Source organism: Marmota flaviventris, chromosome 1 (genome assembly GCF_047511675.1).
Source record: "Marmota flaviventris isolate mMarFla1 chromosome 1, mMarFla1.hap1, whole genome shotgun sequence".
NCBI classification, from domain to species: domain Eukaryota; kingdom Metazoa; phylum Chordata; class Mammalia; order Rodentia; family Sciuridae; genus Marmota; species Marmota flaviventris.
The window spans coordinates 152,253,495-152,315,321 of NC_092498.1; the positions used below are offsets into that span (position 1 = coordinate 152,253,495).

At 39.0% G+C, this 61,827-nt stretch overlaps 1 long non-coding RNA gene across 1 annotated transcript; it reads right to left on the bottom strand.

Moving 5' to 3' along the window:
- Nucleotides 1–46,435: 46,435 nt before the first annotated feature.
- Nucleotides 46,436–60,439, bottom strand: LOC139707242 (uncharacterized). Its single transcript, XR_011708813.1, has 2 exons — nt 59,825–60,439; nt 46,436–47,333 (listed from the first exon to the last, which is right to left on the bottom strand). It is a non-coding gene; the product is annotated as an uncharacterized lncRNA (long non-coding RNA).
- Nucleotides 60,440–61,827: the final 1,388 nt, after the last annotated feature.

The following is a 61,827-nucleotide window of genomic DNA, read 5'->3' on the forward strand; positions in this document are numbered from 1 at the left end:
AACTAAAAATTTTAAGAAATACAACTGAAAGAATATAGCACATCTCTATAGAAGAATCAAAATTCCATAAGTATGACAAAACCTAGACTTAAAGAGAGCACTTTAATCTCCTTAATTTGTCTCTACTGCATAACTTCGAGACAGATTCATGAGATCAGTAGCATGCAAAAGCTAACTAGACAATATAATGTGTAGAAGTAATGTTAGGAAATTAATGTCCTTTTGATATATTAGTCTAGTAAATTTATCTTTCACTCACATTTTACATCTAGAAGCAAACTATCAAGCTTTCTTTTCTTAGTGTTCTCCTATATGTAATCTTGTCTATTAGACTTCTAGTTAAGTATTTTTGAAGTTTTTAAATTCTGATAGGTATATTGTGACCAAACTGTTTCTAAGCATTTCATGACATGGAAACATGTACAAGTTTAACAATTTTTGAAAGATTATTACTTAAACCCTAAATGTCCAGTGTTGCTATAACTACCTTCTCAGCACATTCTGACACCTGACTGATTAACTGCTTTTTTTTTTTGATCTTTGATATTATCCTTAGATGGTACCTAGAGACAAAATGTTCTGTATAGTTTTTCTCTCTACATTGTCATGCATGTGATAAAGGGAAAGATCATCACAGGAATGAAGGGAAGTATAACTTGCAAAGTGGTTAAAATATTCTGATGATCAGTGTTGGGTCCTGTGAATGACAGAATGAATGGGCAGGAGTCTCCTGAAGCCCTGGTAACAAATTAATGAGCCAACTTTCTTGGAAGCAGCTATAATTCATCTTGATCACCAACCTAGCTATCTTGTTCTGCACCAGTGGTTGTTGCTCTGAATTAAGCATTTGCTCTCAGTGCCAAATGCTTAATTTACCTAGGTAATTTATACAGGTAGAATATACATGTGGAGGTAGTAAATGCTTGAAAACATCTTCAAGGAATGTTCTTTAAGTCCTTGAACTGGTTCACTAAGTATGGATCTTCCTAGCTTTACTAAAATTTTCTAGTTGCATATTTTTATGGAAACCATGATGATTTAATATACTTCAACATAGTAAAATGGCTTTGGTAGTCAAATAAACTAAGGTATATATTATCTGTTATATTTATCTTTAAAATTCCAATATTTCTAATGGCATCCTCCAAGGAGAGTTTTTCAAAAAGGCAGTATTGTTACCTGCAAAGTCATACATCTCTGATTGTTTTCTCTTTCACCTACATTACTTTAATTGCAAGTTTGAAGCCCCCTAGAAATATGTGCACTTCTTTAGAGAAATTACAAACTCATGATTGCATGCACTCTCTCTATTTTGATTCTTTTCAGTGTTGTGCCCACTTACTGAGAATTTCCACCTACTATTTTTTCTTAATAATTTATTTAGTTGTAGATGGACACAATATCTTTATTTTGTTTATTTATTTTATGTGGTGCTAAGGATTGAATTCAGTGCCTCACATGTGTAGGCAAGTACTCTACCACTGAGCCACAATCCCTCTACTTACTCTTATGGCAACTTTTAAAATTATTTCATTTGATAAAAATCTTTAATTTATATATACATATATTATATATACATATATACATAATATTTATACATAATATTGAGGTTAATTTTTATACAATTAAACAAGCATGAAATATAATGTGTTCTAATTCAGTGACCAGTACTTCTGCTTTATATCCCCTGCTTCCTCCCTGTGTTCTCTTTCTTCTCTACTGATCTATGTTATACTTATTTCTAGTTTTTTAAAATTATGAATTATGGATATACATGAAGGTGAAATTCACTGTGGTATGTTCATATGCATATGCAGAAAAATTTGATCAGATTCATTCCACTATTCCACACTGAGTGCTGTCCCCAACTCCCTGAGTTGGGTTGGGTTAGGGTTAGAGTTAAGATAAGGGTTGCATTGTGTAACAGGAGCCCTTCAGTACAACCATTTGATTTCCTTCATACTAAGACTTCATTTGGGTGAGTCAAATATTATTCCAACTGTGATAAGCCATATTTTTTAAGAGCTGGCAAGAAAAACAATATTCAAGTATTTTGAACCCATTTGAAGATATTTCTATAATATTTGACCATTTTTTGATCAGAGATAATATTACAACAATGAAATATCTGCTTGAAAATGAACAAATAAAAGGTAGCATCTTGCTTTCATTGCATGTCATTGTTGTTAGAATACCCATTTCATTGCACCTTGGGTTAGATCATTTTTGTTATTTTATACCAGGGATTGAACTCAAGGGAAATCGACCACTAAGCCACATCCCGAGACCTATTTTGTATTTTATTTAGAGACAGGGTCTCACTGAGTTACTTAGAGCCTCACAGTTGATTAGGCTGGCTTTGAACTCATGATCCTCCTGTCTCAGCCTCTTGAGCCACTGAGATTACAGGCATGTACCACCACACCCTGCTTCCATGGTGTTTTGATGATCTTCTTTAACTCACAGTAAAGCCGTGCACGCCTATGTTAAATGTGGCCTCAACCTTATTCTTTTATTTAATATTTTTACCTAAAAGAAATCACAGGAGAACAAATCTAAGCTTTACAAACAATGCTGCAGTCAAATAATTGTGACAGAAAGAATAGTTTTTAATACATAAATTACAATGTAATTATATACATATTCATGTAAGAATATCTTTCTGAAAAAAATCAGAATCAGGTTTGAAGTGCTTCAGTATCATAAAATTGGATGACTATGTACAAAAAGATAATGAAAGTTGTTATGCATGATGAAAGAATAAGTTGTTATTATTAGTTCTTAACAGAAAAATGAGATAATTGACCATTTACAAACAAAGAGATTTGAGGGGCAATTCTTTTCCCATAGTTTTTCTGAGAGAAAGTGATGTTTATTTTTTTTTTTTTTACTTATTCCTGAGCTAGTTTATTTAAAACTTAATTTAATAGTTCTAGATTTCCTTGTGGAACATTAATTTGTAATATCATGCTAGCCTTAGTCAGAGTGTTTAAAAAGTACTCTTCTATTAAGACACAAAGATATATCTTCTTAATCACTGCAACTTTTTTCAAATGTGAAGGGAGAAGAGGAGAGGAGAAAAATACTAGAGAGAAAGAGTAATCAAATTATTTTATGGACATCTGTGAATATTTCATAATTCCTCTATTATATATAATTAAATGCACCAGTAAAAATTTTGTTTAAAATAATTTTCCTGAAAAAAAAAGAAAAGACAGGAATGGGAATTCTTTCAATCAAAATAATTTGTTTTCACATCAAAAGTGTAAAGGCATTGGACATCACCTTATTGTTATCACTACAACATACTTACTGTGTTCAGTAACCTATTTTAGACCCTGTTTGGGAAATTTATATAAAGAGAACAGCTTTTATATAAAGGACACTCTACATGGTAATATTTATGCAAGAGTTGCAAGTATTTTCACACATTTCTCATCAAGTGCACACCTATAATGAGCCAACTGCTTCAAAAATGCTGGTCATAACTTCTGAGAAGAAATTAATTACAATTAAAAAACTATGTTTTTTTTCAAGTCTGAAAATCAACAAATCAAAAATCTTAAGTTTGAAACTGCATTTTTTTCCCACTTCTACCTCACTATGAAACTGTCAGCCTGTACACTGACAGTTTTCTGTGGGGAAAAAAAATGGCTTCACCCATTTTTTGTGGCTTATGGCCAAAAGCCCAGACTGACCTAGTCAAGCATTTAAAATACCCTGTCATGACTCTGACATTAGTTTACATTTTGCCCTCAAAATAAAAGTCTGAAATTTCTTATCCCAAAATTAAAATACCCAAATCAACTGGATTCTTGTCAGGTTATTTAGCTTTTTCTCTTCTCATTTGCTGTACTGTCTCTTTGCTCTGGATTCTAGTGACATTGCACCACTGGTGATTCCACAAATGTTCTTTCTCATCTCATTGTCTGCATGCATCTCTTCCCTTCCTGTCAAAATTTCTCCTTTTCCTTCAGGTGTTAACTCACATATTACTTCCACTGAAGAACCTCAAACACTGACACAAATTTGGGACAGAAGTCCCTTCTAAGTGTTCCAGTAGTATCCTGTTTTATCCCTGTCATAATGCCAATGAATCTGTATGGAAATTGCCTGCTTGCCTGCTTTTCAAGCTATGGTATATGACTGTTGAGGGGTGTCCATTATCATCTCCATGTTGTCATCCTAGTGCTTGGAGAATACCCTAGGATATGGATGTCAAATTTTCCCTAAGGGGTGAAGAAACCAAAGCTCTAGTACTCAGTAATAATGATAGCTCTGTATGAAAATATGGGCATATTGCATTTCATAATAATTTTGTATTGTGGAAATACATATTTATTTTTTATTCTTATAAACATGAAAAGTTCTCAACTTTTTCACTGATTCATACTTATAAAATCTTTGAGACTCTCCCCTTGCTGCAGAATTTGAATCTTGACCTTGGGAGCTTCTTAAGAATTACTAATAAGTCAAAGCAAGATCTACTTTTGGAAACATCATAAGTATATACAAAGATTTTAAGAAAAAATATATGAAAGCTAATATTGTGTTTTTCACACTGTTGATATAATGTTTGAAGTGTTTGATGAAATGTGTGATGTAAAAACTTAATTGAAATGTATGTGTGTATTATATATATGATGAAATTCTCAAAATATGAAAATTATTTACATCTGTAAGAAAATTTGAAGTGCAAGTGCAAACCAGTTTTTATTGAGATGTGTTTTCAAACTGTCTAAATGCTAGCATTTAAGCTTCATTCAACAACAAAAAGGTCAACACTAATTTGGTGGATCTAAATATCACATTAATGATGGATTTTTTGTATTATAAAAAATATATCACTGAATATGGGTCCAGAGAATTAGGCAACATTAGTTTGGTATGCCAGTTACTGTATTCACTAATGGATTAATGTATTAGAATTATCATATTGCCATCAAACATATAATCTTTAAATTTTTATAATTTTAATTTAAAGCACTGACTTAAGATTTCTTCCTAGTAAAAAACAGTATTTGCTTAATTTTTTTAGCCTTTTCTTTTTGTTTATACAATCTTGGGAAATAATAGTAAAGTTGCAGGTTCTAATATAAAGTACTTTTGTCCACTGAAGCATTTTAAATTGAATTGCTAACATATGCCATCATTCACGATATTTTTAGAATTTCCTACAAGTCAGAACATGCTAGATAACTGCAATACAACCTTAAATCATTGTGAATGAATTTTAAAATATTAACACATAACAGCATACCTGTTAATCATATCCATTTCATTATAAAGTTTATATTGTTATCTAGCATGTTCTGACTTGTAGGAAATACTAAACATATCATGAAAGATGGCATATGTTAGCAATTCACTTTAAAATGCTTCAGTGAACAAAAGTACTTTATATTAAAATCTGCAACTTCACTATTATTTTCCAAGATTGTATAAAGAGAAAAAAGCAAAAAACATTAAGCAAATGATGTTTCTCAAATCAATACTAATACATTCTATCATAATGCCTTCAACCACTTAAATCCTCAGATTATTTTCATGTTTTTCTAGTAGCCTGATATTGTCCTTTATAAGAAAACATTTCAATTGGAGCCATGAAATGAACTTAATTGTTGTATTTTACAGGTGCATTCAGATTTAAATATTTCTTAGTCTTTTCTTAACTTTCATGACCTTGAATCTTTTCAGGGAGAAAGCATGTAGAATTGCTTAAGATGGATTTTCTCATTTCTTTATGATTGGAACTCGATTACATGTTTTTTGGCAAGTGTATCACAGAATCAATTCTGCAATTTTTCTTTGAATCACATCATGTGACTTATAATATCCTCATTACTGCTGATGTTAATATTGGTCATTAATGTGGTATTTGCAGGAATTTACTTTGTGATTAATATTTTTGTGAGGAGATAGTTTGAGCTATGAATATCCTTATTAATCATCCACCACTAAATTTATTCATTTAATTATACCTATACAGATTTATGGTTTATTTTATTGAGTATGCTGTTACTTGTTAATATTTTTAAGATTCATTTTTCTTTCAAAAATGTTCTATTTTGACAATCTCAGATTTATAGAAGATTTATAACAGTAGTGCAAAGAATTCCTAGGAAATATTCCTCAAATGTTATTATTTTGTTAACTTGTTTCATCTCTTCTTCTCCATTTCTAGATAAGTATAGGTACATAACAGTTTTTATCTCTGAACCATTTGCAAGATGCACATGTATTTTTATTATTAAATACTGACATTTTATTAAAATGAGAAATTACCTTCTATAAGTATAGTGCAATAATCAAAATAGGAAAATTATAATATGAATATCTACTCTACAAATCTATTCCAACTTACCAGTTATTTCAACAATTGTCTTTAAACCAAAATAAATCCAATTTCGGGAAATTTTAATATCAATTATTTACTGTTTCCAGTGGTCTTGTTTCTTCTGTCTTTTTAAAATCTGGGACAGTTCCTGAGTATTTCTGGGCTATTCATTACATCTATGATTTTGAATGGTGTATGTCAGTAGTAGTTCTGTAGATTTTCCTTCAGTTTAGGATCATATGATGTTTTCTCATGAGTGAATTCAGGTTATGCCATTAGAGAAAGACCATCATGCATGCAATGATGGTTAATTCTTACAATACAGCATATTCAGGCAGCACTGACAGACATGGTCACAAACTGTGATCAGCCTCTAGTAATGGTGGACATCCTCTAGCATCTAGAGTAAGCACATATCTGGGGCCTCAATCACACAGACACAAGAAACTGTGGAGGAATGTAGGGACACTTGGTTTCAACACTGTTTAGTGTTGACTATTTGGTTAAGTAGTATCTGCCAGGTTGACCCATGATAAACATAGTATTTATTTACCCTTTATATTTCTTTTTTTTTCATAAATATTTTGTGTGGAGATACTTTGGGACTTTGTATATATCTGCTTGGTCCTTAAAATTTTACCCACTAAAATTAATATTTTATTGATGATTCCTCCTTGTCTCATATTACTATGGTGATGGCCAAATTTTTTTTCCTTGATTCCACATAAACAAATATAGCAAAACCAAACAAAAGTGGGCAAGAAGAAAAAGCTTATCATTCTGGTATTCACATGCCCCAGAAATGGACAGCAGTTGCCATTTCAAGATAAATTAACATCTTCTTGATGTGTTCCCATTCATCCTGGAGTACTTTTGACTTTCTTTGCACAACAAGATGTTTCAAGCACATCATTTATTTTCTTTTTTCAGAGCTGGAATTAGTCATTTTTTCTAGAGGCTCTGTTTTCTGTTAGAGGAGAAATATCTGACCAGTATTTGTGGTAGTTGTCATTATTTCCTTTGGGGTTTTTGTGTTAAGGACATTTATCATATTTATAACATACAAATGTGTATTATTATTTTTTCTTTACAGAGAATCAAACCCAGTGTTTCACACATGCTAGGCAAGTGCTCTGCCACTGAGCCACAACCGCAGCCCACAATGTGTATATTTCATATAGAAAACATGCAAGAAGGATCTTTTGTATTTATCCTGATTTTGTATGTATGTATTCATACATTAAAAAGATTTTATACTGATATATTGCATATACACATGTAAAGAATGTTATAGGATTTTCTTTTGAATTATAAATAGTCTAAATATTCTTAATAATTCTGATTTTACATCTGTAAAAAGATTTTATACGGATATATTACATATTCACATGTAAAGAATATCATAGGATTTTCTTTTGAATTACAAATAGTCTAAATATTCTTAATAATTATGATCTTACATCTGTAAAATAATGTAGTATGCAGTCATTTTTTTAAATGAGGTGAGATTTATACAGTATGTATTATTTCAAATATAAAGCATATTTAAAGCACTTAGCTTGTTAACACATCTTAAGTTCATTTTGTTCTAATACTTCTAACAATTTGCCAAATTGCAGAAAGAATCTTCCTGCCACACTGGCACTCCGCTTGGTACAGAAATTTTATTTATAATTATATTTTAATTTTCATTACTAGTGGATAAATGCTGAAATATTTGACTCTCAAATTAACCTGAATGCTGCTGGTGGATTGGACATAGGGATCCATGTTCCACCAACCTGTCAATATATTTGGTGTATCAATAGAATTTGCAAAAATTTTTTTCAGAGGATCACATCATGAAAACTTTAGGCTTTAGGACCAGAAGTTCTCTGTGCTCATGGCCTAAAATCTGCAATATATAATAACTGAATGCCTGATGGCATTTCAATAAAATTATGTTTTCATGGGAAGAGGGTGTAGGTCAGTGGTAGAGTACTTGCATAGCATATATGAAGCCTGAGGTCAAATCCCAGCATGGCAAAAGAAAACAACAGAAACACTTTATTTTCCAAAACATGCTAAATGCTGTATTTAGTCTTGATTTGTTGGTCCAAAGTGTTGCTAATGCAGTGAAACTTCAGTGGTGAACTGAAAGCATGTCATTTTCCTTTCTATACACATTTTCTGAATTTGCCCTCATATATGTTGTTATTGAAATCACCATTTAGATATGAATAAGTACTTTGCATATCTTCCCTTGAAACTTATTCTGTTATCTTTTTTAAAATATTATTATTAGTTGTTGATGGATCTTTATTTATTTATTTACATGCAGTGCTGAGCATCAAACCCAGTGCCTCACACATGCTACACAAGTGCTCTAACACTGAGTTACAACCCCAGCCTTCTGTTATCTTTAAATATGAGAAAACTAATAATTAGCTTATCTAAAAATCAGGAAAAAAATTTCAAGACTTTAAGTTTTTATGAATTTATTACTTAATACTTTTAGCATTTTTGGTGTTACATATGCAATTTTAAAAATGTTCAAAATGTTGCAAAAATCTTATGTAAAGATTGAAAAATACAGTTAAAGAAGAACAAAATCATATTATTCTCCATTATGCCACTTAGATACAATGTCTTTCAATGGAGGGTCTGTTGACACTGACTTAAAATCAAATCAATTTTCTTTCTTTTTTTTTTCTCTTTTTGGTGATATTCCGGATCTAACCCAGGACATGCTCTACCACTAAGCCATATCTCAAGTCTTCCATTCATTTGTGAAGCTCACTCTTGTGGTTTTCTCTTCCTGCATACCTCCAAGAATTACTTTTCCCAAATTTACCATTGAATTTCACTTTTAACACATCTAAACATAACTTCATGCACTTAATCTTACAATTACTCATTCATCAATAAAACATTTTCATTTCTAATAACAAGAATTCCCAACCGGTTGAAGGGAGTTTAGACTTCACACAAACAGCTACACAAATGACTTCTCTTTCCCACAACCACACATAAATGTATTTATACAGCCCCAATTCCAAGCCAAATAGTTGTAGTAAAACTAATAAGAACTGGAGATAGAGGGCAAAGCCTAGTACTGCCTCGCTGAATGGGGAAGGAAAGCTGTTGCCTTTCCCAAAGATCAGCTTTTCCCCCAAGTTGACACACTGGTATGATCAGGAGAAACTGTCCAATTCTCAGTTTTCCCCATTTGGCATCAGAGAAAAAGAGGAGAGAATGTAGCTCCAACATTCTGGATTTTCAGGGAACTGTTTTCTATCTCCTGTGACACAGAACTGGTGGCATGTTTTTATAAGTAGGCACGCTGAAAAAGAGGAAAAACCATTGAACACCAAAGAACCTACAGTGCAAGAGCTGGGGATGTGGCTCAAGCGATAGCGTGCTCGCCTGGCATGCGTGCGGCCCGGGTTCAATCCTCAGCACCACATACAAACAAAGATGATGTCTCCACCAAAAACTAAAAAATAAATGTTAAAAAAATTCTCTCTCTCTCTCAAAAAAAAAAAAAAAAAAAAAAAAAAAAGATTCAAGCATCTGGCACCAACCGTATTTGATTTGCAGCTGTATTTCCATCCACATGTATAGTGCAAAATTTAAAAAAAAGAACCTACAGTGCAGACACCAGGTGGAGGAAGAGATTATGTACTTCTGACAGAAGCCCACAGCTCTCTGCCTGGAAAGCTAATGTCTGAAGAGAGTGTGTCCCCAGAAAAGGTGCAGGAGCCCGCTGGTGAAGGTCTTCCCCTGGGTGAAGCCACCAGGAGAAAGAAGATTTAATCTGAAATTCTCAACCAAAGGCAAACTAATTCAAGAAGCACCCCTAAGAAAAGGCAGAAGACAGAGCCATGCTATCCTGTAAAAACTGAGGGGCCTAGAAAATGAGATTTCTTAGTGTTTCTGTTAATAAAAATGACAAAAACACTTCAGTTTTAAAAATATTAAGAAATACTAATAACAATGAAAAACAAATTCAATAAATTCAACATTCAGGGATAGATCAAAAATATGATTGAAAATATAAATGATCATTAAATTTGTGGTTCTCAATCTTCCTGACCCCCAATATTGATGGAACCCATGGGTACTCCACCACTGAGCTGTACACACTGTCCTTTTTAAATGACCAGTTTTAATTTTGAGACTCTAAGTTCCCAGGCTGGCTTCCAACTTGGATGCTCAGCTTCCTTCCACCTCTACCAGGCTGGGATTACAGGCATGAGCCACTGTGCTCAGCTTCTCAACCTTAAATAAAGGAAAAAAAGAAGGCAAGTAAAACTTTAATATTAATAATGAGAAAGAATAATAATGACAGTCCAGTAAAGATATTTTAACAAACCAAAAGAAGAATTGACATATACATTTATCCTAGTGATTTTACCTAGAAGGGTGAGTCAGAAAGATCACAAATTCATGGCCAGTTTTAGCAATTTAGCAAGGCCCTATGCAACAATGATACTCTGTGTCAGATTAGAATATAAAAAAGATGGGGATGGAACTTGATGGAAGAGTGCCACTGAGTTCAATGAATAAATTAATCAAAATCACAAGATAATATGGCAGGTGATTAATAGCAATTCACTTGAGAACCAAGAGGGACTATTTTTTAAATAAATTTCACACAAAAACTTGATGACATATGTAGTGGATAATTATATCAGAAAGGGGACTATAAGCTACCATTAGATGGGCAAGCAGACAGTATAAGTTAATAGCTGAGTTCTAGCTAAATTTAAGGACCAGATCATTAGATTCTAAGGTGTTTATGTTCTGGATGACAGAATTCTAACATGAAAGTCTAAAGTGTTTTATTTATTTGGAAAAACATGAATATCAAAAATTCAATGGCATAAAAGTTGTACAAATGAATGGAAGTGAAAAAATCTAGAACATCTGTGAAGAGAATCTATAAAACAAGAAAAATACATTCTAGAGACATAAATCCAGAATTTAAAAGAGATCCCTCTCAGAGAATTCATGTCTAATCAACAGGCTTGGCTTCCTCCTCATAGCAAAGCTAAGGGAAAGGACAGGAACAGTGAGACAAAGTTAGCTTCCCAATGACAGCCATGCCAAGGAAATGCAAGGCAAAACACAGAAAGGCAAAGCTTGTTTCCCCCTCAATAGCCAAGCTATGGCAATGAAAGAAATGTAAGGAGAGGAAGGAAAGCAAGCAAAGGCTCACAGGAAAGGGATGGCTTTCTTGATACAGAAGGCAAGGTGAGGTCAGGCAAAGCCTGGTTTCCCTCATAATCAAGCTGTGAAAATGCCAGACCAGACCAGGGAAGGCTTGGCTTTTCTTAGATATCTCAATCACAGCAAGGGACATCAAAAAAAGAAGAAAAAATAAGGCAAGGCAAGTCTGTTTTTTTTTTTTTTTTTTTTTTTTTTTTTTTTTTTTTTTTTTTTGCTTTGGCTTCCCCTGATGCACAAGCTATGATAAGGCTGGAAGGACAAGTCAAGGTCATGCTAGGCAAGACCAAGCAAGGCTTATCTTCTCAGCAGCCATGGCACAAAGAGGCAAGGCAAGACCAGGTAAGGCAAGGCCAGGCAAGAGTTAGCTTTCCTCCAGTAATCAAATCATGGCAAGAAAGTCAAGGGAAAACCAAACAATGCAATTGTCAATTTTTGTAAAAAAACAAAACATCAGACTGTGTCTCGCAGCTCATTCCTCAGCTGGGTCTGTCAGTGGGATCACCTAATATGGCTCATCAATATGGTCTCAGCTACCTTGCAGAATGTGGTCTTTGGGACTTGTTTCATGGTGGCTTGGGGCATCTCAGGACATAAGGCAGAGGTGTGTCTATTGTCTGATTTATTCCTGGAAGTCACAAAGCATCTTTACCACCTATGCAATTGGTCATGGTCCTGCCCATATTCAGTACAGGAAATACACTACCTAATTCTTAGTGGGCAGGTAGGGAGTGGCCAAACAGACTGCTCATTCTGCTCAAAGTTGATTCTTCAGTCCAAGAAGCCCTGTGACTCCAATATTCATTAAATTTTGACATCTCCATCTGTCACTATAATGTGTTAGTACCTGTGTATTATAAAAGAACCAAGTTATGCATGGTGCACTGATGGTCTTAAAATATCTTGAAATAAGATGCAAAATTTATATTTCATATATCTGTTAGAAGACTTTGTTACAGAAATTAAACATTTATTGAAGGGCATTAGGTAGTTAGCTTACAGACTTTCTAAAGGCATCTGAGAATCAGGCTTGGAAACTAAATGTTTTCTCACCCTCCATTAGGGCTTTCCTCATGTTGCTATGAAGCCTGCAAAAGGTAGAGGACAAATTTGGGTACTTAAATAATGGAGTAATCTTACTCTCTTAGCCAAGAAGATCCATATCAAGATCAGTCCAAAATCGAGGGTACATAGGATATTATCTTGATAACAGAGTGTGTCAAGTCAAAGCACAAAAATATAGGAAGTTTGTGAAAAATTAGTGCCATATTTGTAACCAATTTACCACATTTTCATTAATTTATTCACTCTTTCTTGATTGGCATAAACTGTGCCTTTGCAGTGCTACTATAAACCATGAGGATAAGCAAAGAAAAATTCTTGATCTTGTACTTAGCTGCGAGTGAAAAAAATCATGAAGTCAAAACATCTGTTTCCTAAGGCAATTAGGCAATTGGGATAAAATTTATATTGTAGCACAGAAAGTCATTAGTTGTGCCTTAATTTTTAAAAATTTTTAGCTATTTTATTAATTTTTATGCAGTACTGTGGATGGAATGCAGCACCTCAAACGTGCCAGGTGAGTGCTCACCACTGAGCCACAGCCCAGCCCTGTTCCTTTAATTCTACTTTATAACTTTTATTTAAGAATGACACCGGAATTCAGGAGTAATTTTGGTTGAAAAAGTTAAAATTGTTTGTTGAAAATGATTGACTCCTCAGAGGCACAGCCAGGGAAATGTCCAATTACATGCAGGAATATTCCATACTGACTTCTGGTGACCACCCTTTCCAGGACTGTCCCCTTGTGGTTGCCTGAGCCACCTGTCTGTTCCACTATTCAACACCTCCTGGGTCCTCACCCCACCTTAAAGGTGCAGAAGGATGTTTGGTTGGTGGACCCACACAGAACCTACAAGAGGGTCACTTTCCTGTTTTTGGAATCTGGAGAACCACTGCTTGTGAAATGGAAGGCGATGGAGACAGGCTCTGTGCTATCAGAGTGTTGATGGAATGCAAAATCATTTACTAGCCTGTATGGCTTTGGTGGGAGGACTACTGGAACATGTACCAGCCAAGCTGGGAAAGAGCCAGTGCTGGATGTGCTCAATGCCTGCACAGTGCCTTAACGATGGGTGTTGGCCATAGGCCAACAAAGGGCGCCAACAGACACCAGCCCACTTGCACACAAAATTGCACACAAATCATGTAAATGTTATAGCAGTTCTACGAGTTTATTCAGAACAAGAGGGAGAGAAATGGTGTCCCACCGTCCTAGATGTGGAACACCTATAAAAACCTAAATACAGTATATAACATATAATTATGTAATATGTAATGATTATAAGACTATAAGTACATTAAAATAATATTGATTAATAATAATATGATAATATATAAGCTCTGGATAATGCGTTTCAACCTATTTTAATGCAGTTGTATCAATTTCATTGAAATGATCATAGAACTGAGTATTTGGGAATTTAATGGGATAAGCCTGAAAATCAACATTCATTTAAAAGGTGTTCCAGGGAGGTGGAAGGCCAAGAGGGGTCAAGAGCAAATATTCCAGCATATAATAAAGGCCCTTGCACTAAAACTATGCAGAATAGTGACAATCAAGATAGGAGGTTAGTATAGTTTTGTTTTTTTTTTTTTTTTCATTCATTAGTGTACTTTTCCCCCTTTACAAGTTGTCTTTTCATTTAACTATTTGAAGGTGGTGTGTGCCATGACCAATAAACATGTATTACTGATTTTGTTACAAGAAACAATTCCTGGTACTCAAGAGAGTAGAGAAGAGGTTCAGATAAACAGGCCTTAGTTCCAAGTAAGTCTTTACAGATTTTTTTGTTTGTTTCAGTTTTTGTTTCAGGGCCTTACCTTGAACCTACATGGAGGAATGCTTATCTTGCTCATTGTGCAGCAGGGAAGTGTTAACATAGAACCCTATGTTTTGGGAGAAAGTGCTGTCTGAATACTGGCAAGTGCAATTTACTTGCTCTTTTGACAAAGAGTTATTCCCCTGTTGGTGCAAGGTCAGCTGACATGTCAGTTTCTAGACTCTTGGTGTCTGAACTCCCATAAGATGGTATGTTGTGTATCACCTCTGGCCTATCATGACTATTACATTTAAATTGGCATATACCCACTATAAAACCTTTCTTTGCTGTACAATACAGCAGATGCTGTTCTCTGAAACCATTTTTTGAGGTTTTTTTTCCATGCCCTCAAGCTTCCACAGTAGATGTTTGAAGGGAAGGCCCCTCAGCTTTCTGGTGCTCAAACATTGCATAATCAGGTGACTTTGCTTGAGGGATTCTCTGGCCATAAAGAAACTCAAAGCTCAAAACAGGTAAGGGTCAGGACAATGGGTAATTTACCTGGTTCACATAAATGTTTTCATCTACTAATTGCACAACAGTTTTTAAAAGCCCAGGGTGTAAAAGTAAACCATGAGGAATTAGAGACCTTTTGGCAAGAGTTTGTAGCTACAAATCTATGGTTTCCTGTTAAAGGAATATTCCAACTGACTTCTGGAGACTGACTGTCTCTGCACAATGCTCCTTGGCAGGAGTTGCAAACACATAAACAAGCCTCAAATTCCTTTTATGTCATTTTGTTAGCTGATATTGGCTCACTCCTAGGTGGAGAAGAGATCGCAGCAGTGGTTAACTGTTGTTTGGGAGAGACAGCTATGGCAAAGGAAGACCAGAAGGAAAATGTGGAAAGAAAACAAGAACAAAAGATAGTGCTGGGGCCAGGAGGATGAGCAAGAGGAAGGTAACACAGATGTAGAAGAACAGGGGTATCTGATGCAAGATGTTGAAATTTAATCAGAAATGGGGAAAGAACAGGAGCAAGAATGTAGAGAGAGCAAGGAGTCTTCTCTTTAGCTATACATCTTTATATCCTTCTTTGTCACAGATGTTGCAACAGTGCTTTCTAGAGAAGTCAACTCCTCCTGCGTATACTAAATTAAGCTGTCCCATGTCAGAAATGGCAATGTTAGGCTTAACATAAGACATGAAAACCAGTTCTATTTTTGTCAATATTATGCATTGCAGGCTTTGGAGCCTTTCTTAAAGGTACCAGACCTCATGATTATTCATTATGTGGGTGACATTCTTTTAGACTATGCCTCTGCACAAGACCAAGATTCTACCTTCCAACAGGTCCAATTAGCAATTAAAGAAATTGACTTAAATATAGCTCCAGAAAATGTTCAGAAATGAACACATTTTCACTTTCTGTGAGTCATTTTAACTCCTGCAGAGATCTCAGTACAGGCTCCAAACATTTACATAAAATCTCCCTTTACTTTTAATGGGTTACAAAAGGTTTTAGGAAACAGAAATTGGCTTAGGCCATTTCTCCAGGTTCTTTTAAGGGCTCTAACTCCCCTGTTTAAATGTTTGGAATGTGATTCATCCCCTTTGTCTTTAAGAAGATTAACTCCTGAAGCTTAAAAAGCCTTACAAAAGGTTAATAATCAGCTTTCTAATTTGCATCTTAGCCAATGGTATCCTAACAAAAACATTATTGCTATAGTTCTAGACATCTCACCTACTACCCCTGGTCCTCTTTTTGAGGAATGAAGTAGCCCTTTAGAATGGGCGCATCTTTCTACTGCTTTTTCTACCAATATGACCTCCAAATTAGATGTGTTTTGTATAATGGTATTACAACTACATACAAGGACTCTTCAATTATTTGGGCTAGAACCTGATAAACTTGTCTTGCCATTAACCAAACAGGAAGTAAACCTCCACTTGAAAAAAATATATCCTGTTTCAGGATTTAATTATTACATTTCCAGGAAAATTGGATAATCATTTGCCTCATTGCAAACCTATCCAAGCTTTACTTGGTAAAACAGTTTATTTTTTAAAGATAATTTGTGATAAACAAATCTCTGAAGCTGACTTCATCTTTACTGATGCCAGTTATTCTGGTGGCCTATTAATTCTTATTTATAATCTTACCAGGGATGAATACAAAACCTGGACTACCTGCCTCACCTCAATTATTAGAATTATAGGCAATCACTTGGGCCATTAAAGCTAAATCACAGGCTATATGTATCTTTACTGATAGTGTCTACTGTGTCCAACTTATAGCCAGGTTGACTTTAATAAAGCCAAAGAAAAATCAGCTTTGGATATACTCCTTCATTCTCTTCAAAGAGTTCTTGAAAAATGTACTAACTCACTGTTCATCACTCATATCAGAGCTCATATGTTAAACCCAGGATGCAAAGAAAGGACCAATGACTCTAATTTTAAACCAAATTAAAGCAAGCTTATATTATGTACACAAGAGAGCTGATCAGTGACTGCCTCACATAAGAGTAGGGCCAGAGGACAGTGCCTGGTCTAAGAGCAGGGAAGTTTTTATAATATAAAAAGTTAAAACATAAATATCTTGGGAGCTTATAGCTGACAGGGTCCTGGCAAGCATAATACAAAGGCAGCAGGTTAATGATTTACATGTCTTAACATCTCAAAGTAGGGAGTAAACTCAGATTCCAATATCAGACTTAATGAGGATCAGCTGAGATTCTTAGAGAGGGTTGTTATCTGGTCAGGGAGATCAAGGCAGAAGTAATTTCAAAGCACAGGCAGGAGTTCCAAGCAAATTTAAAATATCAAAGTGTGGTCAGGCCAAATAGAAATCTTAGTATTTTACATTAAAACAGAAATCAAACTTTTCATGACTTTGTGACAGATGGCCCCTAATCTTAAGATTGAGCTGGATTCATAACATACAGTTTTTTCTTGCCTTCTCTCAAAGTTTAATAATTTAACAGATCAATCCATGTGAAGTACATTTGTCACTGATTGGGAATCTGCAAAAGAGTTACATGCTCAATTCCATCAATCAGCCCATACCCTTAAAACAGTTGTTTCCTACACTCAGTATCTAACAAACTAAACAGTGAGAACTCGTAAAAGCTGTGCCTTTTTTTTCTTTGCCTTTAGGGCCCTTACAACCTCAGCGAGTCAATCCATGGGGTTTAAAGGCATTATCTTTATGGCAGATAGATGTTACACACATAACCTTGTTTGGTAAATTAAACTATTTACATGTCATAATTGGCAAATTTTCTTACAGCTACAAATTTACTTACAGCTACTCCTATAGCTGGGAAAAAAACTAATGTCATTCAACATATGCTCAAGTGCTTTGTGACAAAATGTATCCTACACAATGTAAAAACAGACAATACTTCAGTTTATACTTCCAAAAGGTTTGCTGTATTCTGTGCACAAGGGAATATTAAACATTCTCCTACAATTTGTTATAACCCCCAAAGACAAGCCATTGTTGAGAGAGCCTATCAAAATCTTAGGGCTCAAATCACAAAACTTAAAGGAGAAATCCCTTGCTAACTGAAGCAATACCTCATATGTTAACCAATATGGCTTTACTTCCCTTACATTTTTTTTTTGAAATTTGATGATGCTAACCATACCCCATAACAGAAAAATTGGGAGCCATTAAAAAGCCTCTCAAAGTTACCACAAGTGGTCTGAAAAGATCATCAGAAACAACAATGGCAAGCATCATCCCTTTATTAACCTAGGGAAAGGTTTTGCTTGTGTCTTCTCAGAAAATGGAGGCCAACCAGTCTGGATCCCAGCAAGACATGTGCAACACTTGATGGCTGATTATCCTGATGCAACAAATGACTCTCAAGATGAGAAAGCACCATCCATGGCAAAGAAACAACAACATCCCAAAACCTAGGGTGATGTCAAAGTGTCAGTTAAACAATGTGAACAGATCAGGAGAATCATCAAGATGTCTCCCAGCCTTCTATATTCTTAATTTTTTCTTTAACTACTTCAGCCATTGATAGTGCACAGACTGTTTATTTGTGCACCTTCACATCTTACTCTTCTTTCCTTATAGGTGTGGAAAGAGTTGGGCATTTTCCTCAATTTTTCATCAATAACTCTCACCTGTTTGCAGATATTGCTCATCCAGTAGGCTTCTCCAAAGTACCCTGAAACTTCTCCATTCCCTTGCCAGACAGACCTCTTTGTTTTTATTTATTTTTTGCTTATAACAACATAACACAATAAATAAGCACCACTTTGGGACTCAAAACCAAATAAATCAAAAATCACATGCTGCCATCTTGGTTCTCCAAAAACAAAACTACTTTCAAGAAGGAAAAACACTGGCCTGGTGGCCCCAGGCTCACTGCAGGCCCACACCACCCCTCCCCAGTGGGGCAGACACCCTTCAGAGCCTAGCCTCTGGCGCAGGACCACCCTTTCCGACCAGGAGACTAATGCAGAAGCCAAGATCCAGCCCAGATCACCCACACCAGCCTGCTTGAGACCCAGGGTCTCAGTAGACCCTGTCCACCCTCCCCCCAGTGAAGCAGACACCAGCCATAACCTAGCCTCTGGCAGAGGACTGGCCCTTCCAGCCAGCAGGCTACTGAGGGAGGTCAAACCCAGTGACCCAGATCCACTCACACTAACTTGTGCAGGATCCAGATACAGGATGCAGTAACATTCATTGAGAAACACCAGCAGGGTCTGGAAGCCCATTATCAAGGTGAGATAAGACAATCTGCACAGGTACTACAAGAATTTAGAGAAGAAACTGTAATATTTCAGATCCACACTGCAAGAAAGACACATAGACAACATGAAAAAAACAAGGGAGGAAAGTGCCCCAAACAAACCAAGACACTATAATCACAGAACCCATAAACAGTGAAGTTGATGAAATCTCAGAGAAGGAGTTCAGAGGTTCATAATTTAAATGATCTGTGAATTGAAAAATGACCTAAAATAGCAAATACAGGAAAAATTTGATTTATAGCTCAAAAGCCTAAACTACAAAACATCCTCAGCAAAATATTTCAAGAAGAGGAAGTAAAAAACAATGATGAAAATCAGCAGATGAAGGGATTGCACTAATGGAAAATCTAATCAGAGGAGAAACCAAGTCAGGTTAAATAACAAAAATAAACAAAAATGTCTGGGAACAGAAATCATGTCTCAGTAATAACCCTGAATGTTAATGGCCTAAACTCACCAATCAAAAGACACAGACTAGCAGATTCTATCAAAAAGAAAAAAAAAAGAAAGATCCAAAAATATGCTGCCTCCAAGAGACTCATCTCATAGAAAAAGATTAACAGACTTAAGGTGAAGGATTGGGAAAAATCATCCTACTCACATGGACTGCAAAAGCAAGCAGGGTTTTCCATCCTCATATCAAATAAAGTAGACTTCAAATAAAAGTCAATCAAAAAGTATAAAGAAGGACAATACATGCTGCTCAAGGGAACTATACACCAACAAAGCAATTACAAATATATATGCCCCAAACAATGGATCATCTACATTAATCAAACAAACTCTTCTCAAGTTCAGAGTCAAGTAGACCACAAAACAATAATTTTGGGTGACTTTAACATACCTCTTTCATCACTAGACAGATCTTCCAAACATAAGCTGAAGAAAAATGCTATAGAACTCAATAATATAATCAATAACTTAGATTTAACTGACATATATAGAATATTTCATCCTTCAGTGAGAGGATATACTTTCTTCTCATCAGCACATGGATCCTTCTCTAAAATAGACTATATACAATGCCACAAAAGGACACTTAGCAAATATAAAAAAAGTAGAGATACTACCCTGAATTATATCAGATCATAATGGAATGAAATTAGAGATCAATGATAAAATAAAAAATAAAATCTATTTTAATACCTGGAGACTAAATAATATAGTACTGAATAAACAATTGGTTGAACAAGACACCAAGGAGATTAAAAAAAAAAATTAGAGGTAAATGAGAACACAGATACCTCATATTGAAATCTCTGGGACAATATGAAAGCAGTTCTAGGAGAAAAGTTCATTGCATGAATTTTATTCATTAAAATAAGAAAAAGTCAACAAATAAATTATTTAACATTACATCTCAAAGCCCTAGAAAAAGAACATCAACACCAAAAGCAACAGAAGGCAGGAAATAATTAAAATCAGAGCTAAAACCAATGAAATTGAAATAAAAGAAACAATTGAAAAAAATTGACAGAACAATAAGTTGGTTCTTTGAAAAAATAAATAAAATTGACAGATCTTTAGCCACGCTAATGAAGAGAAGAGAGAGAATACTCAAATCACTAACATATGTGATGAAAAAAATTATTACAACAGAAACTTCAGAAATACAGAAGATAATTAGAAATTATTTTGAAAACTTGTACTCTAATAAAATAGAGAATATCAAAAGCATCAACAAATTTCTAGAGTCATATAATTTGCCCAAACTGAATCAGGATGATGTACACAATTTAAACAGATCAATTTCAAGTGATGAAATGGCAGATGCCATCAGAATTCTACCAACCAGGGTGGAGATGTGGCTCAAACGGTAACGCACATGCCTGACATGCACAGGGTGCTCGGTTTGATCCTCAGCATCACATAAAAATAAAATCAAGATGTTGTGTCCACCGAAAACTAAAAAATAAATATTAAGAAAAAACAACTCTACCAACCAAGAAAAGCCCAGGACCAAATGGATACACATCCAAGTTCTGCAAGACCTTTAAAGAATAACTAATACTAATACTCTTGAATTTTTTTCAGGATAGAAAAAGAGGCAGCACTTCCAAACTCATTGTATGAGTCCAATATCACCCTGATTCCAAAACCAGGCAAATACACATTAAAAAAAAACCCTTCAGACCAACATCACTAATGAACATAGATACAAAAATTCTCAATAAAATTTTGGAAAATCAGATACAAAAAAATATCAAAAAGATTTTTTACCACTACCAAGTGGGATTCATCCAAAGGAGGCAAGATTGGTTCAATATAGGGAAATCAATAAATGTAATTCATCAAATTAATAGAATTAAAGATAAGAATTATATGATCATCTCAATAGATGCAGGAAAGGCATTTGATAAAATACAACACCCCTTTGTGTTCAAAACACTAGAAAAAGTTATCTCTTATGTTAGAGATAACAGGAACATATCTCAACATCATCAAAGGCTATCTATGCTAAGCCCCAGGCCAACGTCATTCTAAATGGAGAAAAATTGAAGGCATTCTCTCTAAAAACTGGAACAAGAAAAGGATGCCCTCTTTCACCACTTCTATTTAACATAGTTCTTGAAACACTGGCCAGAGTAATCAGACATATGAGAGAAATTATAGGAATACACACAGGAAAAGAAGAAATCAAATTGGCACTATTTGCTGATGATATGATTCTATACCTAGAAGTCCCTAAAAGTTTCACCAGAAAAATTCTAGAACTAGTAAATGAATTCAGCAAAGTAGCAGAATATAAAATCAACACCCTTAAACCAAAGGCAATTCTGTATATCAGTTATAAATCCTTAGAAAGGGAAATAAGGAAAACTATCCCATTTACAATAGCTTCAAAAACATAAAAATAAAGAAAGAGGTGAAAGATCTATATAATGAAAATTATAAAACCCTAAAGACAGAAGTCAAAGAAGACCTTAAAAGATAAAAAAAATCTACCATGCTCTTGGATAGGCAGAATTAATATTATCAAAACGACCATACTTCCAAAAGCAAAAAAAAAAAAAAAAAAATCAGATAGAGCACTACATCTCTAGGGTATGTAGATTTAAAGCAATTCCGATCAAAATCTCAATGACATTCCTCATAGAAATAGAAAAAGCAATAATTAAATTTTACTAAAAAAATAAGAGACCCAGAATAGCTAAAGCAATTTTTAGCAGGAGGACTGAAGCAGGTAGCATTATTATACCAGACCTTAAACTATACTACAGAGCAATAGTAACAAAAATAGCATGGTATTGGCATCAAAACAGGCCAGTAGGCCAATGGTACAGAATAGAGGACACAGAGACTACAATTATCTTATATTAGACAAAGTTGCCAAAAACATGCATTGGAGAAAAGATAGCCTCTTCAACAAATGATGCAAGGGAAACTGGAAATCCATATGCAACAAAATAAAATTAAACCCCTATCTCTAACCATGCACAAAACTCAACTCAAAATGGATCAAGTTCTTAGAAATAAAACCAGAGACCCTTAGAAGGAAAAGTAGGCCCTAATCTCCATCATGTGGGATAAGGCCCCCACTTTCTTAAAAAGACACCTGTGGCACAAGAGTTAAAATCAAGAATCAATAAATGGGATATACTCGAACTAAAAAGTTTCTTCTCAGCAAAAGAAACAATCTGTGAAGTGAATAGAGAGCCTACATCTTGGGAGCAAATCTTTATCCCTCATACATCAGATAGAGCACTACATCTCTAGGGTATATAAAGAACTCAAGAAGCCAAGCACCCCAAAACAAATAACACTATTAATAAATGGGCCACAGATCTGAACAGACACTTCTCAGAAGATGATATACAATCAGTCAAAATATATATATATATATAAAAGTTCAACATCACTAACAATTGGAGAAATGCAAATTGTAACCATTCTCCGATTTTATCTCACTCCAGTGAGAATAGCATCTATTATGCATACAAACAACAATGAGTGTTGGCAAGGATGTGGGGAAAAGGTATACTCATACACTGCTGGTGGGACTGCAAATTGGTGCAACCAATATGCAAAGCAGTATGGAGATCTTGGAAAATTGGGAATGGAACCACCATTTGACCTGGCTATCCCACTCCTCAGTTTATACCCAAAGGATTTTAAAACAGCATACTACAGGGACACAGCCACATCAATGTTTACAGCAGCACAATTCACAATAACTAAATTATGGAACCAACCTAGATGCCCTTCAGTAGATGAATGGATAAATAAACTTATATATATGTATACAATGGAATGTTACTCGGCATTAAAAGAGAATAAAATCATGGAATTTGCAGGTAAATGAATGGAGATAAAGAAGATAATGCTAAGTGAAGTTAGCCAATCCCAAATAATCAAATGTTGAAGGTTTTGTTTTATATAAGGAGGCTGATTTATAGTGGGATAAGCAGAGGAAGCATGGGAGGAATATATGAACTCTAGATAGGGCAGAGGGATTGGAGGGCAATGAAAGAGGCATAGAGTTATAAATGATAGTGGAATGTTATGACCATTATTATCCAAAGTACATGTATGAATGCATGAATTGGTGTGAATGTACTTTTTATACAACCAGAGATATGAATAATTGTGCTCTATATGTGAAATAAGAATTGTAATGCATTTTGATGTCATATATAAATGAAAAAAATTAAAGTTCTACATCAAACTTAACTACTGCTTTGTGATGTGCATTTTATGGACATTTATTTGAATCAATTTCCTTGAAATGATTCTCTACAAAATTATACTAATTTGTCGAATTATATTCATAGACCTTGGGACAGTCAATTCCAAGAAACTCTCCTTAATTTGACTGCCCAAGGTGTAAAAATTAATTCTAGTTAAATTAAGATACCTATGGTTTCCACTTTTTTAATGTGAGCTACACACCTACTTGACCAATGACAAAATTTTATGGTTTAATCCCTACAGTCTGTTAAAATATGACATATTAAGTATACTTCTGTTAAACTTGTTTGTTATCTAATGTCTTATTAACTGTATGCCTGAAGCTGAACATAAAGTTGTCTTAATAACTAAAGTTTTTCAAAACTTAGGGGGTGGAACAATTTCAGGTTCAAACCTACATGGGTGAATGCTTATCTTGCTCATTGTGCAGAAGGGAAGTTCTAATATAGAATGCTACATTTTGGTACAAAGTGCTGTGAGAATACTGGCAAGTGCAATTTTCTTGCTCCTTTGACAAGGATTTATTTCCTCTGTAAGTGCAAGGTCAGCCTAACTGTCAGTTTCTAGACTCTTTTTGTCTGGACTCCCATAAGATAGTATGTTGTGTATCACCTCTGGTCTATCATGACTGCTATATGTAAATTGGAACATATCCCCTATAAAAGCTATTTTTGCTGTGCAATAAAGCAGATGCTGTTCTCTGAAACAATCTCAGAGATGGTTTCAGCAATTTTTTTTAATTTGTTTGTTTGTTTTCATATTATTTTATTTTTGTTTTTACTCTGTCAGACTCTCTGTATAAGTCTCTGTTTTCAAAGAATTCCTAATCTTTAGGGAGACTACCAAGAGATCAGCAAGATTGTTTCAAGTAGAAGTAGCTATTTCACTTTTGATGACAGACCAAAAAGCAAGTTTTATCCTAGCCGTGTACTAGTATGTGATGTTGAAAATAATGTTTAACTTTCTTTGTTATGGGAACTTGTCCTGGGCATTATGGGATACATAAAAGCATTCCAAGCCTTACCCACCAGAGATTCTAGTAACATACCCAGAGAGGTCATAATTGGAACTTTCTCCAGACTTTGCCAAATATCCCCAAGGGCTCAAAAATATTCCATTGTATGAGTATACCACATCCATTTTGATGAGTCATTCTTTGGTTGATGGATATTTGAGGTGTTTCCATATTCTGACCATTATAAATAATGCTACAACAAATGTTTGTGTATATCCAGGCACAGTGGTGCATGCCTGTAATTTCAACAACTCATGGCTGTTATGGGGATCAAAAGTTTAAGGCCAGTCTGAGCAATTTAGCAAGATTCTGTCATAAAAGTAAAAAGTAAAAAGGATTTTGGATGTAGCATGATAAAACACCCCTGTGTTAAATTCCCATTGCCAAAAGCAAACAACCAACCAAAAAAAATGTATATAAGTTTTTTTTTTAAATTTTTATTTGTTCTTTTAGTATGCATAATAGTAGAATGTATTATGTCATATCATACTATGTGTAAATTTTTATGTGAATGTAAGCACAGTCTGCCTTCAGAATTAATGAGTTCCATATCCATGCATTCAAATAAACTGGAGAGAAAATACTCAAAGAAGAAAAATTCATATATATTGAAAATGTGCAGAATTTTGTCATTCTCAAACAATTCAATAAATATAATTTGCATAACATTATGTATTATAAATCATCTACATTTAATTTCAAGCATACAGAAAGGTTTGCAAAGATTACATGTAGATATTATAACATTTTAAATAAAGGATGTGAGCATTTGCAAATTTTAGAGGGGTTCTGGAACCAAGACTCCAAGATCCTCAATTTCTTTTGGGAAGTAAAAATTTATCCATGATCCTTATTAAATATTGTAAAGCTGAGTTTATGCAAGGAGAGACTATCAAAGTAGGTTTAGGAACCTCAGTAACTGAGGTCTTTCAGGGGAAGACACAGATTTGGTTCAACTATGAATACAATAAGAACAGGGGAGGGTTTACAGACAAGGAGTAGAATGAAGTCAATGGATGGACAATTAGTAAGAGAAAACATCAGGGGCAAGGAAAATTCTTGATGAACCAACTGAACAGAATTTTTGCTGAAGGCAGGCCAGAGTAATAAGATATCTAGTTACATACCCAGGGTGATAAATAACTTGATTTAGCAGGTTGAGCATGGTTATTGCTCAAACTGGATGCTACAAATACAGAGAAGAGCATTCCCAAGTACAGCATCCTGCAGAGACTGGAGGAAAGCACTTGAAAAGGCAGGAAGTGACAATGTAGGTTAATGTCCCCACAGGACAACATCCAGAAGAGTCTGAAAGACAGCACCTGGGCCAGCAGGAGGAGACAGTGCAGGTTAACTTACCCAAGAGAGATGTTGTACTATAGTCTGGAGAACAGTATCTAGGGAGACAGATGGAGATAGCATGGATTAATGTTCCCAAGTGAGAATTTTCAATAAATTCTAAAGAACAAGACATGGGCAGACAGGGAGTGAGAGCACAGGTCAACACTCCCAAGGGACAACTTCCAGGAGAGTCTACAGGAGAACACATAGGCAAGCAGGAGGTGGCAGCAATGGTGAACATTCCTAAGGAACAATTTCCAGCAGATTCTGGAGGACAACACCTGGATGGTGACTACAGTCCCCAGTGTGAAGCAAATAATTTCAGATCAATTTATTTGCTCTGACAAAATAGAGTAAAGACAGAAACTGAAGATTCCATGAGCTAACAGAGAATTTTGACAACACATCAAGGGTATTTTGGGGCATAGGCAGCTCATGACATTTCACCCTTATAAATTTGCTTATAAATGTATACTGAAACATTCTACCATAGAGGGATCTGCAATAGCAGTTAAGTCTGATCTCAAAAATAGGATAGAGTTTTGAATATTAGAAATGAAGGTATGGAGAATTCATTTCATTATTTCAATGGAGAGATGATATAGACACAGGCACAGATGAAAAGACAGAGAAACAGGGATGTGGAGAGACAGAAACAGAGACAGAGAGACATAAACTGGCAGAGAGAAACAGGTGGAGAGAGGAAAAGGGACAGAAAGAGAGAGAGAGAGAGAGAGAAGCAGAGTCCTCCCTGCTCACTGGGCCCTTCCTCACCTGCACCCCTCTAAGCACCACCCAGCCCTGCTCACTGGCATCCCCCCTCATCTGCAGCAGATGGGAGCACCACACATCAGTCACCTCTGTAAATGCGTTTCAAATCATCACCTATGCACAGTTACCATGCACAGTTTGACTTTGGAGATGAATGCACTGTGCAAATATGTTTCACATAACCACCTGTGCCCCTTGAGTGTGTACAATTTCTATTTGCCAATCATCCTTCCTTAAGGCTGATGGAGAAAAGCACCACCACACCATATTGCATGTTTAACTAGCCAACCTTATTTTCAGTCAGCTGACTTTTGATGAAGTGGGGATAGGGATGTAGAAGGGGGAAAGATGTGTTAAAGTCTCCATCTCTTATTGGTTGAACATCTATCAGAAATGGCATGCCACCAAATATTTGCTGCCTGAAGTGGAGAACAATCCCACAAGTGGCCCATCAGGAGAAACTGACGTATTGCCACAGCTGGGAGGCTGTGGTGAAGATTCTTTCTCATTTAGTCCTATTCTGCAAACTTGATTCATCCCCTCAGTGCCCCTCAGAGGATGTTCATGTGCACACACACACACACACACACATGCATTCATGGGCACATGTAGTTGAACATGTATTCAGTCACACATATGCTTGTCCACACACACTCAAAAACACATGCACAAAAATACATGTCCTTGGGGTGACCCCAGAAGGACACAACCTCCACACCTCCTTTCATTGTCTGCTTAAGGAAAGCTCAGGGCAGCCAGAAACCAACCATGCCCAAACCAACCCCTGACCATGGGCCTCTGACCTCCCTTTTTGAAGGGCTAAGACTAGAATATGTGTGGCTCAGAAAGGTCTTGCTCAGAGCAGAGAGCAACTTTTTTCAAACACAACCATCCAGAAAGACAAGCCATCTGCAGTCTCTGCAGGGAGAGCCATAAACAAAACTACCAGCACCACTGGCATGGACACACCCACACCAATGATCACTTTATTCTTTTGCACATCACTGACTTCCAAACTCACATGCTTGAACTCCCTCATTCTTTCTTTGAAAAGTTCCAAATCACCTCTGCACAGGTGGAAAGAGAGCACATTTCCTTCTTCTACCATCAGTGGTTACTGAATAAAATCTTTTCCCACTCCTAGGACTTTTGTCTGGTTATCTTTGACATCAACAAAAGTGAAAATTCAGAAGAGGAGAAAAATAAGAAAATTCAGGAGAGGATAAAAAGTGATTTGGGATCTTCTTTAAGATCATTTGACAATGCAAAGCATTTGACCAGGCAAAGCACTGCTGTAGCCTGGGGACCAGCAACATCACAGGCATGAAATACCAGGTCCTGAGTGGCCATATGAGCATGAACAGAGCATTTGACTGGTCATATATGTGCCCTTAGGTTAAACGCCAGAAACAGAAGCCACCAGGAAGCCTCTGGTAAATATTGTCTTTAAGACAGAGTGAAATCCAGGGACAGTCTCAGTTTCAAGGCCATGGGTTTCAAGAAAACAAATTAAATGCTAGCACATAAAGGAGAGACGAGGTGAAGAAAACCTGTGGTTCAGAAGCAAAATCTCAAAAAAGCTCTGGGAGCTGAAAAGGCCCACTCCCACCATCACCAGAGGAAACTGCAGATAATTCAGTCTATCCTATCTGACCAGCTCTCACCAGAGAGGCCTCTTGGAGTTGTAGACCCCTGAAGATTTTGGGTAGTGTAACCTATCTCTCCTGTGTAGTGCTCACACAGAGGCTCCAGGGAGCTACATGCCACATGCTCATAATCCCTGAGAATTCTGGGTAGTGCTGGACATTTTTTTTCTGGGCAGCCCTCACTCAGAGGCTCCTGGAAGATGCAGGCCACATGCTTTCCATGCATCCCTGAGGATTGTGGGGAGCACAGCCACCAACTGCTCATGCAGTCATCACCACACTTCCTAGATGGCCCCCCCACTGTTTGAAGATTACCCAATGAGCTTCAGCAACAGCTGTTTTATTTTTTCAATAAAAATTTTAGTCTCACAATTGAAAGAACTCTTTAATATGGTCACAATGTTATTATCACATTGAAAATAGGCAAGAGTAATTTCTTAATATTAAATGTCCAATCAACATGAAACTTCTCCAATCACTCCAGGTAATGTTCATAGTTCGAGCTGAACAAGTCAGGCTCCAACCAGAAGCACCCATTTTATTTGGTTAGCGCAGCTTAAGTCCTCTTCCCTCTTCTTTCCTTCTCACCCACATATTGATTCAAATAGGTAATTTATACTGTGGAATTTCCCAGTCTGTTTTTGTTTAGTTGATTTCTTCTTGCTGTGACTGAGATCAAACACAGGTGCTCACATGCAGCACACAATTTTACACTGTGCTGTAACCACCTTAGTTTCCTCTTCTACAGAAATGGCATATTTACACCTGAGTCATGTAAGAGTTTAACTACATCAAGTTCTCAATACTGTTTAAATATATTAACACTTAGAAAATAAGCCCTTGAGGTTGGAAAGATGGCGGCGGGTAGGTAAATAGCACCCCATGACCTGCGCTGCTGCGCCAGCAGTGAGTGAGTTCAGAGCAGCCGGATGCTGTCTTGTCAGGAATATTCAGTGATGTTGGGCTACAATGAAACCTAAGGGAAGAGTTTGAACATCTGAGGGGCAGCCACATGGCTCAGATATGAGTGAATCTGAGCCACCTTGTGCACGGAGGTACTGGCTTGCTGAACAGCAACCTGCTACAGCTAGAGGCAATTGAGCAGTGCAGAGATCTGCCAGCAGCACAGAGAAATGGAACTTTAGATCCTGTGAGGATCTGCCAACCGTGCCTCCACAGGGCACCAGACCGAGATCTGAAGTTGGGACTTAGGAGAGAAAGGACCCAGATCCACCCTCCTCACCGGACACCTGGGCAAGGAAACCCTTGGCCACCATATTAGAGAACTGATGTCATCAGCATTTGGCAGATCGGATCGCAATGCAGCGAATTTGGCGACAGAACAGGTGTGTGACACTCAGCCCCCCGCCCCCATACAGCTGAGAAAACTCAGGAAATCTCTCCCCAGCTCTCTGTGGGTGTGAATATCAGAGCTGAGGGAAACAGAAAAGGCACCTGAACTCCAATTCCCCCTCCCAACAGCAGCGAAAACTGAAACCTTTCTCGCCTGCTCTCAGGGACGTGGCCATCAGAGGGAATTCAACAGAATAGGCTGTCGGTTTCCAACTCCCACGCTCCACAACCATGAGGTCTGGGTGAACAACAAACAAAGAGAGCACCCAGTCATTCAAGAGAGCAGGGAATCCAGGAAACTGCAGGCCCAGAGTGTAGATAGAACAGTGAGAAGTGCCTCAGTAAGTAGGGCCTGGTGAGCAGAAGTGAGGGGGCTAGAGACCAGAGCAACCCTAAGTGACTGGGATTAGAGAGACATCCTGCTGGGGAGGGAGAGCCACCTCCCAAAGATTGTTTCCTACATCCTGAAGGCAGAGATTTAGTCCAGAAAGCACAACTCCACCTACTGGAAGAGAAGAAAATAGAACTCTAAGAGTACATTTTGTTTTTTATTTTAATTTTTATTTTTATTTTTTTTTCTTTTTCTTTTTTCTCTTTCTTTCTCTTTCTTGATTTCTTCCTTCCCTTTCCCCTACCTTTCCTCCCAAGCATTACTAATTTACTAAATGCAAATAGGTGAATGTTCTGAGGCTGTCTATAGTGCTCCTAAGTCCTAGGCTACCCCTAAATACTCCTGTCTATTCTCGTGTTAATATCCCCCTTCATTAGAGCAATCCTCCAAAGAAGCTAAGATATACTAACTCCCATACCATCACATCTTCCGACCTAAACATAAAGTCCTAAGACCAAACCTCAGTTCTCTATATGCCATCAGAATCTGTATGACTCTTATGAAACTAATGAATTTACTTTAATTTAAAATTAAACCCAACATCTCTAGACATTGTCTCCCATCACAAAAGAGAGTTCTTGGAGCTATACAAAACCAAAACAAATTTATAGGAGAAAATAATAATATAGCAGCCAAAACAGAGCTGGAAAGAAATGGGAGCATCATTAAAACAAAAACAAAAACAAAAACAAAAAAAACAAGGAAGAAAAGGAACATAAACAATGCAGGACAACTTAAATTTACAGGAGATGATAGATGCATCAGAGAAATGGTCAGATAAAGAATTCAAGACATACTTGATTTAGATGGTATGGAATCTTAAAGAGCATATTAGACAGCAAATGCAAACAATGAAATATCACTTCGACAATGAATTACATAAACAAATTTAAGAAGTGAAAGAACAACTCTACAGGGAGATAGAGGTTATAAAAAAATCAAACAGAAATCCTAGAAATGAAGGAAATTATAAACTAAATAAAAAACTCAAATGAGCATATCACCAGTAGAGAAGACCAAGTAGAAGTCAGAACATCAGACAATGAAGACAAAATATATCATCTCGAAAAGAGTCTAGTCAACTCAGAAAGGCTGGTAAGAAACCATGAGCAAAGCATCCAGGAGATATGGGATATTATAAAAAACCAAACAAACTTAAGAGTCATTGAGATAGAGGAAGGTATAGAGGTCCAAACCAAAGGAATGAGCAATCTGTTAAATGAAATAATTTTAGAAAACTTTCCAGACATGAAAAATGAAATGGAAATCCAAATCCTAGAAGCCTACAGGATGCTGAATGTACAAAACCACAAGAAACCCACTCAAAGACACATTATTATGAAGATATTCAATATACAGAAAAAGGAGAGAATATTAAAAGCAACAACAGAAAGAAGGCAGATTACATTTAGGGGTAAACCAATTGGGTTAATGGTTGATTTTTCATCACAGATACTAAAAGTGAGAAGATCCTGGAACAATGTATTTCAAATGCTGAAAAACAATGGATGCCAACCAAGAATATTGTATCCAGCAAGATTAAGCTTCAGATTTGACAGTGAAATAAAAATATTCCATGATAAACAAAAGCTAAATAATTCACAGCCAGAAAACCAGCACTGCAAAGCATTTGGGGCAAAACACTACACGAAGAGGAAATGAAAAACAACAACCAAAACCAACAGTGGGAAGTAAGTCAGTAAAGGGAAAAAACTAATCAAAGAGGAAAAACAATCCAAATTAAAAAAAATAATAATAAACAAACATGACTGGAAGTACAAACCATATATCAATAGTAATCCTAAATGTTAATGGCTTAAAATCACCAATTAAGTGACCTAGGCTAGTAACCTGAATTTAAAAAAAAAAAAAAAACAGATCCAACAATATTCTGCCTTCAGGACACTCATCTGATAGGAAAAGACATACACAGGCTGATGGTGAAAGGTTGGGAAAAATCATACCTCTCACATGGACCTCGGAAGCAAGCAGAGGTGGCCATACTCATATCAAATAAAATTGACTTCAAGCCTAAGTTAATCAAAAGGGATAAAGAAGGACACTATATACTGTTAAAGGAAACCATTCTCCAACAAGACATAACAATCATCAATATATATGCCCCAAACAATGGTGCTGCTATGTTCATAAAACAAACTCTCTTCAAGTTCAAGAGACAAATAGATCACAACATAATAATTATGGGTGACTTTAACACATCTCTCTCACCACTGGACAGATCTTCCAAACAAAAGTTGAATAAAGAAGTTATAGAACTCAATAACACAGTTAATAACCTAGACTTAACCAAGAAATATAGAATATATCAACCATCATCAAGCAGAAATACTTTTTTTCTCAGCAGCACATGGATCCTTCTCAAAAATAGACCATATATTATGCCATAGGGCAACTCTTAGCAATTATAAAGGAGTAGAGATAATACCATGTATTTTGTCCAATCATAATGGAATGAAAATGGAAATCAACAATAAAAAAGGAAGAAAAAATTCTACATCATTTGGATAATGAACAATATGTTAATTAATGATCAATAGGTTACAGAAGACATCAAGGAGGAAATTACAAAAATTCTTAGAGATAAATGAGAACACAGACACAACATATTGAAATCTATGGGACACAATGAAAGCAGTTCTACGAGAAAAATTCATTGCTTGGAGTTCATTCTTCAAAAAAAGAAAAAAAAAAAACAATAAACAAATGATCTCACACTTTATCTCAAGGACCTAGAAAAAGAAGAGCAAAACAACAGCAAGCAGTAGAAAGCAAGAAATAATTAAAATCAGTGCTGAAATCAATGAAATTGAAATGAAAGAAACAATTGAAAAATTGACAAAATTAAAAGTTAGTTCTTTGAAAAAATAAATAAGATTGATTGACCCTTAGCCATACTAATAAGAGAAGAAAAGAGAGAACTCAAATTACTAGCATACAGGATGAAAAAGGCAATATCGCAACAGACACTACAGAAATACAGAAGATAATTAGAAATTATTTTGAAAACTTATACTCCAATAAAATAGAAGATAGTGAAGGCATCAAAAAATTTCTTAAGTCATATGATCTGCCCAGAGTGAGTCAGGAGGATACATACAACTTAAACAGATCAATATCAATTGAGGAAATAGAAGAAGCCATCAAAGACTACCAACAAAGAAAAGCTCAGGACCAGATGGGTATACAGCAGAGTTTTACAAAATCTTTAAAGAAGAACTAATATCAATACTTTTCAAACTATTTCAGGAAATAGCAAAAGAGAGAGTACTTCCAAATTCATTCTGAGGCCAACATCACCCTGATTCCTAAACCAGATAAAGAAACTTCAAAGAAAGAAAACTATAGACTGATATCTCTAATGAATATAGATGCAAAAATCCTCAATAAAATTCTGGCAAATCGGAATCAAAAACATATCAAAAATATTGTGCACCATGATCAAGTAGGATTCATCCCTGGGATGAAAGGCTGGTTCAATATACGGAAATCAATAAATGTAATTCACCACATCAATAGACTTAAAGATAAGAATCATATGATCATCTCGATAGATGCAGAAAAAGCTTTCGACAAAATACAGCATCCCTTTATGTTCAAAACACTAGAAAAACTAGGGATAACAGGAACTTACCTCAACATTGTAAAAGCTATCTACGCTAAGCCTCAGGCTAGCATTATTCTAAATGGAGAAAAATTGAAGGCATTCCCTCTAAAATCTGGAACAAGACAGGGATGCCCTCTCTCACCGCTTCTATTCAACATAGTTCTCGAAACACTGGCCAGAGCAAGTAGACAGACAAAAGAAATTAAAGGCATAAAGATAGGAAAAGAAGAACTTAAATTATCACTATTTATGGATGACATGATCCTATACCTAGCAGACCCAAAATGTTCTACCAAGAAACTCCTAGATCTAGTAAACAGAATTCAGCAAAGTGGCAGGATATAAAATTAACAGGCATAAATCAAAGGCATTCATGTGTATCAGTGACAAATCCTCTGAAATGAAATTGAGGACAACCACCCCATTCACAATATCCTCAAAAGAATAAAATAAAATACTCGGGAGTCAACCTAATAAAAGAGGAGAAAGACCTATACAATGAAAACTACAGAACCCTAAAAAGGGAAATAGAAGAAGACTTTAGATTGTGGAAAGATATACCTTATTTATGGATAGGCAGAATTAATATCATTAAAATGGCCATATTACCAAAAGTACTCTATAGGTTTAATGCAATGCCAATCAAATTCCCAATGGCATTCCTCGCAGAAACAGAAAAAGCAATCATGAAATTCATCTGGAAAAATAAGAGACCCATAATAGCTAAATCAATTCTAAGCAGGAAGAGTGAAACAGGTGGTATAGTGATACCAGATTTTAAACTATACTACAGAGCAATAGTAACAAAAACAGCATGGTACTGGTACCAAAACAGGCAGGCAGACCAATGGTTCAGAATAGAGGACACAGAGACCAATCCACAAAATTACAACTACTTTATATTAGACAAAGGTGCTAAAAGCATGCAATGGATAAAGGATAGCATCTTCAACAAATGGTGCTGGGAGAACTGGAAATCCATATGCAACAAAATGAAATTGAATCCCTTTTTCTCACCATGCACAAAAGTTAACTCAAAATGGATCAAGGAGCTAGGAATCAAACCAGAGACTCTGCATCTAATAGAAGAAAAAGTTGGCCCTAATCTCCATCTCATGGGGTTGGGCTCCAAATTCCTTAATAGGACACCTATAGCACAAGAGTTAAAATCACGAATCAACAAATGGGACGTATTCAAACTAAAAAGTTTTTTCTCAGCAAGAGAAATAATATGTGAGGTAAATAGGGAGCCTACATCCTGGGAACAAATTTTTACCCCTCATACTTCAGATAGAGCTCTAATCTCCAGAGTATAAAAAGAACTCAAAAAGTTAAACAACAACAACAACAAAAAACAAATAACCCAATCAACAAATGGGCCAAGGATCTGAACAGACACTTCTCAGAGGAGGATATACAATCAATCAACAAGTACACGAAAAAAGGCTCTCCATCTCTAGCAATCAGAGAAATGCAAATTAAAACCACTCTAATATACCATCTCACTCCAGTAAGAATGGCAGCCAATTTGAAGTCAAACAATAACAAGTGCTGGTGAGGATGTGAGGAAAAGGGTACACTTGTACATTGCTGGTGGGACTGCAAATTGGTGCAGCCAATTTGGAAAGCAGTATGGAGATTCCTTGGAAAGCTGGGAATGGAACCACCATTTGACCCAGCTATTCCCCTTCTCGGTCTATTCCCTAAAGTCCTAAAAAGAGCATACTACAGGGACACAGCTACATCAATGTTCATAGCAGCACAACTCACAATAGCTAGACTGTGGAACCAACCTAGATGCCCTTCAATAGACGAATGGATAAAAAAAATGTGGCATTTATACACAATATAATATTACTCAGCACTAAAAAATAACAAGATCATGGCATTTGCGGGGAAATGAATGGCATTAGAGCAGATTATGGTAAGTGAGGTTAGCCAATCCCTAAAAAACAAATGCCAAATGTCTTCTCTGATATAAGGGTGGGGGGTGACTCAAAACAGAATAGCGAGGAAGAGCATGAGAAGAAGATTACCATTAAACAGAAGAGACAGGTGGGAGGGAATGGGAGGGAGAAGGAGAATTGCACGGAAGATGGAAGGAGACCTTCATCATTATACAAAATACATATATGATGGTGGGAGGGGGAAGGAGAAAAACAAGAGAGAGAGAAATGTGTCACAGTATATTGGGTAGAGAGAGGTGATGGGAGGGGAGGGGAGGGGAGGAGGGGATAGGGAGAGCAGCAGAATACAAAGACACTAGTATTGCTGTATGTATATACGTGGCTGTATAACCAAGGTGATCCTGCAATCTGCACATGTGGAAAAATGAGAATTCATACCCCATTTGAATCAAATGTACGATATGTCAAGATCATTGTATTGTCTTGAGCAACTAATAAAAATAAATAACTAAATAAATAGCACCCCCCAAGAAAAAAAGAATCTCTTTCCTTTACTGATGCAGGAACAATCCACCCTCTTTCAACTGTTCTGATATTCAACACAAAATATGTCCCCTCTAACCAAAATGCATGTGTGTTTTTTTTCAGTTATGACCAGCTCTCTGACAGATTCCTCCCTGGTATCTCATGGTTCCCAAAACCCCGTTCATGGGTTCAATTCATCTTTAGCATGGCTCTTCCATCTGCCTGATTCCTGGTAACCTGTGTTTTTTTTTTTTTCTTCATAACAACCATACAAAAAAAAGTACAATATTTTCCTGACAGTTGTGAACCACTCTATCAAATTAACAGGGCCCAAGTAGGGGGTTCCACGTGCCTCATGGGACTGGCATACCAACTGGGGACAGCATTATAAGAGAATGCTCTCAGCCTGTGGCATCTGTTTATATCTCTAGGTTATGACTGCCAGACATAAATGTGATTATAGAATGCTATTTTTTCAGGCGACACAGACTGCTTTTGTAGATGAGGAGTAATCCACACACTTTTACATGACTGGGGTGAAGAATTTTTTGCTGAGTAACCACTCTTGCATCCAGTGTGACAAAAAGAAAAACACTTTGATTGTCCGTTTTATCTCATACACTCCCTACATGACACCACGATTCTGGAAAAGGAAGGAGGGTGACACTCAACACAATGAGTTTAGTCACTGCCAAAGGGAGTAAATGCACTACTGAATAAGAGAGCTATTTTTTTTAACCCAATAACTTAAAAATATACAGTAGTTTTGCAATTTTATTCCTTATCTCTATTCTGTTTCTTTATACCACCTGGGTTTCTGCTCATTTTTCTTCTCTCTCCTCTCCTGCTATTCTTCCCCTTTTTCCTCTTATCCATCTCTCCACTTGATCTTCCTCATTTCTGCAACTCCCTTCACTCCTTGTCAGTCTTTCTCCCCAGTCTCCTGATTGTCCTCAATCTCCATATATTTCTGCCTCTTTTTTCCCCATCCACACTCCTGTCTGCCATGCCTGTTGTGGGCTCCTGGCCCCATGCTCTGGATACCTACATTCCTAAGCTCCATACCTGAATTACTCCTCCCTGGGCTCCTCTGGTTATCTGCTACCCCTCTTCTTGTCCTAACACCACAGTTACTCTGTGCTATGCCTGCAGGTAACACATTCTCTCCTCTCTCTCTCTTCCTGAGATTTCTCCCCTTTTCTGCCCCTTCCCTATGTGGTTGTCCTTTACCTCCTGGAGATGAGATTCCACATTTCTTCATTGCTTTACTTCCTGCTGCTTTCTGGCTGCTTCTTTCATGCTCATAATCTCTCTCTGCAACTCCCTCACCAACCTCTACCTTTCCATCTCTGTAAGGGTCTCTCTTTTCAGGTTCCTATTTCACTTATTTGCAGTCCATATCTTTCTCCTGAGCCATTTACATACTCATCATGGGGAAGGGATGCACTGAGATGCCCATCTCCAGGGAACGACTTTTTCTGCTGGAATGGAATCTGGGGAAAGAGAAAATTTTTCAGGAGAAAAATTTCATGTTACAGAAGGCCATTGACATCTTTTTTAATTCTTCCTAAGCTCAGAAAACATGTCACTGTTGGCCAAGTCCACCCTCTTAGTGTCAGGAGCTGACCTGTTTTCTCCAGGGAAGCTGGGGTAGACTCATACCAAGTCATCCCAGATGACATCCCATGCTTCCAATGGTATCTCTCTTAACTTTATGCATAAAATCAAGAATTTTTTTTAATCTAAACTTCTTGGCTTAGGACTCAACTGTCAAAATGCCTGATGGCAGAGCTTTGCCCTTCCATTTATTTGTCTAAGGAAATTATAAAGAATCTAGGCTCCTTGTCGCTGCTGATTCTTCATCTTTGAGACAGATCACATCCCAATGAGTACAAAATGGTCAACCAACTTTCAGATTTTTTTTATTGTTCTTTCAGGCAAAAGAAAGAAAATGTGCAGGAAGAAAATCCACATGCAAACTCACCCTGTTCCTTGTTATCAGAAGTAATAAACAGCTGAGCAGAGGAACATCTACCTGTTACTCTGAGCAACATGTCTGAAATCTTTCTGACTAGATCTAAATAATTGGGATTTGAAGTGTGAATTCATGCAGCTGTAATGGGAAGCTCACTCCTTGATGTCAAACCAATAATGAAGACAAGGTTTTGAGAAAAAGGGGAAAAAACAAAAACACAGAGACTTCTTTCCCAGAGTCTGTGTTTCTGTCAATCATGGGGAATGGGGGGAGGGAGTGTTAAAGAGGTGATTCAGAGAATAAGATTAAGAAAGAGATATGAGGAAGGAGAAGATAAGGGTTCTTCCAAGAAGAATATCAAGAAGAAGAAGGAAAAAAAAGATCAGGGAGGAGAAGATTGGGAAAAAGAAAATAAAATGTTAAGTTTCAAATCAACAAGTGATATAGTCAAAGCATCAAGTGAAGTTCTGTAACACTGCCTCATTTTCGCAGAAGTCCCTGTAACAGTTGTCCATTTTATGCTTTGAATATAACCTTTGTTGCTCTGCCAATGCAACTTACTCTTTTTAATTGAGAAGTTTCTTCCTTTCTCTCTCTTAATCTCAGGGGAAACAGGATCATGTTTCCTCCCCATCCTAGGCAAAGTAACCCATCCCTGAGTACACACCCAAATATCAGAACGAAGTGTTGCAGACTTTCAGCATGGCACAAGAAGATCCCAGAAATGACTATCTTCCAAATTAACAAGTGCATGTCAACTCCAGTAAAAATCAAGAGGAATGTAGCCTTTGAGTCCCCTCTTTAAAGTCTCCTGCTCCTGTGGATGAACAGAATCACAGACTTTGGGACAGGAGTACCCTGTGTTTCTCCTTTCCTAGAAAAGCATTAATCCTTTTCCCTTTTTCTAAAAAAATTGGGAATCAGGACTGAGCTTTCAGTAACAGCCCCAGTTCTGGAACTCTGTAACGAATCCCCCTCCAATGTCTAGACATTCTTTGGTCTATATATTGTCTCCCTTAAAATAAGTGCTTCTAGTGAAAATAGAAAAATGAAAATTAGGTAAGCAGCCCAGAGAGCTGGCCACAGCATGTGCAAAAAGGCTGAGAAAACTTCATTAAAAAAAGTGAAATGTGGAGTAGGGCTAAGGTATATTTGATGCCACTTATCAACCTTTTCTGACACTTGAGCTTCACCAAATGTTACTGAAATCTTGGTCATTGTGTTACCAAAACTTAGTCCTTGTACCAAATGCCAATCCAATGATGAGAACATGGTTTTGAGAAAAAGGACAAAGAAGTTTTATTGCTTTGCTAGCAAAGGAGAAACACAGGGGACTCCTATCCCAGAGCCTATGAATCTGCTTAAAAGGGGAAACAGAGGGCTTTTTTTCTAATTATTGTGTTTGTTCTTTTTTGTTATACGACAGTAGAATGTACTTTGACATATAAAACAGAGGGCTTTAAAAGAAGCTAATCAAAGACTACATTCCAGGTGTGCCCTGGCAGGGGATCCCAGGTGAGCCCTGATGGTGGGTTGAATTTCACTTATTAATTTTTGAGATAGTCACTTCCTAGTTCTAGGTGACATCTTCTTCTCTTGGACAGATAACTCAAATTATTATTTTTTTTGCCCCCAGGGAGAAGGAGAGGAAGAAGAGGAGGAAAAAATACTCCTTTAAGCAACAGGGGCAATATTCAAAAGGTGAAAGGGACCATGGTTACACAAATTCACAGAGCAAGACCAGGCTCAGAGCACCAGCCTAGCCCACTCCAATAGCTCAAAATGTGTGCTTGACACATAATTATTCATTTCTTCAACAAATTGAATGTCCTTAATCCAATGTCATGCATGCAGCTGGGGATTCAAGCAGGTCTTTCTTAACTTTATGATATTCTTAATTACTGCTACTTTGGAAATAATTTCAAAGAAAAGCAGGTTTTTTAAAATAGAAATGGTTTGTCTCTCAGCAGGAAAATTCAATGGTGTTATTTCCAAGAATTCAAGGTACGGCATTTGAGTAATTGGTTTCATGGTAAATTCTCTGTGCTCATCTACAAGCAGAATAAAACCTACTTTTGTTTCCAGATCACCAAATTGCCATCTGTAGGGAGGAGAGCAACAACTTACTCCTTTAGCTGTTCGATGAGGTTTTTCAGAAAGAGAGGGAAGATTTCCTTGAGCCTTGGACATCTGGTCATGCTACCTGGAGTTTTCACTGAAAGAAAGTCCTTTAACTATTAGTAATACAATAGATTAAGTGACCAGTTTAGCTACAAGTTGCTTCAGGGCTCAATAAACCTAGCAAAGAGTACATTTTAACTACAACCATGCTCAGAAGGAACTCAGTGAATAAACAACTTAATGCTTTTTGCTTCAGTATGGGTGTTGAATTCAGCTGCCATTCTTTGTACTGTTGCCTGCTGCTGTGACCCTGAATGCTGGCAAATGACTCTCTGAAGCCAACAGAGTACCAGAAGTATGACTGCAAGCGTGGGTTGCCAGGAGCCTTGGATCAGTCCTCCTCCCTCAGGCTGAGGAGGGAGTAACAACCCTGTGTCACAGACATCTGAGATACTGTCAGTATTAAGACTGGCTCTCAGCTGCAGCTCACCTTCCCCAATGTGGGATGGTCCACAAGAAGATGGGACTTTGTTAACCAGCCGGATTCCAAAATAAACTTGAAGTATAGTACAGTCTTCTATACTCAGCCCCTATTTTTCTCTGCCCTTTTCTCCTAGTGATGCTTTTTTCTCTTTCTACTCCCCCTCCTATCCTTACTTCTATGCAGGCCCAAAACTGAATTCAACCCTCTAGGAAGGACATGGCTTGTTTTTCAAAGAAAATAAAGCAAAACAACACCCATTCCAGCAGCATAATGGGTTTGATCAATATATGCACAGACTATTTTTACTCCTGGAAACACACAGCCCTCTAGTCTCAGGCACCTTGTTTCTCACTTCCAAGCCTGCCAGTTTCTTGGTGTCATGAGTCAAGTCTAAGTGGTTTCTGTGTTCCCAGGCACTGGTACTCTGTCAAGACTTGCTAAACTCTGAATCTGGGTTTCTTATCCTCAGCACCACTGACACTTTGGTTCAGATGGTTCTTTGTGGTAATGTTTGCCCTACACACTTAGGAAGTTTAACAGGATCCCTGGCTTGCCCCCATATATGTCACAAGCACCTGCATTGTTTTTGTGACAACCAAAAAATGTTCCCAGATATTGCCTGGTTTGAAAACCACTGAGCTAAATAATTGTAAAGAAAGAAAGAAAGAAAGATTGCCACCAGTGAGTAAGCATTTAACTGATATTTCTTTTGAATTCCAATTTACAGTATTGTGCTCCGGTTCTGCTTAATATCATAATCTTTGTGTGAACAAGATGTCAAAGATGAGGAATGGTTCTGGGAAATAGAGCACTGTGCTTTTTCTTTTTAAATATTTTAGTAGTTGTTGATGTACCTTTGTTTACTTATATGTGGTACTGACAATCAAACGCAGTGCCTCACACATGCTAGGCAAGTACTCTACCACTAAGGCATAAAACCAGCCTCTACATCACAGTGTTTTAAATAGGATTTGTCTCAGCAGAATGTGGCAGAAGGATCACATATTTAAGGCCAGCCTGGGCAACTTAGCAAGACCCTGTCTTAAAAGAACAAGGAATGCATCTCAGTGGTGAAATGTCCATGGTACAATCTATAGTACTGAAAAACAAAACAAAACAAAAAAGACTTTGGGCAGTTAGTAAAATATCCCCAGTGTGGCTACTGTAGCCTTTGAGTTGCAGGGAGGCTGGGTTGTCACCACAGGCATTGCCATACAGTTGGAAGTCCTTCATGTTGGGGTCCAAACCATAGCTCAAGTCCCAAGATCTTTCATGATTTTATATCCTCATTTTCTCATTATCCTCATTCCCACTTGTGATGATTTGACTATGGTTTGAATGCCCCAACAAAAGTGTTTCATATGCTGGAAGCTTATTCTCCTGTGTGGCCATGTTGGGAAACGATGGTACCATTAAGAGGTGGGGCCTAGGAAAAGTGATAAACTCATGGAGTTATGGCCTCCAAAGGATTAAATTTAGTCTCATGGAGTCAGTTCCAAAGAGAGTGGGTTGGTATAAAATGAGGTCACCCCATGTACTTGGCCTCATATGCATGCTGCTGATTCCCTTTCTGCTTCTCCACCATGTTGCAATATAGCCAGGCTGTGCTCTAGGTGAGAAATAGTTTGGTGGTCTATTTTCAGAATATAGTACTCAACCTTAATTAGATCCTATTGTGGCCATTTTCAATTGCAGCCCTTCCCCTTTGCAAGCCCTAATTCTAAAATTAGCCAATTGTGAAGATTGTACCACTGAGTACTCCATTCAGGGTGAAGGGCAGCACTGCATTAGACATGTATACCAGTGGACTGCCCACCCAGGTGTGCTTGCTAGCCAGTTTCTGGAAGACACCCTTCTGGCTGAAATAAAGTTTTGCCTTACCCTTCCAAGCATGTGCTTGATTTTTTGCAGCATTCTATTATTTGTAATATTCTCCAGGACAGAGGTACCATGTTGTTTGAACTTTTTAGCTGCCAGAATTGTGAGCTAAATAAACCATTTTTTCTTTATAAAGTACTCAATACAGATATGTTATTATAGAAGCACAGAATGTACTAATACACTACTGCCCTCCATATTCCTTTATCTTCTAGAGAACATGTCTGCTAGAGAACACGTCGGCTCTCTCCTTTCTCCTCTGTGGTTCACAGTTTTTTTTGTTTTTTCACTCTGGACCATTTTGTCTCTGTTGTCACAGCAAGTTGCCTTCTACTGTTTCATCTCTGGGCTCTGAGCTCATCTGTCCCCCCAAGCAGGGTGAAAGATTATTTCTCCCAAACACGATCAGCACTATCACTTCCAGACATTAGCAAATAGGTCACTGCTCCAATACAAAGCCAGGAACATGACAGGCATTTGGCATGACTGATGAAAGACTTTGTTCATGGGTCAAAGTCTGAGTCACTAATATTGTTCTCCAATCCATCTATGTAGCCTGAATGACTGACTTACTCCATACTCTCAGGTAGTAATACCAAGTGTGCTTAGGAGACTTTTTTGTCAAACCAGCTTTCCAACAAAGATTGGGAAAATATAATAAACCATAAAATAACTGGATTTGTTTTTAACTGGTAATTTAAATGCTATAAATACACCATCAGAATCTTTGGTTCTGAAAATCTTACAATAGCAATCTAAGCATGACAGAGATTTTCAAAAAATCATGCACAAACATGGGAGGTAAAAAAAAAACAAACTAGTAAAATTGGATCTTCAGCACCAAGGTTTGTGATGATTTAAAATATAAATGCACTTTGGATGCCAGTTTATTTTGTAGGTTCAATCATATTTTGTTTCTCAGGAATAATTTTGCATAGACAATTAGTTACACAAGCAAATGTTTAACTGCAACTTGATGCTTATGCCACTGAGACATGGTTGAATTGTACATTACTCATCTGGCTGGCAGAGCCAAAGAACTGCTTCCCCATATTACAACTAAATCCTCCCATCTCATCTGCATTCTGAAAATATAAATAACTGGGTAAGGGAGAGGGAGTGTAAAAATTTGTAGAACTGCCTGTGATTTCCAAGTTTGCACTGGAGGTCAGTGGTGGAGACACATCAGCGGCACATACTATTCTAACATCACTATTGCTGGATTCTAAGAGATCAGGAATTACTGAGTTGGCTTAACAAACTCAACCCATGCTTCAGCTTAGGTGGATTTGCAATAATTGTGCATTTCATGTAAGATATGAACAGATTGGGGATGGGTATATAGCTCAGGTTAGATCACTTGTCTGAACGTGCAAAACCCTGGATTCAATCCCCAGCAGTGATTAGGGGACAAACAGATGCAAATGGTGTGTACATGAGATTAAGAGAATAAACATATAAAATGGGCACAGCATGCTGAACCTCACATGTCCTCTAGTCCAAGAAACAATTTACCTTCACCTTTTCCTAGCCTAAGTGAATGGGATATGTCACATTCCTCAGCACACTACCTGTTTTCTGCAGGCCTAAAATAATGTGGATAAGAGGAATAAAAGTTACCATGCAAGGGAAGACTTTTGTGACCATTTTTATAAACCAAATCCTGAAACTCAGAGAAATCAGGATAATTTATCCTAATCATAAAATCTGTAAGCATGCATGGTAAAGAATTTAATTAGAGCCAGTCAGCATGGGCCAAGGTTACCAAGTGTTGTCATGGTAGTGGAGACTTGGAAGTCGGATGTAATATTGCTGTCATCCAAAAGTCAAAATGTGGACATGGACAGGAGTCTGGAAACTTTCCTGGGATCCCTCAATACAACTGGAGTGCAGAAGAGGCACATTGTCACTCTCCTCTCCAAAAGGACCCCTTCTCTCCCTTGAGTGTCTAATTTTCTTTTCAATAAACTCATTACTGTTACTCTGAGCAACATGTCTGAAATCTTTCTGACTTGATCCCAAGAATTATCACTTGAAAGGGGAGACCTTGTTGAGAGCCACAGCCGAGTTGGGATGGCACCTGGCATTTTGCCAGAAGGAGAGGTTGAGAGCCAGGGAGCCATTAAGATGATGATAATTAAGTTAAGCTGTGTATAATTGCTGTGACTAGATGATGCTGGATTGAAACAGGCTGTATATTCAGTTGTATATAGACTCCTGCTGTCTGGCAATAAGGCGGCTCCTGCTGCCTCGGGCGCCCACTACTTTTGAGTTCTCTAGGAGCTCCTTGAGGGCTGGGAGAGTTCCGGGGAGTGTGCGGTGGAGTACCAGTGAGAGTTTGGGCAATAATATAGTTCCTGTTTGAACCTACAAGAGCCTTGTGGCAGCTGGGTTATTTTGTGCTCTGCCAGACTTCGGCAAGACCTCTTTTTTTGTGTGTGATGCTGGTGATTGAACTCTGGGTGCTTAAATGTAGTGACACACTCTTCTCCACAGAAAATCTTAATTAAGCTTCTTCAGAAATCTTCATTATAATTGATTTTAAGACTATCATCAAAAGAATCTGTACAAAAGAGTTCAATGTATTTAAACTTCCTATTTCCTCTTTCTATATCTTACCTGGCCACTGGCCTGAAAGAGATCAGTATTCCAGGTGCTGAACACCTTTTTTACTAGTTTTTTCACAAATATTATATATATATATATATATATATATATATATATATATATATACACCAAATTGTAAAGGTTTTCCAAGGAAATTGTTTTTTCAGATGCAGAGTGTGATAAGAAAACCAGATTCTTTTAACTAGATCCCTGGCCTTCGGTCTGAGCTTCACAGATATGTTTACATTTCAAAAATAAGAGAAGAGGTTACTAATTGGGATCTATGGTAATAGTTGGCCGAGGAGGAAAGAAAGAGGAGAAGAAGCTCTTCCCATATTAGTGGCTGTCCATGAAAGGTTAACTTGCCCAGAAAAGTGAAAGTAAAAGTTGCTTTTGTGTGAACTTTTGCAGACTATAAACATCTGGGTCCCTCCCTTTACACATGGGGTATAAAGTTCTGAAACTGCCTGCACTCAGGGTTTTGGGGGATTAATTGATTACAGTGAAAGATGTGCCCTCTGAACCTGACTGCAGCAAAATACAAGTATTTTCTTCTATCTTCGGTGTCCCCCCTTGTCTTTCTCCTACTACATAACCAATGAGTCGCATCTCCAGTGCTTTTTTATATTTTATTCAGAGACAGGTTCTCTCCAAGTTCCTTCAGATCTCACTAAATTGCTAAGGCTGGCTTTGAACTCAGGGTTCTCCTGCCTCAGCCTCCTGAGCTATTCAGATTAGCGATGTGCATAATCGAACTCAGCTGATCTAAGGGTCAAGGACAGTTTTCATGATGTCTCCATTTCCCAGAAAACTCCAGCTCTGGAACATGCTGATACAAAAACAATATTAATATTGTCAAAAAAATTATCACTTCAAACATCAGGTTTCTTTATGCATTAAATAGTAAATGCTAATGCACATATAATACACACTATATACTGAAAGGAAAGTGACCACAACACTCGGAGCAACCAAAAGATCTTTATTGCAGCAGTGCAACAAAGAGAAAGGAAAGAAGGAAAGAGAGAGAGAGAAAAGAGAAGAGATGAACTGGGAGAGAGCAAGAGCAAGAGAGAGACAGAGAGCGCGCGTAAGAAAGATAAAGAGCAAGAGAGAGAGAGCAAGAGAGAAAGAGCAAGAGAGAGAGGGAAAGAGAGAGAGCAAGAGAGAGGGAGCCTGGCAGGAGGGAGTTTTTATAGCCCAAATCTAATGGGGCCTCTGGGTCTGCAAGCTGCCTTGTTGTCCCAAGGGGGGGTTAAGTGTTCAGCCTTGAGCAGGGTTGAATGTTCAGACTTGAGGCAAACAGGTGATAAAGGACCAGATACAGGGGGGTTTGAGTGCGTGGGCTATCTTGCAGCCAACATCTGTTCAGCCTGCCCTGCAGACAACACAGTTCAGCCTGCTCTGCACCCAACATTCCTCCCTTTTTGTTTTTCTAAGTGACATGGGGGACAGCGTAAAGTCCTCTGGCTTCTTCCTGCTTAATGGTGGGTGGCGTTAGACCTAGAAGGGGAAGTGGAGGAATGTTCGGGGGATAGGTCTGAGAACACCAGGGCAGCCAGAAATAACACTCAGTGGCTACAGACAACTACTGTGGTAGGGGTAAAGTCCATAAAAATTCCTTGAAGCCACAAGTCCTCGATGGCATCAAACCAGTCCTAGATGGAGGAGATTCTTGGTATCAGCCACTGGTCCTGTAGCAGGGACTCTAGGAAGTATTGGAGGTGGCTTAATTGCATCCAGTAATGTTAAGGGTGACAGCCTGATTGCAGCCAGTGGAAGGGCAATCGCCTTGACCCATAAACTGAGAGTGGGTGGTGTCATCCTGGTGTCATGTCGCTTGGATGTAGAAGCAGTATCTGTGGTTTGAGATAAAACTTGAGAGAGAATAATGATTAGTAAAAGAAGAAGAGGGTTGGCGAGAAATTTTGAGTTTGGTGGGCGTGGTGGAAGTCCAGGACTGGACATTTGGAACAAGTGCCTTTTTAAGGTGGGAGACATGGTGGTACCAGGGGGAGTTTAGGTTTGATGCTTCCTTGTGGGGATACTGTAGAGCAGACAGAATAAGCAGAGTGGACATGCTGGAGAGTAGTTCTCATTCCTAGGAAGTGAAAGAGGGGTTGTGAAAATTGGAAAAAGGGTTAGAGAGGGTTTTAGATGGGCACAGAGTCTCTGGAGCCAGAGGAGTTGGTCATGAGTCGTAGGTGTCCATCTTGGGCATCAGGGCTGGTAGTCTTAAAGAAGTAGTTGATTGACCAGCTTGTTGGTGAATTTGTGTATCTTATCTTGCAGGAACTTCTGTAGGCAATTTAATAGACATGGTCCTATAGGAGAAACATAGAGAGGACTAATAGGGGTCCTGTGAGGGGGAGGAGCCAAAGCTATACTTAATTGAACATTCCCCATGGAGCCTGTTGGCTTAGTTGCTGTCTCCTCTTTTCTAGCTGTTCTTGTCCTTCATTACTCCCAGGAATGACTGGTTTTGGCTTAACTGGTTTTGGTAGGTGTTTAAGATCAAGTTGGTCAAAATTGACTTTGTTTCTATCTATTGTTAAGAGTCAGCTGAGTTCCCATAGGGGTCGCTCGTGGGGGAACCTGAGAGCAGCTTCTTAGTTCTGCTAGTGCCATTTGCTCTAGGATGGGTCCAGGTCTTGCTTGACCATGTGGCTTCCCTTGGAAGCATCAGAGATGTCTCCTGTCTCCAATGACCCTCCTATTCACAGCAAATGCACTGATTGGCTTTTCATTCTCCAGTGGTCTCATTAATCTCCCTGATCAGGAGGTTATGTGGCCCAGAGTTGCAAAGCTCTTTAGAGGAGTTCCCTGTTCCCTGGATTCAGACTGACTCAGAGGGCCAGAGCCAAATATTGGTTTTCTTGGCCATTTTAGTTTAACTTTAAGTCTTGATCATAAACATCCAGCAAAGTCAGTTTCACCCTAAATTAAGAGTGTTGGGCTATAGCTGAAGTCTGGCCTACTTTGGAGTCATTCTGACATGTAGTAAGATGGGAAGCACAGCCTTAAGGCTAAGATTTATAAATTTATAAATTTATAAATCTTAGGTAAAGTGTTCTAGTGTTGAAGCTGATCTTTTTTTTTAAATATTATTTTATAAAATTTACATATATTGTTGCTTGATGTCACATGAATACTAGGTAATACAGTATATTACATTTAAATTGTACCCAGTATATAGAACTTTATATTAATCTTATTGATAACAGGTCCAGTTATAAAACATTAAATGATATAAATAAATCTCCAATGTTATTTTTATAAGCCTAAAATAACCATGCAACCTTTTGGAGAACACCGGCTTGATATAGTTTTTTAAAGCTTCTATCTTAATGACATATACCTGGAAAATAGAGCACATTTAATATACAAAGAAGAGTAATAGTACCACAATTATTATTGATGTTTTTATATTAGTCAAGTTTAGCTTTTAGAGAAATAACATATTACAATATTGCAAAATAACAGTTGTTGTTTAACCATAGTTGTATATACAGACCTTCTTTAGCACTTACTTAAACCCTCTTATTTTCTTAACAGACTCTCTTATCCAGAAACACATTTTCCTTCTATTAAATCCATACCTAGAACCTTCTAATTTCTCTTTCCTATTTGTTAACTCTTTCTTTTTTTACATTTTTAAATAATCCTTATAAATTTCTGAATTTAGGCAAATTATTCCATTTTAATAAGATATATTTTGTTATTTGTAGTACACAATTAATTACATCTGATGACCATTTTATGAAAACATGAACAATGTTTAAGTATATAGAATTATACTGTTGTAGCAACAGACAAGGCAAGGCACCTAAGATAGTACTGAAGATAATGAAACAGTTTTATTTGGTTGCAACCGGATTCAGAGGGCACTGCTTCTGTTGTAATTAATTAATCCCCTGAACCCCAAGTTTAGGTTGTTTCAGAATTTTGTACCCAACATGAAAGGGAAGGGGCTCAGAAGTTCACAGTCTGCAGAAGTTCACAAAAAGCAGTTTTTTTTTTTTTCTCTGTTCTGGGCAAGTTAACCCTTCAAGGACACTTGGGAGGGGGAGAGCTTTTTTTTCCCTTTCTCTCCTTTTCCCCCCACCCTCCCCACCCCTGCCAGCTGTTATCATGGAACCCAGTTGGTAACCTCCTTATCTTAGACATGTAGCCTTCTCTGTGAAGCCCCAGCTCAAAGCCAGAGGCCTTGTTCACATATTTTGTGAAAAAACTAGTAAGGGGGTGTCTAACTTTTTGAGTGCTGATTTTTCCAGCCAGTGACCAAGTAAAACAGGGCAACAGGAAAATAGGAAGTTTATCTACATTGAACTTTTTTGTAGAGATTTTTTTTTGCTGAAAGTCCTAAAATCAGCCATGGTGAAGATTTCTGGAGAAGGTCAGTTAAGCCTTTTCTGTGGGCCTGGTAGGGAGGGGAAGACGGGAAGGTGGGGCTGAGAGCAGCTCGGTGGATCTGAGAATGAGGAAGGAGTGATGTAAAAGAATAGGATTTTCCCTAGCAAGGAAAACTTGAGCAGTAGAACAGGTAGAGCAGAGGGGAGGATGGGAGTGAATATCCCAAAAAAGCCTGTAAGGGACAATTCTTAGTAACCTATTTTCAGTGATGACAAAGCAACTTTAAAGGCCATTTTCACCAGATCTCTGATAGGGGTCCAAGGGCTCTCCTCAGCTTGTTTGAGCTTTGGGTTAGCTGGTAAGAGGACCTGGTGGGACCCGGTGTGGGCACTTGTGGTGAGCCGCTTCTGCCGTTTCTGCAGACTATGGTCGCCATTACGAGATGGCGCTGGCTCCGCTGTGGTATGTGACAAACAACTCCTTATCTGAGGGAGTTGGCACATGATTTTTCACCACCCTGTGAGAAAGTTCCACGCGGCAGCTTTGCATTGGGGCTTGGGATGCTTTATTAAGGCTGGGAGGGCATCCGGGAGAAGGAGAAGAAGAAAGAATAATAAATATCAAGGGCCCGAATAAACTGCTGAGAGAAGATTTCGGAGTTGCGTCTTCCTTGCAGGCAAGGGGTCGCGACAAGTGGTGCCGAGACCCGGGAAATCAGAACTCTCAGTAGTCAGGGGTGGTGCACCGGTTAGTCCCAGGTAAGTGGGATCCGCGATCAAAGCGGGGTCAGTCCCCAGGTAAGGGGGATCCGCGTTCAAAGCGGGGTCAGTCCCCAGGTAAGGGGGATCCGCGTTCAAAGCGGGGTCAGTCCCTAGGTAAGTGGGATCCGCGATTAAAGCGGGGCAGCTCCTCTGTCTGTAATGAAAGAGGAAGCCTTGCATTTTATTGCAGCCGCGCCGTGTACTTTCGCTTCTACTTTCGCTTCCGTCTTCTGTGTTTTTTCTGCTGCGTCAGTGTGTTTTTGTTGTCTGTATTTTTTTTGTCGTTGTGTCATGGGTGCCGCATCTTCAAGTCCGCTTCTTCTGGCCCTAGATGGCCTGTTACGTTCCAAGGGACTGGAAGTGAAGCATAGTACACTACAGAGATTTTTACAAAAGGTAGATATCGCTGCACCGTGGTTTGCATTTTCGGGCAGCCTTACTGTGCCTAGTTGGGATAAATTAGGCAAAGATCTTGATTTTGCATCTGAGCACGGCATGTTAGAGGGTGGGGTGATACCCCTTTGGAAAATGGTCCGTGGTTGCCTTACGGATGGCAGATGCCAGGAAGCACTTGCTAAAGGACAGGAGGTTTTAGAGCGATTACATGAGGAAAAGTCGGAGACGGCAGAAAGCGAAGTGACTCGAGAAGAGGGGAGTGTGCGGAGCATGACACGGGGGAGGAGACGGTTGTATCCAGATCTCAGTACGCTGCGTACACCCCCATGCGAAAGTGGGTCAGAGGAGGAGGAGGATGAGGAGGAAGAGCTCGGGAGGCTGTCTTGTCAGCTAGGGAGTTTAGCTACAGAAGAAGGGAACAAAAAGAAACAGGAGCTCAGGAAAAACGATCCCCCGGATCCACCGCCGTATGGTGGGGGCACTTCGGGGAGAGCTTTCCATGCCCAAACATGGAGGGCTGTTCACGCTGAGATGGGTCTTGCTTATCCAGTTTTTCAGGATGACAACAGGGGAAGAGTCCATGAACCCTTAGATTTTAAAATTGTAAAGACCCTGGCGGAGTCTGTGCGCACTTATGGGGTGGATGCCGCTTTCACACTGACTCAGGTGGAGAATCTATCTAGATACTGTATGACTCCCTCTGATTGGGCTAGCCTTGTTCGGGCTTGCGTTTCCCCGGGTAAATATCTGGACTGGAGAGCATTCGTGCTAGAGGGCGCAATAGAGCAGGCCGCCCAAAACCATGCGGCGGGACATCCCCATTGGGACAAGGATATGCTCTTAGGGCAGGGTAGATTTGCAAATCAACAGACAGGATTTCCTCTTGAGGCATATGATCAAATTAACAACATTTGCATTCGGGCATGGAAGTCGCTTCCAAATAGAGGAGAGGTGTCTGGTAATTTGACCAAGATTCTACAAGGCCCTACAGAACCCTTTTCAGATTTTGTAGCAAGGATGGTGGATGCCGCTGGAAAGATTTTTGGGGATCCTGATAGAGCCATGCCCCTTATCAAGCAATTGGTCTTTGAGCAGTGCACCAAGGAATGTAAAGCAGCAATCACTCCTTATAAAAATAAGGGCATAGAAGCATGGATGAAAGTGTGTAGAGAGATTGGAGGACCTTTAACTAATGCAGGTCTTGCAGCTGCTGTCCTTCGGATGGCAAAAGGGGGCAGTCCTGGTGCCGGAACATGCTTCCATTGTGGTCAACCTGGTCATTTCAGACGTGAATGTCCTAAAAAAGATAATTTTACTGGACCCCCTCGCGGTGGCCCTTCCAATGGCCTTCGTCAACCGGGGCTGTGTCCAAAATGTAAAAAGGGAAAGCATTGGGCAAAAGAGTGTAGATCAGTGTGGGACATCTATGGACAGCCTGTTTCAGCTGGGCCAAAAAACGGCCGAAGGGGCCCCCGACCTCAGGGCCCACAAATATATGGGGCAATGGAGAATGTCACACCCAAACCCGAGACATGGCCATCTCTACGCCATCCCATGAGACGCGGAGAGCCACTACAGGTGCCGCGGGATTGGACCTCTGTTCCACCTCCAGACTCGTACTAACACCTAAGAATGGAGTCCAATTGGTGGAAACTAAATTCAAAGGACCTTTACCACCTGGCACTGTAGGCTTGCTAATTGGACGTGCATCCTCTATATTACAAGGTCTTCATGTCTTTCCTGGAGTCATTAGTCCTGATACTGTAGGATCAGTAAAGGTTATGGTGGAAGCTCCAAGGGGTATTGTGTCCATTTCCCCAGGAGACCGGATTGCTCAATTGCTAATTCTACCCAGTCTGCATACCCGCTTTCCTGCTGATTCCTTTTCAAGGACAAGTGATGAGATTGGAGTCACTGGAGGGAATTCTGTTTATTTGTCCTTAGATATGAATGACCGTCCTACTTTAAACTTAACCATAGAAGGCAAATCAATTTTGGGATTGCTAGATACTGGAGCAGATCGTAGTATAATAGCACAAAAGGACTGGTCAAAGGGGTGGCCGGTGCAGCTCTCAGATCAATCATTAAGAGGTTTGGGATATGCCCAGGCCCCTCAAATCAGCTGTAGACATCTATCTTGGAAGGACCCAGAAGGACACAATGGCACCTTTCAGCCTTATGTACTTGATTTACCTATCTCTTTATGGGGTCGTGATCTGATGAAAGACATGGGGTTTACTCTTAGTAATGACTATTCTCCGGTGTCTCAACAGATTATGCAAAATATGGGGTATAGGCCAGGTCTAGGACTAGGAAAACACCTACAGGGGTGTAGGCATCCTGTGCAAGGTCATCAAAAGCTTAACAGATTTGGTCTGGGTTTTTCCTAGGGGCCACTGGGGCTCAAATACCCATAACATGGCTCACCGAGGAGCCTGTTTGGGTGCCTCAGTGGCCTCTTCCCTCGGTTAAATTGGCAGCGGCCCATAATTTAATTAAAGAACAACTAAACTTGGGCCACATCCAACCTTCTACTTCTCCATGGAATACTCCCATATTTGTTATTAGGAAAAAATCAGGAAAGTGGCGCCTACTACATGATTTACGAGCAGTTAATGCTCAAATGCAACTTATGGGGCCCATTCAAAGAGGGCTACCTCTGCTCTCCTCTATTCCTCAGGGCTGGCATATTATTGCTATTGACATTAAAGACTGTTTCTTTTCTATTCCTTTGCATCCTAAAGACTCACAACGTTTTGCTTTCACCCTTCCCTCGTGTAACCACGAGGAGCCAGATCTTAGGTTTGAGTGGGTAGTGTTACCACAGGGAATGGCTAACAGTCCCACAATGTGCCAGATGTATGTGGGAAAGGCACTTGCACCTCTCAGACATAAGTATCCCTTCATCAAGATTATTCACTATATGGATGATGTGTTATTGGCCGCTAAATTAGAACAGATAGTTAATGAGGCCTATAAAGACTTAGTAAAGCTGTTAGCTCAATATGGGCTACATATTGCACCTGAAAAGGTTCAAACGGGGAATTCTATTGAGTATTTGGGAGCAATAATTGGGTATGATAAACTAAAACCACAAAAAATCACCATAAGAACTCAAGATCTCCAAACTCTGAATGATTTTCAAAAACTGTTGGGAGATATTAATTGGATAAGGGGATATTTACATATTCCTAATGGTGTGCTCCAGCCTTTGTATGCTACCCTTAAGGGTGATCCAGATCTTGCTTCTCCTCGTAGCCTCACCAAAGAGGCTAGAGCGGCCCTTATAACAGTAGAAGAAGCTATACAACATGCTACTCTATACAGGCTCCAAAGTGATAAATCTTTCCAGTTATGTGTGCTTGCCACTATGCGGCAGCCTACTGGAGTACTGTGGCAAGATGGGCCTTTACTATGGATCCATCCACATATATCCCCAGGAAAATCTTTAGAATACTATCCTGATGCTGTTGCAGCGTTAGCACTTAAAGGGATTCACCAAAGCATTCAATTTTTTGGACAATCACCCTCTTCTCTTATTATACCCTATACTAAGGCTCAACTTAATGTTTTGTGTGCTACTCTAGACAACTGGGCTATTCTATGTTGCTCGTTTCAAGGGGATATTGATAATCATTACCCTTCCCATCCATTACTCCATTTTGTTAAAGAACATCCCATCATTTTCCCTAAGGTAACTTCACCCAATCCAATTCCGGGGGCTGTTAATATATTCACTGATGGTTCCAAGTCTGGAATGGGAGCTTATGTAATTAATGATTCTCCCCCTGTTCAGCATCAATTTGCTCCTGGTAATCCACAATGGGTTGAATTGCAAATTGTTATTGAGGTTTTTAAACAGTGTTCTTTTCCTTTTAATCTTATCTCGGACTCCATTTATGTGGTACAAGCACTCAAAGTCCTGGAGGCCGTGGGAGCTATTAGTAATGCCCATAATGTATCTGCTTACTTTAATCAGCTTCAACAACTTATCTGTAGCCGCACTGCTCCCTTTTATCCAATGCACATACGGGCTCATACTTCTCTTCCTGGTCCGTAATCACAGGGTAATGCCTGTGCGGACTCAGCCACTAGAGGCCAGTTGATATGCTTGGCTTCCTCCTTAGAGGGGGCTAAATTATTTCACCAAAATTTCCATGTTAATGCTTTAACGCTGCGCAGGCGTTTTTCCATTTCAAGAGCGGATGCTCGTCAGATAGTATTACAATGTCCCCATTGTGTCACATTTCTTCATCCCCCTACTTATGGAGTGAACCCACGGGGATTAAAACCATTGGTTGTCTGGCAAATGGATGTGACGCACATACCTGACTTTGGTAACCTCAAGTATGTACATGTTTCTGTTGATACGTGCTCTGGAGTTATTCATGCCTCTGCTTTGTCGGGAGAGAAGGCACGTAATGTTATCACTCATTGCCTAGAAGCATGGGCAGCATGGGGTGCTCCTGCATCCCTTAAGACTGATAATGGACCTGCTTATACTGGCAGACAATTTACATCCTTTTGTTCTACCATGGGAGTGCAACTTACTCATGGTCTGCCTTACAATCCTCAAGGACAAGGCATTGTTGAGCGTGCTCATCGCACCTTAAAGGAAACTTTACAAAAACAAAAAGGGGGAATAGGAGCTGAACACACTCCTAAAGAACGCCTGTCCTTAGCTCTCTTTACCATTAATTTTTTAAATTTGGATATTCATGGTCGCTCTGTGGCTGATAGACATGTGTCCCCTCAGCCCTCTGTGATTGGTTATGTTAAGTGGAAGGATGTTCTTACAGGCCAATGGAACGGCCCCGACCCCGTGCTGACATGGGCACGAGGATCTGTATGTGTTTTTCCCCAGGATCGCACGGAGCCGTTGTGGGTCCCTGAACGCCTGACAAGAAGAGTCTTGACATCAACCGACCAGCAACAAGAGATACCACAGCAACCCTGTGATGAGGATCTTCACTCTGCTACGTGCTCTGGTTCTGGTGCTGGTGCCGATGGCACAGACGACACCAATGCAGTGGTGGGCAGTGGCACGGGCTTGGCCAATGCCGATGCCGGTTCATGGTAGTTCTAGTGTCCTCCCCACTCTTTTCTCTACCTCATGTGAGATGTCTGCTCCCTGTGCCTCTCCTAGAGGGGACGTGGAAAGCATTTTTAATCGATCTCAGGTTAATCTCACAGGAGTTTTTTGTTTCAGCCTTGGAAACGCTAATTGCATTAGCCTTAAGACCAAAAATCTGACTAACTGGGAGGACCCATTGCGGTCCAATCAGGTCTCAGGGAGTATTATTAATGCTGTACTGAGCCAAGTAGTTTCGGGGAAGCAATCAGGTTCAGGGACCCCTGTAAATAGCTCTGCTTTAAACATAACTACCTTGGCTATGATCTCCAAGGTACTAATCCCAGTACCTCCTTCTTTTAATAGTACTTACAATGCCACTCATTTCAAGGCCTCTCCTTACTGTACCCCTAATCTTGGTTTCCCCCCAACATTTACGCCTTGTCAAGATCATTCTTGGGAGAAACTTCAAGTTGCTAAGGGTTTCTCCTTTTCCCCCTCTCTTAAGAGGTATGTTTATAATTTTAACCATAGTGCCAACTCCTCTACAGGAGTAGGTTGGTCCTGGTTTCAATGGCTGATTTCCAATGAGAAGGGGGCTTCAGCTGATATTTCTGCATTGGCTCAATTGCTAGGAGCCAAAACCTGGCTGGCTAATGTTTCTGGCACTGTTAGGAAAAGTGAACGAGGTAATAGGCTCACATCTGTTTCGCTCAACTCTTTGCTATATAATGCCACATTGCCTCCTGCAATGGTCTGCGTCCAATCCCCGTTCTTGCTCCTTTTGGCTAACAATACCTCGTCGGGGATGCTGGATTGTTCTAGTGTTACCTGTCTCTTATCTGAGTGTTGGAATGGTTCTTGGACTGTAGCAGTGCTTATGAAAATTCCAACCTTTGTCCCAATCCCAGTCACTGCGGACCCAGATAAATTCCCCATTGTTGAACTACTTAGAGTCCGTAGAGATTTTGGAATTACGGCAGCTATAGTGACAGCTGTGGCGGTATCTGCTGCTGCAGCAGTTACAGCTGGAGTAGCCATGGCCAGTCAAGTACAAACTGCTGCCACCATTAATCAAGTTGTTCAACAAACTTCCACTATACTTGAATCCCAAAATTCAATTAATCAACATATTTTGTCAGGGATTTTAGCTGCCAACCAAAGGATAGATTTACTCCAAGCTCAGGTAGAAGAATTGGCTGACTTAGTGCTTTTGGGTTGTGTTGATCAACGTGCACATTTATGCATAACCTCTGTCAGATTTAATGATTCCAGGAATGCCTCCCGCATCATTGGCGAATATTTGGCCGGAAATTGGTCCATGGCAGCGGAAGACATGATCCAGTCTCAACTAACTCAGATTGCTGTCTTGAACAGTACCCGTGTCGAACCAGTGACTTTGGGTCAATTCACCGATTGGATATCTTCTGCTTTTTCCTTCTTCAAAGAGTGGGTGGGAGTAGGCATTTTTGGTGCAATGTGTTGCTTCAGTGTTATACTTTGTTTGTGGTTTCTCTGTCGCCTTAAAACTCGCCATGCACAAGAAAAGGCTATGATCATACAAGCTCTTGCAGCTTTAGAAAATGGCAACTCACCTCAAGTCTGGCTTGCGCATCTTAAACAATAAACCTTTGTCATTGTCGTTGCACCCCAAGTTATTATAACATTGCACTGGGATCGACATGACTTTCCTTGTTATTCTCTTAGTGTTGGAAAGCCCTTGCACTCTGCTGGTCTTGCTGCCATTGCATGCAGATGGGTTTCCACACTAGTGCTTTACTATCGCTTTAAAGTCCGTGCCTTTCTTTCAGGGTGCTGCCAACTTGTTTGTCATTAATACAGCCACAGTTCAGCCTCAGCTATCCCCCTTCGTCCACCATCGTCACGATACAGGATGCGAGGCAAGGCACTGCACTTGAGTGATCCTTGACGTGGACCTCAAGGAGAGCATGTCCTATTGCATGCGGGTTAGACGCGTCCACGCCCCGCCCCACGAAAAAAGGCGTCGGCTGATATGGCCTCGGATCTGGGGAAGGGCCCTCCTTAGGACTGAGCCATACTATGCAGCCACTTCTGCACAGTGGGATAGGACCTCTACTCTCGCCTGTATTGTTTTAATAAAACAGAAAGGGGGAACTGTGGTGAGCCGCTTCTGCCGTTTCTGCAGACTATGGTCGCCATTACGAGATGGCGCTGGCTCCGCTGTGGTATGTGACAAACAACTCCTTATCTGAGGGAGTTGGCACATGATTTTTCACCACCCTGTGAGAAAGTTCCACGCGGCAGCTTTGCATTGGGGCTTGGGATGCTTTATTAAGGCTGGGAGGGCATCCGGGAGAAGGAGAAGAAGAAAGAATAATAAATATCAAGGGCCCGAATAAACTGCTGAGAGAAGATTTCGGAGTTGCGTCTTCCTTGCGGGCAAGGGGTCGCGACAGGCACTGACAGAAGAAGAGAGGAGTGAGTGGGTGAAGGGATTCCTTCAGTACCTGCTACCTCAGAAAAGAGGCAATGTTTTGAGGAAATACGGTTGTTTAGGTTTTTGATCTAGTGAGTGGAGAGGAGAAGTCAGGTTGTTCAGGTGGGGGAGACAGTGGAGGGGCTGGGGCAGAAGGTTGAGGATGAGGACCTATTTGAGCCGGGCGATAGGGTGGAAATTTATCAGTAGGGTCAAAAGTAGTGGATGAGTCCGGAGGAGAAGGAGATTGGGGATCAGTGGTTGTGGGTGTTGGTTTGCAAGCTAGAAGAATTTGCAGAGGTCTGCAAGAGGTGCAGAGAGCACAAGCAAGAAGAAAGCTTTGATATAGCAGCTTTTTACCCATTTTTTCGAATGCTCACAGTAATTGTAGAGATCCCTTAGAATGGAGGGATCCAGGGACCCAAAAGGGGGCCATCTGCTTTGGTTGTCTAAGGGATAAGTGGGCCAGGCCTGGGTGCTATATTTGATCAATTTTGGGGGTTTGGTGTCTGGTGTCAAGGAGAGGGTTTTGAAGTTATCCAAGAGGCATTGTAGGGGAGAGTCAACCGGCAGAGAGGACACATTACCCATGTCGCAAAGTAGTATAAGGAGGAGGGAAGGGGATGCAAACTTGGTATAGAGGAGAAGGAAGGAGACGCAACCATAGTATAAGAGAGAAGGAGGAAACTGATTTATTGGCAAAAGGGGCGTCCCTGCTAGAGCCAAAAATCAGGAGTGCCTTAGTGGCAGGTTCGAGCTGCAGAGATTGGTCGTCACCGAATCCTGACAGTCGAAGCTCTCGTCCTGGACAGAGCTGGAGCCGTGGGAGACCTTGGCCAAGGCTTTTCTTTTTGGGACCCCTCCTGGAGAGGCTGGAGACTTGCAGGGCCAGAAAGAGGGGAAAGAGAGAGACAGGGGAAGAGGGAGGAAGGGGAGGGTAAGGTTCTCTCTAGCAGCCGAGTCTTGAAGGTGTGAGGACTAGGATTTTAGGAGATCCACCAAGATGGTGAAGGTCTGGGTGGGGTGTGATGTTCAGTTCTCTGTTATGTGTCCCCGGAGGTTTCACAGTCCTTCGAGGGAGACCTACAAAGCCTATGCTGGTAACTAACAGCTGGGAAGGGAAGGGAATAATTTTGAACCCAGGAATCTATTCTGCCCTAGGAAGGAGTCCCTGAGGGCCACCGTAGCCTTAAAGGCTGTGGTGCGGTGTTTTCCTCCCCGCAGGTGGGCAAAGAGGTTTGCCGGACAATCAACGGCCAAATCCTCCCGACACCACCTTTGGGTTTAGGACTCCAGGAAGGGGAAACTCACCAATCGAAGGCTGGTGGTGGATGGAGTTCTGGCAGTCGAGAAAATGGGTTCAGGCCTGGGTTCAGGGCATCCGGTGAGTGGCACTTCAGAAGGAAGAGGGACCCAAAAGTGGGTTTTAACCCTCTCCCGGGTTTCGGCACCATTGAAAGGAAAGTGACCACAACACTCAGAGCAACCAAAAGATCTTTATTGCAGCAGTGCAACAAAGAGAAAGGAAAGAAGGAAAGAGAGAGAGAGAAAAGAGAAAAGATGAACAGGGAGAGAGCAAGAGCAAGAGAGAGACAGAGAGCGCGCGTAAGAAAGATAAAGAGCAAGAGAGAGAGAGCAAGAGAGAAAGAGCAAGAGAGAGAGGGAGAGAGAGAGAGCAAGAGAGAGGGAGCCTGGCAGGAGGGAGTTTTTATAGCCCAAATCTAATGGGGCCTCTGGGTCTGCAAGCTGCCTTGTTGTCCCAAGGGGGGGTTAAGTGTTCAGCCTTGAGCAGGGTTGAATGTTCAGACTTGAGGCAAACAGGTGATAAAGGACCAGATAGAGGGGGGTTTGAGTGCGTGGACTATCTTGCAGCCAACATCTGTTCAGCCTGCCCTGCAGACAACACAGTTCAGCCTGCTCTGTACCCAACATATACAAAGACATATCCATGGAAAACTGTAAAGAAGCCAGGATTTTCTGATTTCTGACTTTAAAAATTGTCCTGAAGAACCAAAAGACAGAAAATTTCTCACAGTATGCAGGCATTAGACATGAAATTATAATAAGAAAGGAGAAACAAGCCTAGCTGTCTTTTGTACTAGTTCTCAATCTTCAGCCAGCTAACCCTCTAATCCTGTTATTTCAGTGAAAAGTAGAGGAAGGGGCATCCACCTGATGGGAAGGGACAACACTGGAGTAGAAGCAGCTTGATGGTCTCTTCCTTTCTTTGAGAGAGAGAGAGAAAAAAAAAAGAGAGAGAACACCATACCACTCTCCACAGTGCTTTGGTCTGGGCTTTCAGGCCTGAGAGACATACATTGTCACCCATGAAGGAAGCATTCTTCTGTTTTCCTAGAGATCTCTGTTGGCGTGTCTTTAAAATACATGCATGTCTTATGAGATATTCTTATATTAATATAAATTTTGTGAGAAATAGAAAGACCAGTGGACCAATTACAAAATACACTAGTTAGCTTTAAATGTAAAATAACTTGGGGTGTAAGAAAGGCAGCTAGAGAGGAGAGGAAATGAAAAGATACAATCAGTTCTTACCTGCATGTAAAGAGTCAAAGCCCCATGACAAACAGGAGGTGAAAAGAAACCCTCCCCTAACCTGAAAAATAGAGATAAGTACTGCCAAAAAGCACTCAACCCAGGGGGACTTGTCCTCCACAAGAGAACAAAGGAAGGCGGAAACAACTAATGATACATTTCTTTAGTTTCTCCCTTTCTGCTTTTCTTTTTGGTAGAAGGGATGGAACCCAGGGATGCTTAACCACAGAACCATATCTCCAGCCTATTATTATTATTATTATTATTATTATTATTATTATTATTATTATTATTATTTTGTGTGTGGTGCTGGGAAATAGAACCTAGGTCCTTGTGTGTGTAAGGCAAGCATTCTACCAACTGAGCTATATCCTCAGCCCTAAATTTATTTTGAGAAAGGGTCTTGCTTAGTTTTTTAGGTCTTGCTAAGTTGCTGAGGATGGCCTTTAATTGGGATTCCCCTTCCTGAGACTCCTTTAAATAACCCAATAGGAGACAGGAAAACCTACACAACATTGGGGAAGACTGTGCACCCCATAGTACTCAGACAATGAGCACCCAGGGGGAGGACTTTGAACACTTGGGGGTAAAATGCTGCAAATGGGGTAAGATGTTCAATCAGGTCCACATAAGAAAGAAATGGTCTCAGAGCCCAGCATATAAGAAGCTGATTTGGGATTTTTGGACCTTGAGTCTTTTCTTTTGCTCAGCCCACTCTTCTCTATCCTACTGAGTGCTGCTTTTACCTGGACTTTCAGTAA